Genomic DNA, 71611 nt, shown 5'->3' with positions numbered 1-71611 from the left:
TAAGTGATCTGTTTCTTCTGTTCTCATAACTATTTGGTTTGAGCATGTCATAATTATTGCTGCCACTAGTGGTCACCAACCAATATAACGTAATTAATGGTCATAATATGCTACCGGCACAGGCGCCCTATACGGCTGTTCTTTTTATTAGTGTCACATTAGCTAATGACAGGGTAAAGGGCCATTATATAATTTAGAATAGTTTTTTGCCCTCGTCAGTAACCTAGGAAACAGAAGTGACAGTTCTTTGATGCAGCCTGTAATTATTTAAGAGGCTACAAATTATGTTGTCAACTTCTGCAATAACAATACTGCATGTTAATTCTTTTAAACATTTAACCTCCTGAGATGTTTTACAACATACGTTGCGTCCCTCCTGCTTAATCAGGCCTTGAAAATGGACCTAGAATCTGTTCAATCCTCTACTTTGGCTTGATGAATTTATAGATGAGTAATGAATAGGGGCTGTCAGCTCAGTCGTAGCTTCAGATAGAGAAATAGTGCTGTCATTTACTTTTCAGCCAGCCCTGACCTTCGCAACCCTCACTTGGCCTCAAAATGAAAAGCTGCCCAGTGCTGCTGTGGCCTCTCCTAAGTTCCAGTGGTGTGGGTGAGCACCGTTAATAAACATACCCTCCCTAACCACCAGTGGAGAAATTAATGTTTCAATTACAGTACGGAGCACTGCTAATAGGGCTTGGACCGCGTGTCCAGCTGGATTCCATTTGTTGACTTGCTGGGAGTTTGTGGCAAAGATGTCACGAACGTTAGGAAATGATCGTGCCTTGGCGAGGAACGAGCGGCGGCGATGACGGTCGTGATTCATGCTCTGATTGACAACTAGTTTTTTCTCTTCCACTTAGGGACAGCCTGTGGTCATAATGTACTCACTTTAAGTATCATAGGCCTTACGTCTGTTCTCCTCCTGGATTGGTCATCCAGACTCTGAGGCTGCCATCTTGATGATTGTACTCATCTTAACCGCTGCACTACAGGCCTGGACACACAGTTTCTACCCACTTTATACAAGCTGCTCAACGTTTCTTGCACATGTGCCGCCACATTAATGGCAGATTGCCCCTTTCCATTAAAACGAATCTACAAGCATGCAGGATAATAAACCCTGTAGAGAAACAGGGGAGCTGATTGACAGGGAGGATGAAATGGAGCAAGGTCCCGCACTTAGGTTGGAGCATGTGGAAACAAGTGCCAACATGCTGATTCACTGAACTTTAAACCTGAGTATGTGTGTAACAGATGTAATGCAAATGTAAGTCCTTTAGCCAAGCATTGAAAATAAATGTACATCATTGAACACACCAGAGATGTTCAGCCGCTAACTGACAATAGAGTGTGACTTCAGCCGCACAGTGTGAGTGGGATTGTTTGTGTATGTTTGTGCCAACATCACTCTGCTGAGTTTTCAGCCATAGTCACACAACAAATAGATTCATTATTACACATGTCAACACATGGTAAGAGCCCATTCAAACACTTGATGTTTACATTCAACACCTGAATACAGTATGCAGTCACTCTTGATAATACATGTATTCTGTGTTCACAGCCTGTTTAATGGTCACTTAAAACTTTGTGCTAGTGGGTATATTGGATTCTTTAACCCTTTGATAGACAACATGGGTCAAAAGTCTCAGTTTTTGAACTGAAATCCTTATTTCAGTTACTTTTTGAATAAGAAAAATGTTTGTATCTTTGTCCTTCTAATGCATAACATGGGTAAAAATGGCCAGTTCCTGTTTTATTTCATGCATGATGAAATATATTTTATCATTTAAAATTCGAAATAGTCATAAAATGTCTTGTTTTTGATAACCACAAATCATTATTTTCCCTTTCCTTATTTGAACTTTATAAACAAATGTAAAGTTTGTACTTCTACATCACTTTTACACACATGGGTAAAAGACTTGTATTCAGTATGAGAAATATGTACAATACTAGCTAGCTAGCTTCTTTTCTGGCTAGCTAACCACAGCTAGATCAACAAAATAAAACTCATAAAGAAGCTGGGATGGAGAACAGGATGAGAAAGATGAGCAAAGAATCAAGCTGGAGTTGTGGGTGTGTCTTGGAATTCAGCTCTTCTAAGTGCAAAAGGAATAATAAGGTATAAAAGAATATAGCAAAGAAACTTCCCACCATGCATGAAATAACACGGGTATGATAACATGAATACTGGTCATTTTTTACCCATGTTGTGCATTAGAAGGTGTTTGCTTAGCTTGTGTATCAAAGGGTCAACTACAAATACTTTACTTTTTTTAAAGAATATATGATTTAACCAGTGACTATAGTTTGGTTAGGTACAGGACATCTTAAGTTTTGCTAGTTTTTATTCCTAAATTCCCATTATATAACAAAAACTAGAATGGCAATCAAGAGCTCCTACCTCTTCCGAGACCCAACAGTCCCTTCATGAAACCACATTTAAATTCATTGAATCCTGATTTTTATTTTTGATCAGCACCAAATTGCCCACTTACCCATTACTCTCTAAGAGCATAACAAAAATGTCTATACATTAAGGTCTATAGAAAACAATTAATGGATTCTTCCTTGGGTTATGTTCCATCATTCCATTAAGTTTGCCGGATACTATTTTGCTTTGACAGGGGTGAAAACATAACCTCTTTGGCAGAGGTTACAAATACAAAAATCTGCACTCAGACCACTTTAGGGCTGTGAAATTATCCACTATATCCAACAATAGTAAAACAGTTAAATCTTGATTAAAAACACAGCCAATAGTCTTTAAACAGCGATGACCAATCAGAAAATGTACATGTGTTCAAATAAATAAGGGCTCACTTCCATGAAGTGTCCTTAACATGCCAGTGAGGCAGTTCCTGCCCATGAAACTGCCTGACCTAAATGTTCCACATGTGGAAGTTGAACATAAATATTACTATTCATTAATGGCTCTGTGTCAACCTGTGTATTTCCTGCTATGATATAGCATAACATCTTCCATGGAATGAGTTTGACATCTCGTCAAACTGGTGCATTAGAATATAGATTGAAGAACAATTCCACTGATTCAGTGCTGCAGGTCAATCTTGTTAAATGCCCTCATATTTTAAAACTCTGTGCAAATCAAAGTCTTCAATTCAGTCTTCAGTCTTCATGTCTAAGCAGAAAAAACTCTGATGTATTTAGTATTGATATTGATATCGTTATTATTATTTTCCGGGACTTGATTAAGCTCCTTCTGGGCCACAAATATCTTTAAATAAAACTGTTTTTAAAATCTGCCTAGTCCTCGCTATGGACAGTAATGTTTATCGCTGTATGTAATAATCTAGATGTGTAATCATTGGACTCCCACTGTTAGGACCAGGTTTTCCACCTCTTTTTTGTGCTCTGTGTTTTCCCCTCTCCCACTGTTTCTCGTTTCCTGTGTGGCTCTATGGAGCCGGGAAGGTCCTCCTGTTGAATACCTGCGCAGCTGAGCTTCAGCTTCTATAAAAAAAACTCCACCTCTCAGTCTACAATACCTCAGCTCATCTCCCCTGTCGTCGCCAGATCTTCTGTTCACCAGTGTGGTAACTTATCTCTGCTTTGTGATTTCACCTCTCTTGCTGTTTGATGCTTACTTACCCCGTGCTCCCTGTTTGCCACAGAACCAGCTGCGCACCATCCGTTTCTTAACCTTAATCTGCTCGGGCCTCACCCTGCCAGGACCTTTGGCTCCCCACTGCCTGCAATCATCACCCCAGCTCAAGCCATGGAACAATAAACCTTTTTTACTACCATCTTCCTGCTGTGTTTGTGTTCTGCACTTTGGGTCGGCAAGAAACAGATCATATCACCCACTTGAACGATTTCCCAATCATAACCAGTTTAATAATGATAATTTCTAGCTTAAATGTTACATTACATTTGCTCATTTGACAGATGCTTTAACCTAAAGTGACTTAACAACTGAAGAATGACTTTGAAGCTTCAGTACAGTAGAACGTTTATCGGTTTACAGCTTATTTCTACTTTCTCCCAATGTTTAAAGAAAAAAATTGTGTTTAAGGACAAAAGTTTAAATTTAATTTAAATTACAATATGGATCAAAAGAAGAGGCTGTTTAACCCAAAACATTGTAGTCCCCATACCTACACAAAAAATGGATTCTGATGATGGATTTCTTTTTTTAGATTTAATTTTAAATATAATTATTTTGCAAATTTCATCATAATGTGTTATTGAACCTTATATATCATTTTAAATACATTTTAAAATGCTGACAAATAATAAGTGTAATCAACTTTAAAAAAGATATGTACATTAAACTTAAAACACAAAGCTTGATTTGGATAAATTAATTGTGCAACCAAAATTTCAGTGGACCTCCCATGTGTGTCTGAGGTACTGTGCCGACAGCTCCAGGGACCGATTCCTTGAAAGTGAAGATAAAAGCGGCACTATCCTGCAGATGGAAAAACTGACAGTTAGGAAATGAGACAGAAGTCATTTCACCCACCGTCTCCTTCAACAGACATTTCACTTCACCTCAAGTTCAGCTCCAAAGTTCTTAAAGTTATGAGTGAAGCAAAAGTTTACGAATTTCTCCCTTTCATATTCTATTTTAGAAAGTATAAAGTTTTAGAACAGCCTTCTGGCTTTGCATTTCAAGTTTGGTATGCTCATTGCAGCATCGTCAAATCCCACTGTTATTCTCACATTTTCACATTGCAAGGTCAGTTTATGTTTTTAAGTTCCCGGAGACCTTTACACATTAAGACGTTTATGGTTCATGTTAGCAGCTCTACACTATCCACAGATTTCTGTGTTGGATTTAGCAGGACCGTGTCAGTGTGTGTGCTCACAGAGTTTGTATTAGCAGAGTCCTTGCGGTTTGTTGAGTGAGGGTGAAGAAAAAAATATTTTTTCCACAGGCATCATGATTATTTTTACTTTTTTGGAGAACTCTTTTGGACTTTGAGAGACCCCTCCCTCGCTTCCACAATCCCTCCTTCACCTTCTCCTCTCCACCCACATGCCGACGATGGTGCTCTGGGCAAAAGACAAAAAAAAAGAGAAAAACATACTAGTACAGGATAGGAAGGAGAGCCAGGGAGAGCCAAGTAGAGGGCGGGAAGGGAAACAGAGCTGATTATCCAAATACAGTCATTAAAGGGGAAATGTGTTTTTCAAGCTGTCAAGATGATTAATGGGCGAGAGCAAATCCTCACAAATGCTCTTGTTTAGTCTAACTGGCAGACACGATCCTACCCATTGATTTATGGCAGGCCTGCTGTGTGAGACCATAGTGAGGTTAGAGGGGGGTTGTCTGTGTGTGTGTGTGTGTGTGTGTGTGTGTGTGTGTGTGTGTTCATTTAGAGTGCGTGTGTGTTCATATTAAGCTGTTTGGTTTGTGTGCACACGCTTGTATGTGTGTGTGTGTAGTGGAGTGTAGGGAGAAAGCAGTGTGTCGCTCCACGTGACCAGCAGGAGTTGAGGAGGAATCGGATGCACAGAGGCGATGCAGTGAGTACATTCACCTTCAGTTCCAACAAATCAGCCACACAAACCAGAGCTTAGCGGGGACTTTTTATTTTATGGCTCCGTGATTGAACATCAACGACAGAATCAATGTTACATCCAGAATGAATCAAACTGCTGTCGAGAAGGACTTAGGCTTTCATCCGTCACTTGCCGATATCCCTCCTCACAGATGAGATCGCAACGGAATAAACAATATTTCTCCCCCTGCTCAACTGTAACTGATGTTTATCTGGCTGAGTTGCACATAACATTATTACATACTGATTCACAGGGCAGGGCATTACTCTGTTAGAAGTCAATAAACAGCACTGTGTCATAACATGTTTTTCTTAATGGGCACAGTGTCCTTAAGGAGTACTTTGGGGTTTTAGGAAATAGAAGTGTTGGCTTTCTTGACAGGTAGATGAGATTGATATTCCTCTCATGGCGTGTCTGTGTAGTAAATATGAATGTAATATGTAGTAAATATGAATGTAGTATATCTGCATCTTTGTTCAAATCCATTCAGTTCGTTGAACATAGTTGTCTAAGCATCAAAATCTGATCAGATTAATTCTGACCATTATAATCCCTGTTCATGGAGATTCTTTACTTTGGCTTTAAGTAGAGACAGACAAGGGGAATTATTTTCTTTGTCATTTCTAAATATCTAAATTTCTAAATATCTAAATATCTAAATATCTAAATATCTAAATATCTAAATATCTAAATAATCACCTTGAATTTGTATTTACTATTAGATATACCAAATGAATGGCAATCAATGCTAGAGCAGTTGACATAGAATGTATTTCACTTAAAGCCAAAGATGTAAAACTGTTGGCTGAGCTATGAGAAAAGCCAGGGGATCTGTCCGTGTAGGATTCACACTCTGGGTTTCCACACATGTCTGTACAACGTTGAACTGAGCATTATAAGGGCCATATTGAAGTAAGACAAATTTTTAAAATTTAATTTAAAGAACAACTTTGGGAGAAACGGCCTGAAATGATGGGGGGGGGGGGGGGGGGGTGGTGGTCCAGGGCCATGTAACCAGACTCCCTACATGGGCATGGTTGGAACAGTACTTATTTTACGGTCGTAATCCCATTTGACACCATATCGTTTCTGACATAGAGGAACCACAACAAATCGCGGGGGTTGTTTTTTGTCAGAGTTTTTGGAACGGTAGACATTCCTGATACCCAAATTAAAGAAGCACTACAAAAGTGGAATTTTCATATTAGGGCCCCTTTAAGTATTTTGCGAAAATTACAATTACGTATATCTTGAGAAGTATGAAGACCTCCTTATCATAATATTAGGACTTTATTCTCATCGATTTACTTTATTACTGAAATCTCCAAAAGTTGTGTTCCCTTAAAGCGCAAGAATGATGCATTTTTAATATGTTATTTAATACGTTAAAAAAATAAAAAATCAAACAGATGTGGATGAGTATTGCATACATTCAAAATCCATATTTCTATTTCTTTTTCACACTGTCTGTATCACCTTCTTCATCCTCCTCTTTGTTGCTGCTGCAGCAATCCAGATTTACAGTGATAGATTCCCATCTTATTGTTTCTGAATAAGCTGGGCTTTCAAGGGATTTTAAAACATACTCTATGAATTTATAGAAGATACTTACTGATGAAAAGTCCCAGTGCACTCGTCCACTGAAGGTGAGTACGTCACTGCAGGCCGATCCAGCCCAGCTATCCAGGCTGGTCCAGATGGATGGCTCGCAGCTGTTGGCCCCACAACCTCTTCCCTCAGCACGACCATTAGGCCTATCTGTCTGCAATTTCCTCATTCTTCCTCCGTTCCCTCTGAAGTCCACTGTGATCGCTTTCCCACACCCCCACAGCTCCGCGTAGTACCACACTGTACGTACACTGGAGTGTCGTTTGGCCTGAGCAGACCTAAGCACATTCACAGGACCAATTACCATGTCCACCCACACATGATACACACACAGGCATGCATGCACACACACACACAAACACACACACACACACACACACACACACACACACACACACACACACACACACAGCTCTGATACATGTACTATAAAAGCAGTCAGAAACCCACGAGGACGATGTTAAAAAGAGATTTCTGGGGGGGAGATAATTTTGTGCCGCAGAAAGAGTCCAGTTGTGTATCATTGTGGTTGGACCTCCTCTGGGGCTCTGCAGAACAAGCCAACCACTCAAATTCTAATAGTAACAGATGATACAGAGAAGAGAATAGAGGAGGAGGATGAGAGTGGACGTCCAAACCTTAAAATTAAATTGTGACTTATTGGAGTTTGGATGTTAATGTTGGTCTCCTTCTAGAGGCAAGAAGATGTGACGGATTAGTTCTTCACCTGACTTTAAAGGTGCTAAAAACAACATTTCTATAATATCGATTAATCAATTATATTATTAATGTCAAAGGGGTCGCTCGTTGTGACAACCTCAGAGAGAAAAATCACCTGAATTATCCCCTTAGTTGCGATTGTTTCTGGGCAGGTCCAGGTCTACAGGAGTGATTTAAAACCATGCATTGCACCCTCAGTTGAAATTTGAAGCATAAATGGAGTTATTTAAAAGTGTTGATCGAAATTGCACAGGTCTGATGCATCATGCCAAATGGAGCGTTGTTGGTGCCATGCCTCACTCTCCACAATCCATCATACCTTCCAATTGGCGCTCTATTTAAGCTGCAAAGATTTGCCATCACCCCTTTTGCTTATCGAAGCCTCTGCTGCCCTGCGTCAGTATCGCTGCCTGACGATTCAGCTTCTCCATCACGCCAGCAGCCTGTAGGCTTGGAGAGGCAGGTTTGAGATTTAGATGAAGTAACAGCCTAGAAGCCAAACTATGGTCTGCTTCTGTACTAAACATTTCAGACGTGAGTTGTCTAAATGAACTGTGCTTGGTACAAGGATCTTCCGTAGCTGAATTCATGGAGATAACAGTAACGTTAGCAGCAGCAAAGTCAGATTCCAGTCAATGCTAGCCTACAGCCATCTCACATTTAGCCCCTATACCACACAAGTGTCTAAATAAGTTTTTTTTTTCCCTCCACTTTGTGAACTAGTGCGTTTCTTGATCATATTGTGAGGTCTTGACTTTACAGTGAACTGATATGAGATCATGTATGTGGGGATTGGGCGATAAACAGAATAATTTTGATTTGAATTGAAGTGAATTTCAACTCATTGTTTTGTTTCTTTGTCCCACAACATATATGTTTTAGTTCACTTTCACTGCTGTCGTTAGCGTAATCTTAGCCCGCAGCAGGGAGCTGTTTTAATAACCCATCTAGGCAGAACCAGGCAGCCGAACAACAACATGAGCAGTTACTGGAGACAAAACTAGAAGAAGGTATATTCAATTTAGGTTTTCAAGATGCAAGACTTTATATTCAATTGCACAACAAATACATTTAGCAGTCGCTGGAAATGAAAGGATTCTGAAAATATAGAATAGAATACAGAAAAAAAAAAAAAAAAAATATATATATTTATATATACACCTAAAAAGATTAGTGTAAAACAAATGAAAGTGATTGCTGATGGTTTTATGTAAGGGCAATGTGCAAATAGTTACTATTTTAAAGGTTTTACCTGCCTTTAAGAACCCCCAAAACAGTAATTGCCTGTTAACAAATGTTGCTTTATGCTTTTTGTTGTAGGGTTGGACTCACTTTGAGGCTGTTCTACCTAAAAGGTTATTTCATGTCACGAAAAATGTTAAAGACCTGAGAAAGATAAGTCCCTAGGGATCAGAGCTTATCAGTATTTAACCAACCGAAGCTTAAAGGCCAAAAGATATCAGCTTAGTGAGCACAAGTGAAAAATAAAAACACAAAATATTGAATAGTAAGACTAATTCCTAATAAGTGTCATAAACACAACTGGATTATCTGGTGTAGAGCTGTTTAGAATCACACCTGAGCTGACCCTGAGTCAGTTAAATCAGCAGTGTCCTGTTGGGTTTGGGTTCTAACATGAAGTTGTTATTCCATGTGTAAACTCTGCTCAGTATACCCCTCCAGGCCTCAGCTAGGACTCTATGGAGAAACGTATAGGCCTCGGTATGTGAGTCCACATGTCAACACAGAAATGATTAATGACCCACAGCCCTGCTTTCTTCTACTTCCTTCCTCTCTCGTCGTGTCACACACGTCATCGCGCGTCGCCGTAACAGAGGCTGGCAGACGGCTGCAGCAGCACCTGCTTGGCCTCATGGCTGCAAACAGACCATAACATGCAAATACACGTATACATTTACATGTAAAGCTGTTCTGGAAGACTTTTCATGTCAGTAGCCTCAGAATGTGACATCAGTAATGAGAGGTCAGCTTTATGTTGCTGGAGTCACTGGCTGCTGTTTGAACCTGACTGTTTCATGTTCCTCATCAATGTTTTGAAGTTGGCAGGACCCTCATTAAAGTAATGCTCAGGATTTGAGTATTACCAAAGGTGCAGCAATTTCACTTGGAGTCTAAAGCTACACTGAAGCCCCCTAAGGGGATTGCTTGATATGTTGGGCAATACAATACTACTACAAAGAAGCACCTCTTTATGGGATTACCTGCAGCTCCTAAGGGTAGATTAAGATGGCCTTCTATGTTGTGATCTTCTCAACCTATATCTAACTTGCCATTTTATTAGCTGATACAACTCCTTCTCTATTTTTGACTCGATTTTCTCAATTTTTCAACTATAATGGGCAAACTTTGGTCAATAACTGAGCAAATGTTCTTCATTAATACAGTTTACAATCTTACCCAGATAAACACCACTGTTATAATATATATTATTCTAACCTCAGGTCTGCATCGTGTTTCTTTTTTGTATTTTGAACAAAATATGTTAAGATAGGATTGTGTTGGTCCGATTTTTTTTATCTGCTGATAACATACAGAAATATAACTAACTAGACATCATAGATGTTATATAAAAAGGAACATGTGAACAATTCTGGGGCCACTTTGACTGGGAAGGTTTTGTTGATCTGTGTTCACACTAATAAAACAAAGTGGACTTTGGGATAAAATGTACTCGGATCCAGGCCCGGGTCCCCAAAGTGAAAATCCCCTTTTTCTTGGAGAGATAGTAAAATCATTATACTTGATGAGGAGATATTGGGTCAGCTCTCACAGGTTTGTAATATAAGCTGATATGGAGACAGCAGCTTTAATATTTTTAAATGTTTCAACTGGCTCTTACAAAGCTAATTCACTAACAACCATTTAACATTAGTCTATATTTAAATTCCTACATTGCCACCAAATGATATTAAACAGCTAATATAAGACCTTACAATCATACAAATACATGCACACACAAACCCGGGTAACACTATCTCCATATCCATTTTCCAAACTTGTCCTGTCAAAAACACTTATGTATGGGACACAATGAAAGAGTGTGATCATGAGAGCACATGTGTCCTGAGCTGTCTGCTGAAATGCTGCAATATGCAGTAAGTGTGTGTGACAGACAGATAAAAGAGACAGAAAGAGTCAGAAAGGGGGTTGGTACTGAAAAAAAAGAGAGGAGAAATGGAGAGAGAATTGAAGATAATGAAGGAAAAAACGAATAAGCATTTGTGAACCAGTCAGAGAAGAGAAAGAAAGGGAACTGTGGAGAGGCAGAAAGCAAGCAAGTGTTGCATGTGTGCTGGTTCCCAGCCCTGTCAGGGCCCTGTCAGACTGTGATTTATGGCTCCGAGACTGGGAGCAGTCTCTGCTGCCAGCTCAGTATTGTTACAACTGACAGCTAATGAGGCCAGACGGGCTTTCAAGCACAGCACTTAACAGAGGCCTCCATCTTCACAAGTCATGAGCTCGCCTCTTTCTTTTCTCCCCCTTCCTCTCTCTCCCCCATTTATTTCTTCTTCCAGGGTGGCAGCAGTGTGGCGAGCTAGCACAGGATTTCTGGGGGTGCAGCGAGAAAACAAGGCCGGCCGACAGAGATGTATGGGCGACGCTCTGCTACTGCCGCACTTCCACTCTCCTCCTCCTACTGCATGCTATTAAGCAAGAGGCTCAGCTCATATAAATGAGGCAGAGAGGATGAAATGCACAAAGGGAAAGATCCAGCACTGTACCACTTCTTGAACCTAAATATTCCACTCTCTCTACATGTACCCTCCCGTGTTTCAAAGGCCCGGAGTTACATGCTGTCTTCTCACTCTGTGCTTGTGTGTGTAACCTGTTTGAAGGCACCTGAACTCCATAGCCTTGGCTGTGGTGTGTTTTACCTTCAGCACCACAGGCCCTGGTTGCTTGGACCCCGCTCTGTAATCACTACCAGAGTCTCTGGCAGAGCTGCCCCCCTCCCCTCCACCCCCTCCCTCGGCCCCTGGTTTCTTGTCACTCGTGATTAATGGCACTAGGGCCCCGGCGCGGCTTACGCTGCCAGTTCCAGCAATGTTCCCTTGATACTTAATGAACTCTGACAAACTTCTTTTCCCTTGCTCTGTTGTTCCCTCTCCCCTCCGCCGCTCCGCCTCTCCCTGTTTAAAATGCACGGCACAGAGCTGCCATTGCAGCACCTAGGGGTTAGCTGTGGTCTTTTGAACATTGCTCAAGGGGCCAGTGTCTAAAAATAAAGCGCACAGTATTTTAGTGTCAGGACCCTTGTGTTGTGTATCAACTTGAGGCTTGTTGCTGATTGAGAATGAAATTAATCGACTTCTTGTGTTTTGCACTGATGCACTTCTGGTTGGTAGATTTTTTGCCTAATTTTCTTTAATAAATGCAAGACTTTCTTATTGTTTCTCCTGCCAGCAGCTAAATAAATCCATATATATAAACAGTTCAAATAAATTCCTGCTGCAATGTAATAGTGAAAACATGTTAAATTAAAAATAAACAGTGTGAAGTAGTGTGGAGCGTTCAGCCTCTCAATACATCTATCATGGAAACGAAGCTGCACGTGTCATCTGGTCTGTGTCGCCATCTGCTGTCCACATGAGGAACATGTGTGATATGACTTCAAATTTTAGTTTCAAATTGAAGCGCGTGTGTGTGTGTGTGTGTGTGTGTGTGTGTGTGTGTGTGTGTGTGTGTGTGTGTGTTTTCCTTTCGTAGGACCAAAATGTAATATCTACAGTCCAATGAAATGTGAATTATTGTGAGGTTCAGGTTCAGGTTACAGTTAAGGTTAAGGTTAAGGTTAGGGTTAGGGTTAGGATTAGAGTAAGGGTTAGGTTAGGTTAGGTTAGGTTAGGTTAAGGTCAGGTCAGGTTAAGGTTAAGGTTTCGTCAGGTTAAGGTTAGGATAAGGCACGAATAATGTTTTGGTTTGACTGTCCACGGTAATAGAAGTAAAATCAAAGTCCTCATAAGTATTACATTACATGTCATTTAGCTGACGCTTTTATCCAAAGCGACTTACATTTTTAGAACACTCATCATTTTATTTTATGAGGGGCCATCTAGGGGTTCAGTATCTTGCCAAGGACACTTAGGCATGCAGATGGGATAGAGTGGGATTCGAACCAGCAACCTTCTTGTTGTAGAGCACCCGCTCTATCCCCTAGGCCACACTCTCCCTGCTGTGAGTACAGCTGTGAAAACCTGTGTGTTTGTATGTGAGTCGTTAATAAATACATTAAAATTAGGGTTAGGGTTACAGTAGTAGAACTACATAGTGTTGCATCACTATTATCAATCGAATAATGTGTACATCTAATATCTAATAATAATATATATACATTTATACTCTGAGCTGTTCTTCTTTTCATTACAGTTATATAGAGTTATAGCCTCTCTGTCAGCTGCAACCAGTCGGACCATTCTCCTCTTAACATTTGTTTCAATCCACAGAACTGCTGCTTATGGCTTTAATTCTGAGTAAAAACTCTACAAAATCTAAAAAGTTTCAGAAACACTAAAACTACCCCATTTATTGTAAAAAATCATGCCGGGGTCAAAGTCAATCAGTTTTCCTTTTCTTTCTTATTTAGATGTTTGTTGTGACCATAAATTGAAGCACCTGACCCGTATATCTGAAGAATTCTGTTCATAGTTGTCTGATAGTGGCTTACAATTCAATTTGAGCAATAATAAAATGTAAAATTACGTCCATGCCAAGCAATGCAGGGAGTTATAAACCAGACAGACAATTTGTCATGAATATTTATTTGAATGTTTTTCTAAAGACGGTGGACTAGTGGCAGAAACTTGGACTATGGGCAGAAAAGGTCTCTGGTTCGTCTCTGGTTCAACTCCACGGAGAAACAACAAAAAGATGAACCTGGATTGATCTGTCCAAAAATCCAAGAGGATTCTCCCTACCCTGTCTAGTGCCCCTGAGCAAGGCACCTTACTCCCCCAACATCTGCTCCCCGGGCGCCGTACATGTTCGCTCACTGCTCTGTGTGTCCTGCACCAGATGGGTCAAAAGCAGAGGTTACATTTCCCTACCTGCATGAGTGTGCCTGTGCTTGTCTGTGCATGTGTTTGGGACTAATAAATGCATCTTAATGTAGTCATCGTACACTACTGCACGCTGAAAAACAGGAGGTGCCCCCAGAGGGCGCTAACGTAGCGATCTGGATGTTGAACAGTAAGATTCGGAGGAGGAGGAGGAGAAGAAGAGTGTAGCGGGTGCCTGAAGTACCTGCTTCGTTTGTGTTCTCGGTTTAATCTCTAATTTACAGGTAAGAGCCGCCGAGCATCCGGAACATGAGTCACTGTGTGTCTAAACTAGATCTCTGTCCCGAGCCCTCTGCTTTAATATGGCCGGTGAACGTCAACAGGAGAGGAGAGGCGCAAACATGAGTTTTGCTAACTTGAATTAAAGGTTAGTCAGTATTTGGCCTTGTGTTGTGTTTCGACACTGACACTGAGGTGAAGGCTGAGTCACCAAGTCACTGATATCATATCGGAACTGCTTCTCCGGTACAGGAGGCTTCAGTCGTAGAGAACACAGCCACAGAGTAACTGGCGTCCTGCTAACACTGTTAGCCCTGAAGCTCTCTGAACCGAATCCCCTGCATATACTTTTATATTGAAAGTTGAGTTGCCATAAAGTCAGACACACTTGTCATAATCTGATTCATTTGAGTCTGTATACAATTCTTTAGACTCGCATCTTTCATTCGGCAAATTTGTGATGATGTTATTGTTTACGGTTTTAACTTGAAACCATTTTATAAAGCTGTTGCCGCAGAGGAGGCAGTGTCCTCCAAAGCTTGGGAGCTTAAACGGTTGAGGCTGAAAGACACTGTCAAATGGTTCAAGTTATTAAAACTGAATTACCCATGGTGCTTTTCCAGGAAGAAACCATCGCTTCCTCCCGGTCTGCCCATTCAGGATGTTAATCTCACTGTGTTGATGATACAGTGAGAAATGAAAATTGATCACTTTGTCTCACATTTTCATTTCATTGTGAGTTTAATCGATTTTGTTTGTCCAAACAAGACAACTTAGTGTCGAAAGAAAAAGCTGCAGACCAGTGGCATAGATTTGTATTTAGATTTATATTTAGCATAGATGAAAATAATACAGAGATCAATTTAAAAATAATTATGAAATATGGTGCAGAAGGAGGCAGAAAATCCATTGGGCTTATTAGAAAGCCTTGGCCTAAGTATGGCCTAAAATTGGAAAATACAGTATTAATATACAGAAAATAAAATGACTATCTGTGAGAGTCAGCAAACATCAATAAATTAAATGGAAACAATCAGAACACAGTCAAACACACATTGAAGAAAGGTTAATATATAATGAGGAACAACACAGAAGCACCAGCCGCTAGATAAATATTTACTCTCTAACCAGAGCTGAGATTTCCTCTTCCAACTCCCTCTGCTCAGACCAGCTACATTAAACCTTTTTATATATTTATTTTATATATATATATACAGGAGTTGAGATATTGTTTCAAGTCCTTAGCAAGGTGTTTATTTTACATATGCAGGAGAAGTAAGAACGTTTTCGCGCTTTAGCCATAATCCTCTTTAAGTGTGACAAGGTCACTGAGTCCCAGCTGACGCCTGGCTAAGCATGAGCTGAGATAAACCAGTGAGCAAGATGCCAACTCCAAAGTTGTTTTAGTACTGCACGAGCTGCTGAGTGGGTCCTCTGGTTGGATTGACAGTTTATCAGTCATTTAACGTAAGGAGGAGAGTGTCTGAACATTTCATTGTGATAAAGGAGGGACACTGTGAGAACTCTAAAAGGCGAACTGTTGATTTCCACATGCTCTCTCCTCTGTCTGCTTGTCAGGATGGCACAGTGGGGTGCCATATTCTCAATTATTGTTGCTCTTGGAGGAGCAGCACTCTTGGCCTCCGTACATAAGATCGATGAGGGACACACTGGAGTTTACTACAGGTGAGACTTGTTTTATTTTTATCTTGGTCTGAGACTATAGAGGGAGCTACTGTTAAAGTGAGACATTAAAGAAGGGAGCATCTTCTTCAGAAGTCCTTCCCTTAAGAAAATTACCTTTTAATCAGCAGGATCTGCAAATATTAGAATGTTTAGGTTGACTTAAATATCACTCACGATTGTGTCGCTTGACGGTAATCTTAGTCTTATCACTTGCACAGACATGATGTAAGAATCTGAGTTTTCATGAGACAGTGCTGACTGACACTGTTGTCTGTATTGACTCATCGTATTGTGCGGTCGATAAGCAAAGTATGAATCTTCATCTTGAAAAGAGATTCCTGTGGGAAAATTCTTTATCTCTTGCAGTATGAAACAGGGTGAAGAGGTTGTGGAATGTGTGATGTCTTGACTTGCTCTCTGCAGCAGGAAAAAGGACAATGAGAGCAAATGACTCCTGTTGCTAATAATGATTACGAAAGTAAAACTGAACTCCCTCTTGTCGTCTTAACATGAGTAATCACAATATAGTGGGTTTTCTTTGATTACAAGCTGAAGTTCCAGCAGGAAATTGTCTTGTGGTGTTCGGAAGCCCACTCTGACCTATAATGATCATTTGATTTGTATATATGTTTGTCTGTATGACAGGGGAGGGGCTCTCCTGACTATCACCAGCGGCCCTGGTTTCCATCTTATGCTTCCATTTATCACAACCTACAAGTCTGTTCAGGTGAGTTACGTCAAACAAGTTTAATATTCATAGCCTTAAGTCCTATTGAGATTTTCAGTTCACAGACACAACCTAGTAATGGCTGTACTTTATATCACAAACAGAGTGCGTGTGAGAATTAAGCCACTTTTCCAATTATCCAAAAACTCACTAACACTCGATAATATCGGAATTTTGCCTGAATGGGAATGCATTTAATCAACATTCAGTCCCGGGTCAAATTATTCATCAGTAGACACAGGTTTTCATCGTCTCCAGCTCCAATTCGTGATGTCGGACATGACTCAAGAAATCAATCATCTTTTTGCAGTCTTACTGTCAATAAAAAATCTGCGTACCTGCTAATTGTGGTGTAAGAGAGATGTAAAAATATAAAACAAAAGACAAGAAAGAAGTGTGAACACAACATCTGTATCTTTTACCTGGAATCCTTTCTGAATGGTCTCAATATTGTATTACTGGTTAAGTTATTTGACAGCCGTATTTAATTGAATATTTGAAACATCCACTGTGTCCAGGGAATAAGCAGACTTCAAATGGTGAAGACAATCACAGGCTGACAAAAAAATGTTCAGAGTCATGGAAAGTAATAAGAGCAAGCATGTGGTACAGGTTAAGAGGAGGCCATACCATATCATCTGTATATGGGAGTCCTATTTATTAAGACTGACAGAAAGATGGTCTATTCTTCAATATGAACAGTTTGCACGGAGACTAATAAGCTGGTTAGACACTTTAATGATGAACGCACTGATCATTTGTACAGGTGAAACAATCTCAGAAGACTTCATTTCCTTTTACAGCTGATTGCAATTCTAGATGAAAGAAAAAGTGATTCCAGGAGGAAGAATGGAAGTGAGAAGAACTGAAATTACAGTAATTTCAGAATTTTGAGGCAGATACTGAAAATATGTACATAAAATGTATGTGACTTTCTGATGTTGTTAAAAAACATCAACATTATGTTATTTATTTAGCCAAAAGTCACTAAGATGCATACCTACAACCATGATCTTACAGTATAAAATTTAACTTGTGGTGTAGTGGTCGAATGGTGGAATGGTGCCACTGTATGTCTTCTCTGCTGCATTTTCTTGTTATTTATTGTTTATTCATAGGCTAATAAGCCTGCGGGTGCACTGATGCTATTATATATTAAAAAAGCTGATATCAGCTGGGATGGCACTCTGGCCTATCTCAACAGTTGTAATTGAGGTGTGCTCTCCTCTGCTGCTCCAACACACGAAAACCCAGATGAACCAAAACAACATGCCTTTGGCAAGGTTGTGATGTTCAGGTTGTCTGGATTTCCACACTGTATGCACAACTGAAATCCGACTCTTCAATAAAAGGAGTGGAATGGTCTAATTTCAAAAAGTGTTGATGGATTGTCAGGTATTTTTACAACCTGTGCAGTTCACGTTCCGAGCCGAGTTTTAATGGTCTGTTTACTTTGCCTATGGTGATGCTTGTTGTAGCTTTTCTCACTGAAACTGCAAAAGGGACCTGCAGTAATTAAGCTGCTGCAGATAAAGACCTGCTGCCTTATTCAAAGTTTAGTGAATCAGTGGTTTTTGCTGCTGTTGTGAATGACAAAATAATTTCCACTGATGAGTCTAAGCAACCACTGCTGGTGGACTGTAAATTCAAAGTTTATTTATATTGAGCAAATTGCACTTCCAAATCCTACCAGATTTGACACTGCACTAACTTGGGCCCTTCACAACACACTTTCCAAGTTTGAAGCTGATGAGATGAAGTGTTCTTGAGTCATTTCTTCCACCGGCACACAGGAAGACCGACACACAGGGATTTCACAAATTATTCGATAGATCAGTAGATTGATGATGATGATATTGTGAGAAAAACTCTATGACAGGAAGTTATACATTAAATGTGAATCTTTATTTTCACAGACGACGCTGCAGACAGATGAGGTGAAGAATGTACCATGTGGCACAGGGTACGTTTGCAGTTTTCACTCACTTAAGTGGAATTCTATGTGTTACAGACACGCATTATAGCCAGCATTCGTCTTGTACAAACACACTCCCACACAGGACATTGGGTAGAAAATGAAACCAACTGAGTCAGAGGTTCATCGGTGCATGTCTGAACATCTGACATCACTGAGTGAACATGCAACACCTTTTATCACATTTCAGTGTTTTGAATAAAAGCGCAAATAACAAATGTTAAGTCTCTACGTTTTTCTTTTTTCAGTGGAGGAGTGATGATTTACTTCGACCGCATAGAAGTGGTGAACTATCTCGTTCCATCGGCAGGTAAACTCCACAGGCCACTAGCATCAAACAGTGTATTCATTCTAAAGGCCATGAGGTTTTTCCTTGGGATTGTGCAACTTTGAGTCAGTAAGACGCAGCTTAAGATAACTTCTTTGGCACCTACAGACGCATTCAATTTCATTTTGTTTTGCAGCTGGCTCCAACAGAATCAAATAAAACCCTTTGTTCAGTTTTTTTTGCTATAATTTCCGACGTGCTTGAATGCCTGTTCTCCCCTCCGCAGTGTACGACATAGTGAGGAACTTCACCGCAGACTACGATAAAGCTCTGATTTTCAACAAGGTGCACCATGAGCTCAACCAGTTCTGCAGTGTTCACTCGCTGCAGGAGGTCTACATCGGCCTGTTTGGTGAGTGTTGTTCGCCACAGACTGCACCACTAATTTGCAACCGCTACTATCAGTTCTTTTATTGCACAGGAAACAGATTCAACGAACAGCATGGAGTCATTCTGTGGCCCAGGGAACAAAACACCCTGCATTTATGGGTTTTCCACTTAGGTCTCATTAACCGCTACGATGCATATGGAATTTATTGAAACAATACATGTGAGTGTGGAAATCTATCCATCTTACAACAGTCAACAGAGTGCGGACACAACCATAGTGTCAAAAAAAGAAACGCACTTACGGATTATTTATCAGACGAATAATGTAGGATTTTTTTTATTTGCAGATCACTTCTCTGAATAAGTTAATTTTACTTCTGATCTCAACACTAATGAAATAATCATGACAAATGATGGCCAGATATCTGAAGTTGACTGATATATTGGACAGTACTGTTGCACTGATCATTTGACTATGTAGTAATTATATGAATAGTAGAGTTTTCAATGGTCACAGACAGTAACGGTTCTCTGAGATGCGGATTAATTGTGTTGAGACCCTGACTCAGACCAGTGTGTAACTTCTTACATTAATTAGCAGCAAAGTCCCTCCAGAATTACAGTCAGGATGTCTCACTACATAAATAGTAACCATATCTGAAGGACTGTTCTCTGACATGCTACTGATTCACAATAAGTATTTTTACACACTTTCTTTTAGAATAGGGCGATGTTAACTTAACTAACCAATGAGATAATAGCTGACTACTAGTGTTCATATCTCTCCGGACGAAGGTTAACACCAGGTCTGAAAAGGCCCAAAGTCTATTGCGAAATATACGGAGAGACATTAAATACACATTTGTTTTATTAATGAAATCATTAAACTTAACCACATATGAAAGAGCCATTTTCAACCTGCTGAGGGGGATTTGTTAATTAAATGAAGTTGGATTAGTTTAAGTCATGAATTGTTATTTGTTGTTTTTAAAGCCATGAGTGGCTTCTTGGTATATTATTGAAGAAGCAAAAGCAATTAGCTTAAAATCTGTTATCAGACATAAACGAAAAATGACCAAACAAGTGCATTTTGGGCAATCTACAGTTTGTCTTTCACATACGAGGAACACAGCAGGAGAATGTCCGAGTCAAACGGTTCACAACAGAAGAAAAATATCTGGAAGAGTTTAGGGAAGGTGTCTAGGTAGAACAAGCAACATATGTAAACTGTTATGTCTGAATGAAGCTCTAAGGGGAATACCTGCTGTGTGATACCGTTTTTTTTTTTAAGTTACTCCCTCTTTTCCCCCTCAGACCAAATTGATGAAAACCTGAAGTTGACGCTACAAGAGGATCTAACATCCATGGCACCTGGACTCATCATACAGGTACAGGGAGACCTGCAGTCAAAACAACTTTTATTTATTCAGACTGTTCACATTGACTTTCTCAGTTCCAGTTTATGTAAAAAAAAACACAGCTTGGTTAGTGCAGTTAACTATTGATTTAAGGAATTTATCAAATGAGCTCTTGGTCATGTATATATCACAGTTTTGACTTTTTTATATCGGGTATTGCATAATATTGAAATGTGTAGTATTGGCTTGATTGTGGTAAACAGTGTGTATTTGTATAGCACTTTACTAGGCTGGAAAATCCCCCCAGCACTTTATAGTACAGTTTCGCCATTCAACCATTCATGCACGCACGCACAAACACACATTCCTACTTTTACAGCACCTCTCCTGGCGCATTCATCATAAGAACGCAATACTTTGTTTTGTGACAAAAGTTATGATAAGGTGTGGTTCCCTTCCTGTTGAATCTTTACACCCACACTCATTTATATGTGGGTATGTAATGTTTTACTGGGCTTTATCTCTCCGGCATTATGATTCCTGTAAATCTCCAGAATCACTTGAAGTAACAATTGCTCTTTTCTCTCTCTGCAGAACCAGTTATCCTACAGTTCAGGGGCTGTTTGAAAATGAGTCTATTTCTCAGGGCTTCTCTCTAACAGTTTTTTCTAACTTGCCCATTTTTTTTTAATGACATGTTTCTTATTACGCCCCTGCTGTCTCCGTCGAACTACTTCAGTTTCTCTTTTGATGTCTCATGTGGTCAACAGGCGGTGCGCGTGACAAAGCCCAACATCCCAGAGAGCATTCGGCGAAACTATGAGCTCATGTAAGTTTTTTTGTCTTTGTCCAAAAGGAATGTTCCCTAATCCCTGAAGGCCTGTATTATATATTTATATGTTCATCCAACTCTCGCATGCCAAGTCTCATAGAGAAGCAACACTCTGCTGTTTCATGTCAGTGAGCTCCTAGTTTGGCTTCATGGCCCAACAGGATGTGCCTGGTCACAGGAAATTTGATCTGAAGAAGAAATAGATTTACAGTAAGTTCTAGTCATATTCAGGGAAACTCTGTGAGGCATCAGACAGACTGTGGAGAGTGGTCTTCCAATGAGACATGTAATGTTATATAACAAACAGTTTTTATTTTAGTTTATGCAACTGGCATGTCCCAACTTATCTTAAGGTGTGTATATTTGATGGTGTAATTGTAGTGGGTCCAACTCTGTATTGTGTTGTGCTGGGCATGCACAGTTCCCTTACTTTGCAAAGCACAGCATATCAGCATAACTGTTTGCAACTGTAGAGAAACATGCCCAGGGTCAATTTTACATAGATACTCTCTGTCGTTTATCCACGAACATTCCACAGTAAAAAGAAACAAATTAGCATTTACATAGAAATTACAAAGAAACCTGAGGTAAGCTTTTAGGAGATGTGCACGAATACACTGATTGGCCCAAAATAGGCATGTTCCTTTCACCAAGTTCACTCTGACAAGTAATTGCAAAATATACACTCACTGTCTCCCATCTCAGCCCTTAACTTTTCCCTCCTCATGTTGAGCAACTGTCAGTGTTATAGATGAATCACACGGATGTCACTGTCAAGTGATGAACTGAGACAAAAGGGGGATTCACTTATTAACCTTCGGCTGAGTTGCAGCTTCCTTAATCATCACTCTAAATATTTCACTAATCCTCTGAAAAAATATTGCATAATTTGGCACATTTATCCAAAACGACTTGCAACTTAGTTTCAAACAAAGCTTCATCACAGTAGGAAATCTTAGTAAGTACTCTGTGCTGAATCTGTTCTATAAGACAAAGTGTAGGAGATCCAGTATCCAGAGGAAATACTATATTTTAACTTGCATACTTTTATTTTCCCTTTCCAATTAGTGGTTCAGAGTACTTTCACTTTTGTTTTTACAGCCTGTGTGACAGTCTGGGTCTTTGTGTTGCTTACTCTGCCCTCCAGACATGGAAGCGCAAGTGGAAATATGACCATAGCTGTTGGTAAAGTTAATCCAGTCTGCAAGTTAAAATTGCATTCGACAACATGTGCCGGAAAAAGAAGCCACATCTTCTCAGTCTCTAGTTAGATTGTTTTAATTAAGTGGGACTGTCTGTAATTGAAAATGTTTCAGTGCGGTGGAAAGTGTAACAGTACTGTGCACTCAAGTAAGACAACTGTTACTTAAAAAAGATTTCATTCAAATATAAGTAAAAAACTACCTCAGATAAAAGTACAAAGTGAGTGTGTTAATGTGTCCTGGATAAACATTACTGTTACATTTTAAATAGGTGTGGGAGGATGTGCGAAAATGTTGATAAATAGTTTTATATGCAAGCACATCTTTAGACTACAAGCCTATCAGTATTTCAATGCATATACAACTGATCATTGATAATTACATGGATAATTATGAACACTGCTGGCGTGTCCATAGACTTGTTCAAATTTTAAGCTAAAACAATTATAGTGCCTACCCCTGAGAAAAAAGGAAAGGGCGAGCTGTATAAACAACCAAATCCACCGCAGCCGAAGCCAAATAAAACACAACAACAAATGCTTCTGGCTACTCAGGCGTGCAGGGAAATTCAGAGTCTTTGTCTCAAGCATCCTCTTACCAGTTTCCAAATATGACTTGTATAAGAACTACTCTCAGCATTCAACATGTTGCTTAATTTGAACAAGTGACTCAAAAGGCAAACATTTATGGTCATTCAATCTAAAGTGAAGGTTTGGTTATACTAACTATGATTACACCACTGCACGTGTGTTAAAGCTAGAGGGATTTGGAATAATGTGACCAAACCCAACACTGCAGTAAGGTGTAAAGATAAAGGTGTACATTGTCCTGCCCTCTAGGGAGTGGGGCAGATGTTAATCAGGCCTGCTCTACACGTGCCCACACAGCCCTGAGGATTCAGAGAAACGAGTGAAAACCTTTTAATGGTAAAGTGTGCTTTAATCAGGCCTGCTCTGCACATGCCTACACAGCCCTGAGGATTCAGAGAAACGAGTGAAAACCTTTTAATGGTAAAGTGTGCTTTGATCACTCCAGGGAGAGCGAGAAGACCAAGCTGTTGATCTCTGCACAGACACAGAAGGTTGTGGAGAAGGAGGCAGAGACCGAAAGGATCAAAGCTGTGATAGGTGAGAGAGAGCAGAGAAAACTGTAATTGGTGTGGTATGTTGTCGATGGAGCTTCGTGAAAAAACAGTTTGATCATAATTCTTTTGTTATGCAGAGGCTGAGAAATTGGCACAAGTGGCAGAGATCAAGTTTGAACAGAAAGTCATGGAGAAGGAAACGGAGAAAAAGATTTCTCAAATTGAAGGTTTGTCTCCAGTCACTTGAAGAAGTACTCAATTGCTTACCACTGATTTTACTCTTCAGTTTGTTCACAGATATTACTACAACATGTGTTAGTACTTAGCTCTCCCCCTCTTTTTGTGTCCGACAAACAGATATATGGCCCCAGAGAATCCGCTGTTAAAATGGAACTTGTTTATTTAACCATCTTTCTTAGTTTTTGACCTGTAAAATACTGTGGACCTTTCAAAACAAACCTCCTGGTGACTGACTGTTTGTGATTTCTAGATGGGGCTTTTCTGGCCCGGATGAAAGCCAGGGCAGATGCAGACTTCTATACAGCTCAGAGAGCCGCCGAGGCCAATAAGGTAAAGAGGAAGGACATCAGGGAATGGAAAGACTAAACAGATTTTTTTGTAACTTGAATTGTGTTGCCACTCTTACAGATGAAGTTAACACCAGAGTACCTGCAGCTAATGAAGTACAAGGCCATCGCAGCCAACAGTAAGATCTACTTTGGGAACGACATACCCCAGATGTTTGTGGACTCTGGCTCTGCAGGGAGCTCCATGAAAGTCTCTGCAGCCATGGACATTATGGCTGAGCAGATCCTGGACATGGATTAAGTAGTGGGACGCACAGGACCACCCGGGGGTGGAGGACTGTCTGTTGGAGGGCAGTAGCCTGACCCACAGGCTGCCAGGTTCACCTTCTGACTCAGAGAAGTTCAGCTGACAAGGGCCGGCATTTCTCAAATATCTCTGAATCACTGCTAGAAGCCATGTTAAAAGTTCATTAGAAAGTTGAAAAAATCACTATAAATAAAAATTCCTCTTCCTCAGAGAAGAGCACCGGAGATATTTAACTATTCCCTTTGTTCTGATTAGGAATGGCACCATCTAATCAGAACCATAATATAGCTGGGGGAAAAACTAGATGATATAGCATCACCCATGGATGACAAGCCCCTGTAAAACTAACATTAGCCAACGCAGCAACTTTTTATTTTAGTAATTTAGCCTATGCACAGCTTTATTTGGCCCATGTGGCAAGTGTACCGACTTACAACCAAACCGAAATCTCTCACTGCTTGTGTGTTAAACTGTGTTATCCATCATGTGACGTGTTCTAATTTAGCATTAAAGTAGTGATATTTGTTACCTGTTGTTACGCTGCATTGTCCTTGTTACATGAATTGACCATTTGCTAATAGCCTCATTCCTCTGAAGCCATTCTCAGACCTGAACTCAGACCGCCATGTGAACGCCTTTCGCCCATGAAAACTGCGGCAGGAGATTTTCAATGCGTCAGGTGACAGGATGTGCAGTCTAAAGAGACAGGGCTTAATGTTTAAATTCCAACGCTGATCACATTATTGTATACAGCACATTGACACTACCGTCGATATGCTGCTCAAAGCATGCTGAAACAGACACTTTTAGCATATATTTTTTTCTGTAGCCGTGTTGGCAAACTAGCGCCAACATGAGCGCCATCAGCTGGTTGAAATGAGGACAACAGCTGACTTTCTAATGTCGCCAACTAATTTATAACATTAGTAGAACCCTGTCAAAACGGATTCAGTTAATATGCAGTTTAAGGTTGCATACATGATGTGATGCTAACGGGCTGTTCAAACAAACAGTCAGCATTGTAGGCGTGAATTTGGGTAATCTGGGAACTTGAGTACTGTGGGAAACAAATAATCTTCAGTCTGTTTATTTCATGTTCTAACAAATTCTAGTCGACAGTACTTTTACTATAAAATAGCATGGACACCATGTGACCGAAATCACATGACTTCATGGGGATGATGTCACAGAAGTTCCTCCATGGAATTGCATAACAAGGTCAATTACATATGATTCTGACAATAATGTTAATGAAATAAATGTATCATCAATAAGACAATGTTCCCTGAGTAGCCCCAATAGAATGGTGAATGAATAATCTTTTCTTTGTTTTATGTGATACACCTTGAATGTATTTAATTAATTTTTGAGATTCATAATTTAAGATAGAATTCTTTATGAAAAAACTCATTGTTGACATTCCCATGAATAATATACATTTTCTTATTAAAATTTCTTCTTTTTTCTGAGCTTGGCTCAGAAACATCTATGTTGATCTAATGTGTAAACAGATATTGGAATCAATCGCAGAAATCGAAGTTGCAAAAAATGCCCCAGTTACCAGAATTTGCCCTAACCAGTGGATTGATTGAGGATTTACAAGACACTGACATAATGACAACTTTAGACCTCGGAACCAAAGCAAAGCTGCTACTATGTTTTGTAAGACAGTTAGCAGTTTACGTTACAGCAGATAAACACAGTTTGATCAGTTTCAACCCTTTTTGCTTTCTTTTAAAGGTGATTTGAATGACACCATCCTTTTGACTCCTTTCAATACAGATTACCACTCTTTCTCCATCCCCATCAACACCACCTTTGGAGGGGTTGAAAAAATGCAAAAAGAACTGTTTAAATCTAGATAATCTTTTTTTAGGAAACCTAGTTGATGTCAGTGATCATTTTATGATACCAATATTTAAAATGATTAAATTTTGACGGTGCTAGGATAATGTTCTGGGATTCTGAACAGGCTGAAAAATACTGGCCCAAATCAGATCTGTCACTGTCGACAAATCACAGGGAAGATGAATGTACTGTGTGACTGTCTCCACCAACATCGTTTCCATTTGTTTTTATATATTTTTGTAAAATTTCTCTTCAGCACTGACAACTTATTGAATTGACTTCGATTACATTTTTGCTGTTGATGTTTAGACAACTTTGAGTGTGAGACTGAACCTGTAGTGGAGACGATGATTGTGCAATTATTTGTTTAATGTTTTGCATCAGGATCAGGAGTTGATGTGACGTTGAAGCAGCATTTTGTAATTTTGTTTGATAACCAAACTATAGATATGTAACAAACGCTCCATTTAGCAATTTTTAAGGATAATTATAGAAAGCATTGCGTGTGTCATGTAAGAATCTCTACAGGACACGTAGTTTCCAAGTAGAGATTTTTCTTTGAGCCTTCGGCAGCATGACCCACGATCCAAAAGGAGGAAGACTTCGTAGGATGTTAGATGAAGAAAGCTATAGTATGTAATTCCTAATCTGTAGTAGTCAATTATTCTCTGTGGACACTTGAAACCTTTTTCATAGACCTTGAGATGATCAGGACCAAAAAACCTGTTGTTTACTTTGTACAATTTGTCCAAATGTTGAAAAAAGGTTCATGTTTGATTGTCAGTTTTGTGTTGTGGCACAGAATGCAAGTTAGTCACCAAAAAAAAAGAACCACGCAACACACTGTCAACGTCACACTCATTTCATTGCTCAATGTTTAGTAAGAAGTTGGAACCACATTTGTTTTAGTCATCATGTTTCACAACTGATCCAGGGAAATTGGTGTCCTTTTTTTCCCGGAGTCTTTAACATAAAGCTAAGAATCTTTTCTCCTGAATTCACTTTAACCTATTAGAAACAGATATTATGTTCTTAATCACTCCAATCTGCTGATTTCCTCAAAAGTTGGTCTAGTGAACCCTCAAAGTGAAGACTGTCATTTTAATTCTTCTTGGATTGATTTAGAATTATGATGACTTGAAGGGCCAATGCTTTTGCACTGATTTTAATAGTTTGTGCAATTGGGATTTTGTCATTATATAATAAAGCACCATGGGTTATTGTGTGAGAACTCACTGGCCTTATGAAGACTTTTGTTATGTATATTTAAAGTGCACTGTGATCTAGGATGATTATTCTTATTATTACAATTGTATAAAAGACAATAAGTGTGTTTTGAACCCAATAAAATGTTGAATATCTAAACAACTCCTAAAACTCATGCTGGGTCATTTTTGAAGTTGATACTGAAGAGTTACAATGTTCAGTCAGATAGACAGAGAGATAGAAGAGCCATATCCCAATGGAAACCTAACAACATATATTCATATACATGATGTTGATATGTATATTTGTGTTTATATGAAAAGAGATGGATGGGTGGATGGATGGATTGCTTGAATCACATAATTGACTTACTTAGAATTCCTTATCAGGCTCCAGCAGTAAGTTGTTAAAGACTGCAGCTTGTCCAGAATTTTTAATTCTTCTCCTCACTTACAAGGCCCTTAATATTATGACACCATCATATATTAAAGAGCTCATAATACCATATCACTCTACTAGAGCACTGCACTCCAAAGAACTCAGGCTTACTTGTTGTCCCTCAAGTCTCTAAAAGCAGATAGGAGCCAGAGCTTTCAGCTATCAAGCTCCTCTCCTGTGAAATCATCTTCTAGTTTCTGTTCCGGAGGCAGACACCCTCTCCACATTTAAGAGTCGGCTTTAAACCTTCCTCTTTGATAAAACGTATAGTTAGAGCTGGTCCAGGTCTGTCTTGGACCTGCTCATTGTTATGCTGCTGTAGGTCTAGAATGTAGGGGGACACATGACACATCTCTCTCCTCTTCTGCCTCTTTATCAAATGAATGTGCCATCAATACATGTTACTGACTTGACCGCTTCCTCTGATTCCTTGTGTGTGTCCCTGATCACTGCTGTGGCCACATTGTGGATCCACATACTCTACCATTACTCCTCAATTCATTTGTCATTGCTACTCCCTTCATCTCGATCGGAAATTTTCTTATGCACAAATACTTTAAGCATTAACACTTTTCCATTATATTACCAACTGTTTCTTGTTATCAATATTTAAGTACAGTTATTTTGCTGATGTTAACAGTTACACGTGTCATCTGTTGCACCTCTGTCGGTCCTGGGAGAGGGAATCGTCGTGGCAATTCTACAATCCCACTCCGACAACGAGGGACGAGTATTGTCACACGTCAATACTCAGAGCATGGTGCCCAAGACAACGGTTAGTTTGTTATATGCACCCTTATGGGAAGCTGTTCCTTGAAATGGGATTGATTCATTGATATCCTATACATATTCCACAACAATGTACAATGTGTGGAAATGAAATGTCACTCGTTTCCAAACTTGTTATCAGGTTTTTTCCAGTGATGCAAACTGCTTGTTCTAATTAGAGATTCATCTCAGAAATCCCCCACGTTTCCCGCACAGGGTATACACATCAATGCAAATGACTTGCCGCAGAATTTAGCCCCCTGCCACAGTTTCCGATCAAATGATGCACGTTACACAATGCCACCTAACATCCGTATGCATCATGTCGTTGTAGGCTCCTCCTTCAGAAAGCGAAGGAAAAAGTCCCAAGCAGACTCTTTTCTCTCTCTGTGAAGAAGTGGAGCGAAAGCTCACGGATTAGATAACTCGTTGGCCCTTTAATATACTCTGAAGAGAAATAATAACAGCTGCTCTCTCTGAGAGAAGAAACAAGTGACTCTTTTTCTAAGTTCGGAGGAGAGCGCATGATGCGAAGGTGAGAAAGTGAAGCCAGTGATGAACCTATCGTCCTCAGAGCAGGGGGAAGCGTGGGCGCGTGTCCTGCAGCCCCTGTGGGAGCGTGTGAGAGCTGGACAGGAGGATATCCTGCTCTCTCCGTACCTGCCCGCGTCCTGCGCCTTCCTCACGCACCTTCTCCTTTGCGCACCTTTCCTGGCGCTGGACACGCTGGGCGGCGTGTGTCGGCGGGTCCGTTCCTGGAGGATCTCCGCGGGTTCGGGGCCGCCGCCGTCTGTCCGCCGGTGGTTGGGCTGTTTTTGGACCGTGCTGTACCGATACCTGACCGCCATCCTGCCCGCCACAGTGCTCTTCACGACCCTGCGGAGCCCCGCGTTACCGGCGCTGGCCCCATCCTGCTGGCAGCTCTTCGTGGAGGTCTGCGCGTGTATACTGCTGTTTGACTCGCTCTACTTCATATGGCACTTCACCATGCACAGGTGACCATCACACGCCTGTTCAGTGCATTTTATTTTATGTGTTTATATATCATTATCATTTTACTGTATAAAGGCTCTTATTGTACGCCCCAGGGGTCTCATTTATAACCGTTGTGTGCGCACAAAACGGGGCCTGAAACGTGTGCACGCCACTTCTCATGCAAACGTTGGGATTTATAAAAACAAAATTGACGGGATAATGTGCGTATTTCCACGCAAACTCTGACCCATGCGTACGGACGTTTTGGAGAACGGTAGAGTTGCGACGCAGACGCGAGGTCTGCGTCGTTTACATTAACACCAACAGCTTAGTTGTGCTCGTGCGACATTTCGGTTCCACACGAACCTTTTAATTTAAAAATATATAAAACAACTGACCGCAAATTACGGAGCCGAGTCATTAATATGGTTTGATAATATCTTCTAACACTGTGCGTGTATAATCAAGTCACTGCAGTGAACGTGAATGTGCCACCAGGCGCACAGAGCGCACAGGAGATCACTTACAAGAAATGAAGAAACTTTCCAAGTAATATCTCAGAGTGGAGGTGAGGATCCACTGATGTGAGGGAATCAGTCCGATGCTCTAAATAAATAAATCTGCCATGACAGTGGTGCGTGGTTCTGCGTGATGTGTGCAAGCGAATAAGGATGAAGAAGAATAAAGGGGTTCAGCGATGTCAGATCAGCTGATATAGATTATATTGATCTGCCAACTTTACTGAACTTGATCTGTGATCTTTTTTTTGCTTCAGGCTCCGTTCTTTCTATCACACTCTCACACATTGTGTAGTGGAGTGCGACAGAGTTTCCACTTTTATTTAAAGGGTCCGTGTGTAAGATGTAGCGACGTCAAATAGTGAATTTGCGTGCTGCAGCTGAACACCCCCACACTCCCCTTCCAAACATGAAGGAGAACCTGTGGTACCCCTTAGTTGTCATAAAAACTCAAAAGGTGTTTAGTTTGTCCAGTTTGGGCTACTGTAAAATACATGGTGGCCTCCGTAGAGAAGTCCCCCCCATGATGTAAATATAAAGTATTTAAATATAAAGGGCTCATTCAAGGATAAAGAAAACATCAATTTGTACAAGTTAGACGAAACACACTAGTGAAACCATCACTAGGATTATTTTGCATTACATGTTTGCCGATTTATCCTTTTCACCTTAATCTTACACACTTAACCCTTAATTAAAGGATGTGAGTACATCGACTGATATTTACCGTGGGATGTTCTACCTCTCTATCCTGAAATAATTGGTTTAAATCCATCTTCTTTCCAGCTTATGAAGATGAGTTCACTCGAAGAACTATGCGGTTCAAAAAAACTATTCTGTTCCAACAGGTTGAACAAGGTTAACCTTAATGACATTAATTGGGATTACATAGGCAAACAACAGGCAGGCATTTGTATTAAATAACATTGATCCTATTTCAAGAGCCAATCTCTAACATAGATTGTTTTTGCACATCTTTTGAACATCAATCAGGTAAAAAAAGAGATTACTCATATGTATTGGTTGTATTGATACTGCTGGAGCTTCTGCACAAACATGCCAAGTAAGTTGCATAGAAAAGATAAAACAAAATAAAAGTGCAGTGAAAAGTGAAGCACGAAAGCCGATATATACCGACGTCAAGATTAAGATTAAGATTAAGATGCATTTATTAATCCCAAACACATGCACAGGCACACTCATGCAGGTAGGGACATTTAACCTCTGCATTTGACCCATCTGGTGCACGACACACAGAGCAGTGAGCGACCATGCACTGCGCCCAGGGAGCAGATGTTGGGGGAGTAAGGTGCCTTGCTCAGGGGCACTAGACAGGGTAGGGAGAATCCTCTTGGATTTTTGGGCAGATCAATCCAGGTTCCTCTTTTTGTTGTCTCTCCGTGGAGACGAACCAGAGACCTTTTCTGCCCATAGTCCAAGTTTCTGCAACTAGACCACGCCTCTCCCGACATTCAAGGGGTGAGGATTTTCCCTATGAACCTGAACTTTGCTTTAAAAGTAAATGTCTTGTACTGCTGGTAGTAATACTCGTTTAAGTGGTAAAACTTGCTTTTGGTTTCGTAATACCACAGAGAAACTAAGTGAACATGATAATTAAAGGCTCTTTGTGTGTGTGTTTCATCAGGTTTCCCTGGCTCTACCGCAACATCCACCGGCTGCACCACCAGCACCGTGTGCCCTTTGCCCTGGCAGCCCAGGATGCCAGCTCCACTGAGCTGCTGTCTCTGCTGCTGCTGGCTCTGAGCAGCGCCTGGATGGTGGGCTGCCACCCTCTGAGCGAAATCCTCTTTCACCTCCTCAACAGCTGGATGGCAGTAGAAGACCACTGTGGCTACAATCTGCCCTGGGCTCTGCACAGACTGCTGCCCTTTCTGGGAGGAGCCCCCTTCCACCACGCCCACCACAGCCGACACAATGGCAACTACGCCCCCTACTTTACCCACTGGGACCACCTCTTTGGCACATACATTTCATGAATGGCATATAAATCCAGAGTGGTGTTACTGCTACATGCAGCAGTTTGGGGGTTAATGGCCAACATGAATTGAAGGATTTCTTCTGTCGATCTTTCTTCCCTGATCAAATGCACACATAATCATGCATCTGTAAAGTTTTTACATTTCAACAAACTTGCTCCCTTATAAAGGACTGCACTATCTTTCCTTGATAACTTCACGATGTTTGTGGACCAATCTCATGTTCCCAGGCAGCGCGTGATACACAAAGTGTGAATGCTGACAATGCGGATGAACATCTGGCTTGTTCCACAGCAAGTGAATGCAGCTTGTGGTGAGAAGATAAAGCGGCGACATGATCAAATCAAGACAATGAAGCTATAAAAAAAAGATTGATCAAATGAGCAACATATGTGCTCTTATGACACTTGTGTTTGGATGGATTAGTGGGCTTTCATATTGTTTGTATGGGCCAAGGCAGCTCATAACTGACACATTTGGATATAAGTCTTTCATTTGTCAGTCTTTATTTTGTGCAAAATCTAAATATTTCAATGGACCTCTCAACAATGTAAGAAAATAACAATAAATATGTGTATATAGATACTATTGAAAATATTTATTAATTTTCTGGATGATAATTGTTTTTGTAAAGATTCTTTCATATTCAAGCAGATGATTTTGAAGTGTTTTTGTGAATCACCTATTCTAAACAAGAAATTTGAAAAAGATCAGATTCTTGTTGGTCTCACGTTTCGACTTGTTTAGTGCTGGAATGCTGAGCGATCTGTGTGTACTCGTCCATACTCTGAGTTCCACTGGAATTTGGTTTGGTAATCAAAACCATGTGGGGGTTTTCTTTCTTAAAAAACCACGTGTTCAGAGGTGAGTAGCCATTAAGTCACTATTGGGAGCTGTAACCTTTTTTTAACTGCACCGCCACACAAAAAGTCCAGTAACCTCCTCCACTTCACTACTGTGAGATGATTCACCACGGGAAGCGAAATGCATTACTTGCAATACTTGCAGGGAGATAAAGAGTGTTTTCACCTCAGCAATGATTAGACATCACTTATTAGCCATTCCTCACTTGCAGCAGACTATACAATAACTAATCCTATATTTTCTGGAGGTCTGTGGTGAGTTAAAGTCATTACTTTTAATGAAGAGTGACAGTTGAATGTTGTTTTTGCTGAGGAATCAGTTTGAGGATATTAGTTCTTGGCCCGCATAAGCATGTGAACAACACTGACCATCTGTTTTTCATTACTGACTCTTACAATGGGCTTTTCTGATGTTGCGCAACACCGGAGTGGGAAGCAAACTGTTCAAAGGTGTTTATGCATTTGGCTTTGATCATCAAATAACGGAGCAGCTGATGACCAAGCTGCGCCTTTCCCTGGGAAAATGAGGACGGAACAAGAAATGAGCACGGGGTGGTGATGATACTAAGAGATGAATGATAAACAAGTTACCCAAAACGGAAACAATCAGTGCTTATTACAGACCCGACGTCAGAGTCAGGGCGAGTCATGCAGCTTTGGATGACACACCAAAACACACGTTCACAGCAAGATGCACGTCGGCGTCCCGCAGCCGACGTCATGATGTAAGTTGGTGGAGCATTACAGGATTTTGATACACTTTAAAAAGCTGTACATTGGGAGCCGTCCAATTTATCCACTGACTGTGAGGTGTGCTCTTAGGGTAATAGCATAGGCTCCAACTTTCACAAACTGCAGCATGAACCAGCAGCGAGATTAAAATTCTTTCAACAAAAGGAGCCATGTCAAAACAAGAGCGAGAAACAGCACAGAGCCCTCTGCAGCGGCCCTTATCATCAAAGTAAATACTAAAGACTTCCCATTTCATAATGTTTTCTAAAGTTTGCCATCCAGTGACAAAGGCCAGTTTCATATTTCTTCCACCATTCTGTAAATATTCAATTAGTGAGCTTTACATAGCTGAGGCTGCCGGCTGTCCCAGAAACTGGCCGAGGTTCTTGCCCTCTGGTCTGGAGCCATTTTTAGATGACCTCTGCTCCCTTTTTTTTTTATCAAGCTTCTCACAATAATATTAGATCATTGTAATTGCTTTACAGAACTGCAGCTGCTGTTACGTTTTTTGGATACTGTTGCTGGGAAAGGGGTGTAGAATTTGATTATGTTGTAACCCAAAACTCAAATAAACACCAGTGAGGCAATCGCATCATTATGGCCTGAGTAGGACTTGCAAAAATCACTTCAAGGTCATATATTTAAGTTACTTTAGGAAGTTGAGGCTTCACAAAGGGGCAGTTAACTTGTAACATGTTAACATATACTCCTGTACTCCTCGCAAGGTCTTGTTTCTCATATTCTCATGAAGTCGGAATGTGGGAAAATGTGTTGTATTTGGGTTTAGAGCGTTTAAACTACACCTTGAGAACTCTTTCCAATATTTGCATGACATAGAGCAAAGAAACAGGAGCAGGTGTGACAGGCATATAAATAATTTCATAAAAATGTCTATATTTGATAAAAACATGATTTTAAGGTGCTTGTGAAAGATAAACATACAGTTTGCAAGCGAGTTTCACATTAAAAGCTACTATCTACAGCTTGTTGGAAAATAATGTTAAGTCGTTTATAAATGATTACGTCGGCATGTCGGATAACGTTGTTTACCTACATTGTTGCAGACTTCCAAAGTTGTTATTCCAACTTGAGGTGGCGCTCAGGTGAACCAATTTTTCAGATTTTTCAGAACCGTAAATACAAAGAAAATATGTGGAACTGTATCCAGTCTGAGCTTCAGATAAGGACACCACATTTTCTCATAGGTCTGCAAATCAGTACTTTACTCACCCTACACTCACTATCACAGTCCATTCATTGCATCACTTTCCATCTCATCATCTTTTTCAAACTTTGTACTTTCATCCTCTTCCCAACAGAGCACACACGTCCCTCCCAGCAAATAGACAATAAGAGTTTCACACATTTCTTTGACAAATTCCATCTGTATCCTTTATTTACATCTTGTTTGCGTCTGTGCGTGGAGAAAATAACATAACATCATGCTTAAGCACTCATTGAAAATTGAGTGAGAGCAGAGAGAAAGAGATACGAGTCCAGATCTTTGTCTTTTGTTCACATTTTCTCTTCACCAACAGGTTTTCCATCACAGCTGTCTGCATCTGCTCGCTGTCAGTGTGAGCAGCAGGCCATCAATTTGGTTCATTAGCAGATCTTCCACTTAGTTTCCCATGGTTCTTTGTTTGTGTGACATATATGAACTATGACCTGCGAGCTGATACTGTCAGACTGAATGATCTGAATGTGAGCTGTGCATTAAATCACTGGTCTAGCAGCTTCCTTCGAGAAAATGGAAAAGAAAGGTGTCGTGTGGAAAGAAGTTCATATAGAATAAACTGTGAAAACAATGTCAGCCTGATACTTTGGCTCCAAATATTTATGTTCATCTTGACATGAAATAATTAAGGTGGTTGCTTTGAATAACATGATGTTCTGTTAACAGAAGGCAACTCTTCATGTGAGCTTTATAAAGCAATTGCAACTTATTTATCTAGAAACTGTTACCATTTCTCTTCCCAACAAAAATTATCTTGTGCTGCGAATGCATTCTTCATGGTTAAACAACCTGCACTACACTAAGTAACTTACACATTTACACACATTACTACTCTGTCGTAAAATTCAATAAATTAGAATAATAAATAGTCTTTTATTTGACACAAGCAGCAGAGGTATCAAAGGGCTGATAAAATGAGAGTTTTTCTTTGGAAATCCATAACAGGAATGCGAGGAGGACCCCCACTCCCAATCTTAATTTTTAGCTTCCAAAGAGGACATTTGAACATAAAAATGAATGATGAATCAATTTAGCAGTTGCAGATATGTTGGGGGGCACATTGTGATGGGTCAGTGATTTGAGCCAGTTAAGATTGTTTGTTGCCTTGGAATTTGGACAACCTCTGCCCTCTTGTCATGTACCCCCAACCCCCAGTCCCACCACCTCAAAAGATGCCCAGAATGGCGTCAAGCTCTCCAGGCCTTAAGCGGTGGCTCACATGTTTCTCAACCCCCAACACCTTGCTATCGCTTTAGCTTGAGGGAGTGGGACGTGGGAAACAGGGTTGGGAAAGATAACCCTGCCACCGGGAACCCTGCACAGCACCTACGTATCAGGAGGCTGCAGGAGGCAGGAGGTGGGCCTACAGAGTTCATGTCTTGTCAGGTTGCCTGTGGGAGGTCATTCCACTGCACCAGGACACATGAAGTGCTGATTAGTGTTTGCATCGAGTGGGGAGGCCAGAGATAACTGGAGAGGAAGACAGATGTCAGGGGAAGTAGAGGGAGGGGGGCGGCTGGCCCACTAGTTCCCACCAGGCCGCACTGAAGGATGTACATGGTTTGGTCCTCGGGAAATCTTTTGCCTTTTTCTTCTTGTTGTTCTCACTATTGGCAACAAGTTGACAAGTCTGGACACTTTGTCTCTCCATTGTCTAAATGAGGGCAACTGATATACACGTCTTTGGCCATGTTAGATGAAGCAACTTATTCTACTTTGCCATTTAAAACATATTTGTCCACACTTGGCGCGACAGTGCATGTACACGTCCGTTGTCAATGCGAAACCTTCACAGAGATTCCAACAGTTGTCCCTTTGTTGAACACATTCTGGGCTTATCTGCTTTTCCAGCTTATTGTTTGTTCAGGGTCTTCCCTCCGACCGTAAGACTTTATAATAAGTTAAACTTTCTCGAGTGTGGACTATCTGCAGCCACACTCAGCCACCACCATACCTTCAAACTTGTACTTGTAGGTGACAACACCTGTGTCATCCAGGTACAGCAGGGAGATGGGGTCGAGCTTGGTGGGCACACAGCAGGCGCGTGCTGCTTTCTGAGGACTGTTGATATTGATCAATGTCTGCACAATGGCATGCTTGGTGGGTGTGACATGCTTTGTCAGTGGGAATGAGCAAATTCCAGCGCACTCAAAGGCATCGTAGCCTGTGGGTGCCAGGATCCAACTGTCCCATCCAATATCTTTGAACTCAACATAGAGAGATTGTTTCTTGCAATGGTTGCCTTTGGCATTGCGACGAATGCGAGAAGCTGAGTCATAGATCAGATTAGATCTCATTTGTAATAGGTCCTCCTCCTCTGGCTCAGCCTCTTCCTCCCCCCCATACCTGTCCCTTTCCAGCTCTCCCCAAAGACCCCTTTCTAAATCATTCGGCAGAACCATGTTCGAGGTTTCGTGGTCAATCATTTCATTCAGCTCGCGCTTGTCATCACGATGATCACTGCTTTGGTCATCTGAGAAAACAATCAGCAAGGGTTTGTGTTTTTCTTCAGGGCTGGTGTCAATCTTCATGTCTCCTTCAGGTAGATTACTGTCTTTGCTGTCATCGGTTGAACCCTGAACATTATCATTTGCCACACTGGCAATATGCACTTCCAACCTGTGCGTGGTGCCTTGGTCAGATTTGCGCCAGCGTTGGAGAGCAACAGTGAGGTCAAAGGCCTCCCATCCGTTATCAGTGCCGTAGACCTGGCGTGAAGCCAACTCCACCCGCTCTATCCGCTCTCCTCCCGCTCTTAAAGCATCTCCTCTCACAGTGTTCTCATCCGTCGTGTTGTCGTCCAGGTCGTGCAATTCTAGTTCATAGATTGTGACCTTGCGGTCGACCCCAGCATAGAGGTGACGGTCAGTCTGGACAAGGGTGTAGAGTCGTAGTTCTGCTGCTGTGATGCGTTCATGATGGGGGACTGACACGTTAAAGAGGAGGGGGTGACGCCTCACTCCTCCAACACCCACAACTCTCGGAGATGAATCTGGGGGAGAGCATGAGTGGTCAAATTAAAATTGCATTCTGTCTTTTCAATGTATGTATTCAGCAGAGCTTAATATCATCCACACCAAGCTGAATTTGATAAAATTCACTCTACTGATTTGGGAACAATAAAATACTTTCTTAATTCTATTGCAAACTGTCCTTTTTAGCAAAAACACCATTTTGATTTGATCATTGCCATGTACAAGGAACAGGATTGTGACCCAGGTAAAAAAGTTAGTTAAATTAGTTTTTTGTATGCGTGTCTATGATTGTCCCCTGTTAATATGGGTTTGTTTAGTAGATTTCCTTACTCTTGAGACAAATTGTGATTAGTGAATATGCTCCCTTTATTTAAAAAACTTTTTTTTTTAAAATAAAATGATATTTAAAAATGTTGTATCTTGTACTATTTACTTTAGCCTTGCAGAGTGTGATGACAAAAGTACAAATAATATTTAAAAAGAAACACAATTAAACTAAACAAGGCAGCAAATAAGAAATAAAAATGGTAGTTGTCCTTTTGATCCATTTTTATAAATAAAAGGGTCATCATCATAGAAGCACCAGAGCAATACCTTCATTTTTGAAGCTGCGGATGATGTTGGCGGAGGGCATGGCAGTGTGGTCATTAGCAAAGCGGTTGTAGAGCTCCATCATGTACTCAGGCGGCTCCTCTCGTGTGCTCCCCGGAGGCAGTGGAGGACCCAAGCCCGACAAGTTGAAAGTCTGCATAAACTGTTCCTTCAGGCTCTCCAGCAGGCTCTGCATGTCCACGTTGCTGTCCTGCTCCAGCAGTGACAGATCCACCACCCCCCCATGCCCGTCTCCCAGCCCCGGAGCTGGGCGATGCCTCTGATGGGCACCAGAGATGGGACTGCTCTCTCCACAGAGAGGCTCCTGGGGGAGCAGGATGAAAAACAGCAGCAGCCACGTCTTTGAGCTGCAGATGGTTCCCAGTTTAGAGACCCAAATACTCGCCATGAGAGAAACAATCTGCAGCTTTCTATTGTATGCCCTCTGTGGTTGTCTATAGATGGGCTGATGCAACAGTAAGAAAAATATCTCTGGATTCCGAAGGTTAATTTAGATATTATTCATCTCATCTGTTGCCACAAAAAGTTCTGTTGTCCCAGGCAGTAGTCAGTTGTGTTGTTGACCCTGGGGCTGACCAGGCTGAACCTCTCTGCAGTTTGTATTCCTGCTGCTCTCCTCCAGATCTCACAGCATTTATTCGCATGCACACCTTTTGATGTCCTTTGCGTCGGGGCTGCAGTTCCGCTGACAGGGTGGCCGAGGCTCGTCTTTGTCCCTCCGACTCATCTCTGTTGTGTCCTGTCCTCTGTCAGTCCCTCTCTCTGTTCTCTGCTCTCCTCTTCCCAGCTCTTTCTTTCTGTCCCTTATCTATGATATGGTGGTCTCTGCATTGCTTGGTGCTTATGGTCTCTTAGCCTGTGTGTGTGTGTGATTGTGTGTGTTTGTGTGTGTGTGTGCGCGCATGCCTTCAAATTTGTGTGATGCACATGAGCGTGTGTTATCTCACAACCTTAATGAGGATTTTGTAAACACTGTCCTGTAGCCTCTTCCTTGTGGAAGCGCTATTTTGTTTGGGTGGGTGCTCCGGGCTTGATATTCTTCATTTGTTTATTTGCTTTGTAAATGGTGGAGTTCTGCGAGCTGCTGTCTGGACTCCATTGACCATTTCTTTTCGACAAAATACTCTGTTGATATTGTCGAGTGCAACAGGATATATAAATGTCCAAATGAAATTGAAACGCAATGAGGTGTGAGGCCCTAATGATGGAGAGTGAGAGATACTGAGCTCACAGTGGGTATAGAGTGAATTTCAAGTATCTCCTGAGGACAACAGGGTGGCAAAAAATAATCACTTGTGTTCATTAGGCAAAGCTCCAATGTTTGCTGAAATGTTTTTCCTTTTCTGGTGAGCGGACACAGCGTCTGAAATGGCTTATCTGTGCACAAGAGGCCCCGTTTTTGGAGCAAGAGCAAATACAATGGGGCACAGACATAATCATGAGGTTTGCATCAGCAACAAGAGAAATGATGCTTCAGACACTGGATGAATCAATGAGAAAAACCTCCACCATCCAACATGTCATTACTGCATGTATGAATATGCTGCTCTTGGTGGAGCAGACTCCCAGCAACAAGAGGTCAGAGCTCTCAGAGGTTTAATGACTCAAACGTCAGATTTGCATAACTGACTGATTCGTCATCTGAACCCTCATTCCACTCCACAAAGTGTCCTTCATTCCTGAGCTTCTTTATGTGACCTGCAGATACACTCCTGATTGTGGCTCTTCACAGAGGTGGGAAGGAATGGAGTTTTTCCTGCCTCTGCCACTCATCTGCCAGGCTGACAGTTGACAGACGTGCTGTTATCTGTCGCTCTGTGTTACTGCTGCCACAACAGACTATCCCATCCTCCTAATGGCTGTCAGAAGGCTTTTCAGAGGCAATGTATAAACAGTGAGCCCCCTCCACTTGGTCTCTACTATGGACCGCAACTCAAAACAGATGTGGATATGTGAAGGCCAGAGTCGCTATTTTGAGACTGAAACATTTTGTGCTGACATCTGCATTTCTTCCATATAAAAAAAATAATATTTTTTTTACATTGTAGCTTGGTTGAAAAAGTTATTCATGTGTAGATGATACCACAGTAAAACTGATTTATGTTAAAATCCTTCCAAAACCAGATTTGTCATCAGTTTTACAAAACTGGGTATATCTGAAGCTGAATGTATCTGCAATAGATCAGTCATTTGGTTAAGATTCCATCAGATACAGACACATCCTTGAGTTCATTTGGAGTCGTTGCTGGCTGCCCAAAACATGTATACTGTCCTTTTAGCTCAGTTTTTGTCCCAATTCCTTGAAAGAATTTACAGATTAAACAGTCTGAGGTTTGACTCTTTTTGTTCTGAAAAAAGCTGCATTTTATCTCTGGAAACAAGGTTGTTGAGAGTGAACAGTGGGGGTGCCGGCGGTACAACTAATGTATATATTTACAAGTAGTAATTTAAGCCCGGGTCAATAAGAAAATGTATCGATTGAATGCAGTCTCTGGAGTGAATTATAACAGACTTGTTGGCCATGCTAACCGCACAGCTCTGTGGATAACTAAATATTCAGATGGTTTTAGGGATATTTCCGTCAAAAATGAAAAATCACTCATTATCTAATCACCACAATGTCGATGGAGGGGCCCAGGATCAGAGCAGACATTTAGGCATAAAATACGGTGTAAATGATGCTGCTTAAAATCTAATTTGAATGTCGGGTCTTACTGACACTTAGATGACATCACAGGAGCAGTGTGGAGGCATGTTATGTTTCTATATGTTGTTTTTTACGTTTTGAAGAATCGGCCCCCATTTACTCCCATTGATTTGAATTTGTATGCTATAAGTTTACCCCTGAAGCTCTCAATGTGTTTTGTGGACTCAAGCACTTCACTCGCCTTCCATCAGCATAGTGGTGAGTAGATAATGAGTGCATTTTCATTTTTGGGCGAACTATCCCTTTATCATACCTGTTACATGTTAGCATGTTAGCTTGCTCAGTGCAATGATAGCATGCTGATGTTAGCATTAGCTTGAATCACTGTTGTGCCTGTAGTGTTACAAGCAGCAGTAAACAAGATCCTGATGTGTCAGATTAAATATGTCAACCCATGACCACTGTTCACTGTATGCCTGCAGGCCTGTAGCAGTTTGATCACGTCTCACATTTATTGCCATTACCACTATCACGTTAATGATGACTATAAAGTCTATGTATACTGATTTGTTCGTATGCAAAACACATGTTTGTATGTGATGAAAGGTTATTTAATGCATTTATGCAACAAAACACATTAGTGCAGTTTTATTTATTTAACTAACATATCAAATGAACTTGAATTAACATTGTATCTGTATTGTCCACCATTATGATCAGTTCTCTGATCAAAGGGTGCATCTGTGGCATCACTGTGGCATCTCCTGTCGAGTAGATACAACAAACTTGAGTTGGATTGTAAGTCTTTATTAGGAGTTGTGATATTTAAATGTCTGATAACAGACTTTCAGGTCCAGACAGAGCTCAAATGGAAACCAGCCAGTGTCATTCCACCGGGGGAGTTCATAATCACCTCCTGTGAAATTAGGTCTGTTGAGGTTGATGGAGTTATTGATCCATACACTACTGCGTTTGAAAATGACATCTAGGTGGGAGCCTGAGTCTTTCCACTGAGGAACTTCTCAATGTCTCTTTGCAGCTCTTCGTTGCGTCTCTGGGCCTCATCTCGACTGCGCTCTGCATTCCTCAGACAGATCTCCAGAGCGGCCACACGGCGGCGCTCTGCCTCTAGAGCCAACTGGAGCTCTGCCATTGAGGCCTTCAGCTCCTGGTTCTCCTGCTGCACACTGAGAGACACGACCAGGGTTCACTTATACAGCAACAAAGTCCAAAAGAAGAAACAATTTTTTTCATCTATTACAATTTGGGAATGATGACAAGAAAAAACTTTACAAAGTCCCCCTGTGCAATGTTGAGTGTCAAAATTTGAGTAAAAAAATATATAAATAAATATGATATTAATCCGCTTCTTTCCTTTAAAAATCAACTTGTTTCAAGAGTTTCGGGTTCCTTTTTTGTTTTAGTTTTTTTGATATCAGTATAACTGATGTGTTTCGTGGCCTTTGGAGAATTTCCAGAATATTAACATTAGTAGTAGTACTAAAGTTATACAATCTTTACCACTGCTAAAACACTGATTTAAAAGTTTTGAATTGGCTTATAACAAATTACATATTTTAAAGTTTGAAAAAAGGAGGTGTCCTTCATATAGAGGTTGGTGAGGGTCTTACTGGTTCGTGAGTTAGTATGAAGGTAAACATTGTGTTTCCATGTGACTCATCAGCTGAACCTACCTGTCTATAGGCAACTGGTCGTCTTTCTTCAGCTCAGACTTGCTGTTGACCTCCTGACCTGAACCACCCACTGGCAGGGTCTCTACACTCTTCTGATGGGACAGGACCTTGGTAGGATGGGACTTGCTGTCAGGTTTCTGGGAGCCATCTATTGAAGAACCTTTGCTGTCACTTCCTCTGCGGGACGTGAGCGTAGGCTCCCCCTTCTTGTTACTCATCTGAGACCCCCCGAACAATGATCCTGAGCTCCGGAGGTCCAGGATCCTAAAAATGTCCTCTGACAATGTCTCGCTCTTCTCCTCCACCACCTCCTGGATGCGACTCCACCGGTTGAGTACGTCAGCCTTAGCTGCCATCCCGGTGAGGGGGCAGGTGAAGGTGGGCAGGGTCTGGGTGCGTTTGCGGGGACTTCCATGCCAATCGTCTGTGGAATGTAAGATTTGGTTGTGCGAGCTGCAGTTCCCTTTGTCTGGGCCTGGACTGTCAGTGTCCTCCTCCTCTTCTGGAGACTCAGACAGAGATGCATCACCCATCTGAGATAAGCACAAAACATTTTATTTACAGATATACAGCCTACATAGAAGTCTTTATGTGTGCAAAGTATGTAGGATCACCAAACTAACACAGTCTTAAGCTACAGTGCAAGAAATAAACATTTGTTAGTGATCTAGGATTTTTCTAGATCAGGGGTCATAAAGGGGCCAACATTTAAACAGAGGGGCCAATTAAATGTCCAACATCCATGAAAACAGGTCAATCTGAGAAGGGCTGTTTCAGACAGGGTAAAAAGGGAGGTGTTTTAAACGATCCTTGTGGTATTTTGACCAAAAAATGTTACAGACATTTCATTTAGACTCCAAGGAACCATGCAGTAAAATGGGCATAACTTCTGACAGGACAGGAAACTTCAGGGGCCAATCAGATTTCACCCGGGGCCAGTGCCCCCGTGGCCCCACCTCTGGATCTGCGCCTGACGTGTTCATGTCCACATGATTTGGCACTAGCAGCCAGATTACTCAGGTACTGAAACCATCAGAGTGACTGTGTGTACCTCTGCAGACTCCCAACCCACAAAGCTTCGGGGAGTGTTCTTTTGGCTCTCTGCCTTTTTGGAGGGAGGGGAGGGAAGCACGTCTTCGGAGACAGGAAACAGTGTCTCATGTTGTCTGATCATCACTGTCATCAGCTTCTGGATCTGAGGAGTCGCTGAGAAGAAATAGAAATGACACAATGATCAAAATCTGCAAATTCTTGATTTACATTATTCACGTCTTTATAAATTCCCTTAAATACTTCAGATATATTTGTGCTTGTTTTCTCTTTTTTGTACTTTTATGTTATTTTGTACTGTTCAAATACAAAGGCCATATATCAGCAGGATGATAAAGATGTTGGTAAAGTTTGTGGGATCGATGAAGAAGTACAGGATTTTGTTACTTAGCAGCAGGAATAAAAAGGCTACATGAAAAGACTCATGTCTAAAAAAGAAAAAGATGTTGTAATGCCACATGTCAATGCTTAATAAAATTCAAGGTCATAAATTGACATATTTAATCACTTCTATATATTCTCCCCTCCTCACATGGGTCAACATCTGTGGTAGGACACACAGCCGGCACTTCCTATAAGTCATCTAAAACAACTTGTGCAATAACAAGACAAAAGTTGACTGTTAAAACAAATTTGCCCTATTTATGATTTAATTAAGAGATTGAATAACAATAAAAAAAGCTAGTCTATTCGCTGCGAGGCAGGTCCCCCAAACTTATTCTGCTTAAGGCCTCCAGACGTACAGGGCCCGCCTGACATGTTTGTTCTCACCCTTCATCACATCGATGGGATCTTCCATCTGAGGTTTCAGCAGGTTAATCCCCATCACTGTAGCCAAGTTCTCCACATTCATCTTGTTCACCTTGGAGTGTTGCTGCACCTCAAACAAAAACCTGGAAACAAAAGAAGACTAAAGGAACTGCTGTGGCTCAGCATGTGTCAGGACTGGAAACTGATCTAAGAACAGTATTGGTGTTTTTAACCTTAAGGACTCTGGGAGATTCAGTGAATGTACAGTAGACAGTCTTACTCAAGGACATTTCAATGAACATGTAGGTGTCCTCTCCTGAACGGCCCATAATGCTTTGTGCTGCAGCTTCTATACTCACCGGCACACATAACTCAGAAGGTTGTAGTTGGTTCTGGGGAGAAGAGAGATTTGTTTCTCCAACTTTTCCCAACCCTGAAAGTACAGAGGGGCAGTAGGTTAAAACACATAGACACACACACACAAACACACACGCACACACACACACACACACGCACACACACACACACACACACACACACACACACAAACACACACACACACAAACACACACATACACACACACACACACAGCCACACAGCCACATGGCCCTGGCTCATGACTTCAGAGGACATTACATTGATTTCCTGGGGACTTAGTTACCACTTGCTTTACCCTAATTCTTACCATTATCTTAACCTAAAACCACCTGTAAGCTAGACCTATTAACCAAGTCCTAAACTCACCTTAGAACTTCCTCACCTTAGAATTTAGGGATTTGCATTACAGCACTCGCCCCTATAATGTGACTGTTTGTGTCTGTGTGTGTGTGCATGGTCCAGGTATTGCTACCTAAACCTGTTTACACAGACACAAACACACACACATACACACACACACACACACACAAACACACACGCACACACGCTTACCTCTGTGTTGCTGCAGTCCAGCATGCTGGTACAGTCTAGAAAGTCTTGGTATTGAGTCCAGGGCACCACAGGCTCTGGCAGCTCCCTCAAGTACAGCTTGAGAAGTGAAGCCACCGTGTGGACATCTGTGTCACTGCGTGCAACACATTCACAATGAATATCCATTTACACTTTAACTGACTGTTATTCCTTTAACTGGTACTTGAGCCATGGAGCCAACGTTGGGTGCATGAGTTATCACATGCATTTGATCACATGTTGTATATGGAATCCTTTAACCTTTAAATGTAACATAATGTTAACTGCATTCTACACACATGCATATATATGTGGCTGTTCTGTATCTGAGTTGTATGTATGGTTTTGTTCCATCCTGACCAGACCTGTGTAAATATTTTAACTGGACTAAAAAGCATGTGCATGGTGGGCTACAGTGTAAACATTGTCTTAGTTACATTCCAAAATCCACTGGTGACAAAAGTTCTGCACGACCTCATTGTTTGGGCCTCTGGGTCTATTTTGTATATTTATCTCTACAAAAGGGTTGGTTTCATTTGTGTGGTTTTGAAGAATACAGTTAGAGAAAACACAAAACCTTGCTCTTTTATTTTTTCTTTCTGGCCTGAAGTATTATATAAATCATGTGTCTGTGACCCTCGTAACTGTGTGCTCCGCCAACCCGGGCAGACAAACATGTTAGACTGATGTTTTAGTGCTCTGTCAGAGGAGCCTGTGATGTTGAGTAACACAGACGCCCTCCTGTGTTCCTGCCAGAACAGGATGTGGTGTCGCTTTCAGCTCAGAGGACAGAAATCTATCAGCCTCTCTGCATCTCTTTCATCTCTCCCTGCTTTCTCAGAAGAAGTAAAACTGAAAAACTGTTGATTGACTGAGGCTAGGACAGTTTCACCGTATATAGCAATGACCTTCTTCAGCTCATGCACTCACTAACCAGGTTTAAAGAAGGCTCCAAGTTGTTTCAGAGTTTTAGTTTGTTTGAGATGTGTAAAAAAAATCTTTTAATGTTCACTATTTCCTGTCTTTTTCAATTACAGGATTTCAAATAATATATGTAACACTCCTACACACAATAACACTTTCACAACCGGTCAGAAAATCAAGAAGTTAATATTTAAATATTATATCACATCATTCTGTCCATTCATAACAATGAGTGTATACCTGGGGAAGGACGGCCTCTCTCCAGCATCGAAGGCGTCTCTGAACTGTTTGACGGCGTTGTCCTGCCCCGGCAGGCGGAAGATGCCCTCCTCATTCAGACCGTGTTCTTTAATAAACTCCACACACTTCTGCACCAGGATCGGTACCATGTGAGGACCGAAACGTTGGTCATACGTCACAGTGTCCATGAGACTCTTTCCAAACACTGTGGGAAGAGAAACATTTAAAAAACACAGAGACTAATTAAAAGAAATTCCTTTAAAAACGGAAAGTGCAGTTTAAAACCACTTTCAAGAAAATAAAAGAGATTAAAAGAGATGAAAGAAATAAAAATGATATACTAGATTTAGAAAAGCAAATTGAAGGTGTTCCATTTTACAACTTATTAATACAAGTACATGGAATGGTCTTAGATTTTGTGAAATAGTTTAGTTAAAGGCTCTTTTAAATAAAAGTTTTCAATCTGGACATTTTCGACCAGTAACGGGATCAGAAAAGATGTGACATGTTCGATCCAGCACTATTTGTGTTTGTTTTACACAGTGTATACTTCAGGGGTGAGGTAAGGTTCAACATTTAGGGGAGGGGGGGGGGGGTTATTTGCTTTCATGCTGAGAACTAGATGAGTAGATTCACTTTCATGTCCATTAGATGATTAGCTAGGATAAAGGCTGCAAACAGAAAATATCAGCTGCTCTCTCAGCCGGGAACAGTCACTTCCTGCAGGCTTTTCATCATCATAATTTTGCAAAGACTCCAGGAAGTCACTGCTAAGAAAAGCACATAACCTTGGAAAACCTGATTTAGTCCTGATTGATTTTTATCATATGTTAATCAGTGAGCTTTAAAGCTATTTTATAATCTTCAGTTAAATGACAGTGACATCTTCTTTTAAACAGTTTTATCGAACCTCCACTTGTCGGTACTCCGATGACTCTGCGTAGGGAGCGGACCCACTCCTCCATGTCACTCTGGGAGTTTGCCATGAACACATATGGACCTCGCTCTCTGTCTCCTGTTTTTCCTGCGTGAGTAGTATTAGTAGTATGTCAGTAGTATGTAAACACTGCATCACACAACAAAATCTTAAGCTCCGACTGTCACAAAAATATAAATTCCTACCATACAGATAAGATTTGTCCTGCACAGACCATAGGCGAATCTAGGATTTTTCTAAATCAAGGGCAGGGGCCACAATTTATATATCTAACAACCATTCAAAACCCCTTATTAAATATTAAATGCACATTCTAAGTCATTCTTTGTTTACTGTTATCTCTATAACTTTGAGCAAAGCCAGACATCATTATATATTTTAAAAAATGATCTGTGTTCAGGCACATTGTCAACATAGAAAGAGACAGATACCAAAGAGCGACCTGCAGCCCCAATGGGACAGGTGGCATTTAAAAACACTGGCTTTCAGGAAATGTTACAGAGAAATATTTTCATCTCCTCTATATAAAATAACAGTGCTCATGTATCACTGTTATACACAAAACTGGAAAAAGGTGTTGGAATAAGCAATGTGAGGCCTAAAGTCACTTCTGTTCACTTTTGAGATTCATTCATATGCTCACGTGGTATGATCTCGAACAGGTACTTCCCAGGGTCGTCTGAGTTTGGAGGGATTTCGTTAACTTTACAGAATCGTAGCTGAACGACTCCCTGGAGAGCAAAGCACACACACACACACACACACACACACAGAAACACACCCACACACACAGAAACACACCCACACACACACACACACACACACGCACACACAAGTGAGTGAGAACAAATGTACTGAGAGAGATGGAATGTAATGTCCAAAACAAAAGAAGAGAACCAACTACTAATATTTACTTTCATTCATTCATTCATAGACCACCTATTTCTACTCTTTATATTACCAGCACATAGGTGCAGAACAGTTTCTTTCACTATGTGTCACATGAGTTTTTTGCAGACGCTCAACACTATGAAAATGGAGAGTTGATGCTCCCTGCTCATCTGTTCTCAGTTCCATGGTTACATCACAGCATGTAGGCTAAAACACAGTTCACCTCACACTTCACCAAGTGTGAAGCCGACTCCTTCCATCTGCCACTGTCCCACTCCTTCATCTCAGCTTTTATACCAAGCTCAGAAGAAGCATTGACTCTAAGGATTTCTGAGTTACTCCTAATGTTCCTGTGGCTTTTTGTGTTTATCCATCAGTTGGTGGTTGTGCGGCCATGTTCAATGTCACTGAGTGCAGTTGTGTTCTTGGTTTTCATGAACTGTTTGAGTAGCTCTTGTTTCTTAACAGGAAGTACATGAGAAGGAAGGCAAAACATGTAGATGTGTAAGAGAAGTGGTGAAGAGAAATGAGACCTAAAGTTTCAAGGCCAGAGCTAAAGCATTGTTTCTTTTTAACATGATAGCATAGTCAACAAATTTGATCACAATCTCTGAATGTTTATCAGAGGGTAAAGGGATTTCATATGTGTACATGTGGAGCCACTGCGGTAACAGGCCACTTTCATGGGGTCACAGCCTCTACTGTTTTTGAAGGTTTACCTACACCATGCACAACATGCAGAGAGAGGAACATCAACATCACAAAGAGAGCAGGAAAGTACAACATATACAAGTTTTAAATGACTGGGGACCTCTCATGTGTGGCTTCATGCATTATTCATGTTGTGTACAGGAAGTGTGGGAATTATTCATTAGCCATTTCCTATTATGCTTTGAACTTCCTGTACATATAAAACCTTTTATTGAAAAATACTGACTCTATATAAACTTTTTTAATAAAAAAAATGCCATGCACAGTATTCTATTCTATTCTATTCTTTCTATATATATATATATACTTTGATATGGTAATTTTGCAAAAAAGCTGGCAGGATAATTTCCTTCAGAGTGATAAACGTCTTAACTTATCTCAAATATACTTCTGGGCAGCACTTAATATAAAATAGAAAAATGGACATTTAATAACATTGAGATCATTTTGATGACAGTTATATCACATGTAAGTCACTGCAGGGCCAAATAAAAAAGGTAATTGGAGCATTTTAATTTTGGAATATGCAGCATGAAAACATTTGCTCATTTTTTTCATTACAAGAATTGACAATTCAATAATAATAATCATCATCATCATCATCATAGTAATAATCATCACAATGAGGAGGGTCTCACCTGGACAGTGGTCTCCTTGTCATCTTTGTGGTAGGTCAGTGTGCTGCCTCTCAGCACAAAGTAACGCTGCTGCCAGTTCTTCACCAAAGACCTCTGTTGTTTCTTGAGCCAGCCGGCCTTCAGCGGCCTCTCCATGGACCTGGGGGATCGTGGTGAGCCCGGCCCGGTGCCTCCCTCTCCAGGTATCACAGTCCTTGATCGTGCTAAAGAAAAACCCACCACAAGAAAGCAGCTTGGGAAAATATTTCCAAGAACAACAATCCCCAACATATGCTGTGTCACATTTGAAGCTGTTAGAACATTACCAAAACACAAATGCTACTCAAGTCATACAAAGCACTTCCCCCTTCTTGATATGCATCAGCCTATCAAGGCTGAGAGCTGCTCTAGGTCTATTTTTGTTCCCCGTGCATTCAGTCTGAAAGGAAAATGCTGGTCAGAGCTGACCAGTTTCCTGTGCACGGTGCATGAATGTAGCTGTGATTCTTCTATGTGAAAAACACAATAGTCTGCAACAGACTGACCGACAAACAATACGAATATAAGTCTATATAATTCATAAACATCTGTCTGACTGTACATGGAACACATATTTCAAACTGTACATCTTATCGCCTTCAGTCTTAACATGTCTATTGTTAATGGCCCAGGGAAGTGCAGTTTCAAATTTGGTGTGACACAAACTAGGGTCTGAAGTTTGTGTGGGTTGTTTCAAAGAGCTCTAAAAAGTCTTCATGCAACGTATGAAAAAACAACATGTAAATCATTCAAACTTAAGTTAAAACCACACACGTAAACAGTTACACATTTAGTTTAATTTGAGGAAACACATTGACTGAAAAAATCCTTAATGCAGATTAACCAGGTAGGATGAACACAAGTTTTTCTAACTCACTCTGCACCATAGACTGCACACAACGTCCAACACACAAACAATAATAAGTAACAGTTTATTGTAGAACTGTATGAGGAGAACTCTGAAACATGAACGCAGGTCAACTTAACAGTCCAATTCAAACAGGCAGGTTTACAACAGGCACTGCACTACTAAGACAGAAAGGTCAGAGATCAAGATCTACATAGACTTAATCTCACAAATGAACATCTTCCTATTTTTTAGTTGTTCTACAAAACGTGACCCTTCAATAGTACGTGTCACCCTGTGAGAGGCCACGATGGAAAGGAACAGAGATCGCGGTGTAAGTGGCCCAGGGAGGACAGAGTCAGATGGAGACAGAGGAGATAACGGGAGTGAGATTGAGCCCCGTCGCTCAGTTGTTCTTTAATTCACTGAGTCTACTTAAGAAGGATAATGGAGGAGAAGAGAAGAAGAAGGGCTGCCCAGGGATAAACAGGAAGCTGCCACCAAATTGCCACAGGGCCACCCACGATTTGAAGGCCTCCACCTAGACGCTTGAGAGTCCTTTTGTGTCATTTCTGGAACCTCAGCCGCCCATGACTTGTGAAGGGTTAACACATGCTGTTGAGGAACCCTGAGCCCACACACAGAGGCCGATGTCACACCACACCCTCAGCTGACAAATACACAATTCCTTTCAAGTAGCCTCAACTCATGATGAGCCAAGAGCTTCACTGCACCTCAAAGACACGTTCAAAGCTCACTTGATATGGTGGGAAATGATATTCAATGTCTCCTGGTAACTGTGGAGGAGTTTGTACACATTGGAAGAACTAACTTTGATTAGATATTCACCTTAAGAACAATACACAGACATATGTACATTTTTACATATGTCTTGCTTGGGTGTACTCTCGCCCAATGTCAGCCCCACATTGACATCGATTTCTGGCCCTACTGGGACTTTGTAGACAGATTTAGGTCCCTACAAAATGAGTAATACCTGTAGCACACACACACACATATGCACTGCACACATGCGTCACATACACACTGCCATACTGTATATGTGAGCAGAGTTACATCGGATACAGACAGCACTGAAATCAGAGTTCACGCAAAACTTGCATCAGTTTCCTGCTGCGAGCCTGCGTCACTCCTGTTCCACCGAATGTAATAAAACATGGGCCACGGAAATCACCACAGGGTTAGGAAATTAATTAAGGAATCACCAGCTTTCAGATGTGAAACATACTGTCATACTGAAAAGTTTGCTAATAAAAGTGACTGATACACAGTCATCATGAAGCAGATGAAATGTGTGCGGTGGTGGGGGGGCTGCTACTTCCTTCAGGAGAGCTCAACAACCAACCACTGATGGTAAGATTGATTAGAGTCACAGCTAACACGTTGCATGTTGTGAAGCATAGCAGCAGTGTGGAAAGCTGAGCCTGTATCTGAATGTGTGTGCAGATATCAGACAGCTGCAAGTGTTGTGACATCTTAGCCTGAGAGGAACTGAGGCATGTAACTGCAGAGTCCACCCTGTGTTAACACTGGTGAGTATTAGTGAGTCTAGACTGCTGTGCAGTAACCGTAAAATACACTGTACACAGGCACGCATGCACGCACACATACACACACACACACACTCTCTCACTCACTCACTCACACACACACACACTCATACTCGCACATACACACACCCTCTCACTCACTCACTTACACACACACACTCATACTCACACACTCACAGTTGTGTCTCCATGACTTAAGAGGACATAACATTGACTTACATTGTTTTCCTGGAGATTTACTCTATTTGCCTAACACTGATCTTTACCCTGACCTACACCTAAGCTAAAAGCATGTCTTCACTTACATCATTATTACATAATCATGTTTGTCCCCATAATGTGACTTAGGTCCCGACAATACAGGTAATACTTGACTAGTCTTATTTCAACCACTGGTTGCTATTTATAAAAAACACTTGACAGTCAAGCGACATCAAAGTAATAAACCACAGTCCATTCTATATTAGTCGACCATGATGTTAGAATGAAACAAACTCTGGTTACAATTAACATGCAACCACCAGTGTGCTCAAAAACCCACAGAGAGAAACAATGGGCATATATATAGATATACATGAATATGCTGCATCCTCACTGCTGACAGCGAGCGCAGTACTGCCTCAGACCTACCTATCCGACCTGTCTCAGCCTTGAAGGTGCTGAAGTCCCAGTTGCGAGGTAGTTTCAGAGACATTATCCTTTAAGTGGTTGTACAGGTCAGTCGTTCATCTCACACACATACACACACACACAGACACACATTGATACACACTCACACGCAGACAAGGACTGGAGAGATCTCTCAGATCACACTTCCTACTTCCTGTGTGTTCATCTGTTCTTCTCCTTTTCAGCCCATCATAACGCATCGCCTCATGCTGCCTTTACATCCGTGTTCATACTTGTTCTTATCAGTGTCATGTGTAAGTGCATTCAAGGCTTATGTACTCACAGGACTTCATTTAGTGGGGAGTTTTCAGATGACTAATGGTCTGGTTTGGAACAAAAAACAGGGGGGTCTTGTTAGAGGAAATGGTTTGTATCATGGTTTGTCTCCTTTTATGAGGATGTTGCTTCACAGCTCAGGCTGCAGCAGAGTCACTACGACTAACGTTTTCCCCTGTAACTTTAATGAACTAAACCCCTGTTATATATCGGCAGCTCTTTTTACAAAATGTGGAAGAAGACCCAAAGTAAAAAAAAATGTCACACACACCAAACCACGTGATGTTTTGGGTATATATATCTTTAATATTCTCGGAACCAAAGCAAAGCACATTTCAGCATTAGTTTGCACTCGACAAACAAATTAACACAAACCATTGCACAGTTTAAGAGTAATATACTGAACTCAAATAGTTTTTAAAGATAATTTATAAACACAAAAATAGTTGTCCACTATTTGGGGGGGGGGGGGGGGGGGGGCCTACACAGTGTTGGACACTCATCACTCCCATACATTCCTTTCAGAAGGGTCCTGGCAGGGCAGGATTCACAATACACCGACTTGATAAGATATGGCACGGAGGAGGTTTCCTGAGTGCCAAGGAAAAAAACATCACTGATCCCTCATGGTCCACCTCCTCTCGACTTTAGGGGTACTGGAATGTATCAAACAGTAACAAGGGTCTCACCTTTCTGCTCAGATGCAGTATAGGTGTTACAGTGGGTGGCCGGCCAGAGGAGCTCCAGCTCTCTCTAGTGGTCTTCTACAACACCACACAGAAAAATGGCAGTACAGAGACGTGGGGCCGAAAAACACCTCAAACCACCAGAGAGAGAGAGAGAGAGAGAAATGTGAGCTATCTATGAATTCTCACACCCTCTCTCAGGAAACTTCCTATGTCTACTCAGAGGGAGACGGTGCACCGAGCACTACGACTATCCACAATGCTTCAGAAGCTGATTCACACAACAGCTACCAGGGAGGAGCAGAGAAAACACCGAAGTGCACTAAAGTCACAACAAGAAAAGACAGAGAGAAAATACGTTTCTAGAATCTCAATGCTCTTTCCTATATGGCAATAATAATAATACTTAAATTATCCTCTAACCAAAAATACTAAAGAACACTCAACATGTCTCTAAATATCTTCAATGAACAATATAGTCACTTTGAAAAGGTGTGGTTTGCTTACAGTCAATAAAATAAATATTTTGAGTTAAGTCAAGTTAAAGAACGCGTGGCTGGATATCACACACGTCAAACCACAGACATGAATGGAATGACAATCAATCAATCGATAGAAATATGGAGACATTCAAATGCAAAAAAGAACATGTAGAGCGGGTTTGCTTTATACAGTGGCTCTGATAGCATGTTTTTTATATGATTACCATGAGACATGGAGATACTGAGCTTCACCTGCCTGCTACAGACGACGGTGATGGCTGGTATTGCTGTTCAGTCATTTAACACTGAAAACAAACTGCTCTATCTCACTTCACTGACGAGGAGAAACACATGAACACCTAATGGACAAAACTCAATAATGGCTGTGAACAGACGTGAAGAGGTGACTTACTGATTTCTTAGTTTGCACTAATCTGCATTGTCTGAGCCCAAGTTGCATATAAACTTGACCACATCTAGATTAACAATCGAGGCTTTTGGAATCTATTGAATGTTTCTTGAGTATTTAAGCTGATTACATTTGCACATTGTCATTCTTTTAATAACTCACTCTGTTTGAGTTTCAAAGCTTTATTGTAAAAAAAAGGGCCTATTATCAATGAAAGGATGAAGGAAAGAGTTAACTCAAGACATTGATGCAACAGAGACTTCCCACAATCCAACTTAAGAGCCTTTTATCATTTGACCCTGCTCTTGAATTACCACTGTTTAGAAATCCCCCAGTCCAGGTTGTTTAAAAGTCTGTCAGGTAAGATTGTTCCCCGTGCTCAGAGCGAGATAACTTGGGACGCCCTCACCATGACATCATCAGGGTTAATTTCCCAGACTTAAAAAGAAAGTTACTCTACAGTCAGAAGGACAAGATACGACTGTTTTGGCAGTTTGAGTAGTAGTTTATGTTAAATAATCAGTGCAGTGCCCCACGACAGTTAAATTAGAAATCTTAAACAAAAATGAACCCAACTATACAGAAGCGTTTATATTCTAAATCTGAGAAATATTGGCCAGTGATCAATAACTCCTGCTTCAGAACCTCAGGGAACGAACACAGGCTGGTTGATTGGTTGGGGTGGTGTGTGTGGAGTGTAACTCCAACTACCACTAAACAACATCCCAAATAGTAGCCATAATAAACAATCCCACCACCTTATGAACATACCTGTTCCCTATTTTAGATTTGAACAATATGTAGAAACACTGAATAGGGTCAATAAAAACAAAAAATTCAACGTAACAGGAAATGGCAATCAGGTGAGGATTGACTGTGTCTGGCCTTCGTTCATAATAAAAGAGCATTTTGCAGATTGAGCTCTGCTTAAGTTCCAATATATGAACAAACGCACCAATAGATGGGAATCAAGACACTGGACTCTGTTTGTCAGATTCAATCAAATACTTCAGAGTAACTTCCGTAGATAAAAAAGGAGAATATGACTGAAATGAATTGACTGAGCACGAAAGGCTTTGAAATGTTGAATGGCAGCAAACACAGACAAAAGACACATACACACATATATGAACATGAAATGATGGCAAAAGTCTGAATAAACCTGACACAGACACAACCTTTAAGATATAATAGAACATAGCAAATATAAAAAACATCTATTTATAAATAAAAACAATCACAATAATGAAAAGGAAAATTGAAAATCTGGGGGGGCAGGTGGAGGAACACTACAGTGAGTAACAAGGGTGCAAGCAGTGCATTTAAACGAAAATGTACAATAAAATATGAACACAGTAATAGGTATATAAGGGGATGTCCTGTATACGGGTAGAAATGTACAGCTGACCGACGTTATGTTCAACGGTTTGAGTAGATACAAGTTGGTAATAATGTAAAAGTGTAACAGTACAGTAATTCACTAACGCAACATGAAAACACTGGTGTAACAAACATGGTTCACAGACTATATGAACACAAACACATGACCCTCATATGTCAATGAAATGGAATGAACCAAGGCTGTGATTTTTTTTCGGGTTTTCTTTGTTGTTGTTTTTTCTCTTCTCTGTTGTGTTTTCACAAAGCACTGCGAGTTTCCCAGATCTCCAGGGCTGCCCACCACCCTCAGGTGCTGCCCTCCTGTCTCCCCTAAAAGGGGGAGCCGCTCTGGTTGCAGCCGGATCTAGGCGGCGGCCCCCCCCAGCGCCGGCAGCAGGCCCTTCTCCATCAGGTGAGCCTTCAGGGAGTTGAATATGGAGAGCTGCTGATCTGGTCGGAGGGCCAGGAGCTGCTGGATCACCTTGCTGGGGTTGGGGCCCCTGATGCAAGGCAGAGAGATCATTAGATACACATCCCACTGCTCGAAACGTTTCACAAAATCTTTCTTCCACACAGCGACTATCCAACCATAGCTTAACAACAACCGTAACTCGACAGTGTTTCCTCTAGGTTTGTTAGTATAAGAGGGAGGGCAGCCCATTTCTAAGCACCGGGCAACAAATGATTCTGTCCCTAATCACTTCTGCAGCGACAGGCTACAAAAAAATGTGTGTAGTAGAAACCCTGCTGGGTATAATCAAGCTCAGATTTCTTAACATGTCAAAATGCTGTGCGAGCTACAGTAAAACAAAAAAACACATGAGAAAAAGTGTAAAGCATGAATTTAATTGTGTTTATCTGCTCTATCCAAGCTCTAATCTTTAGCACGGTTAACTAGCTACCTACAATATTAAAAACTTGGCATAGAAAGTTGAAAAGATTGACAGTTGTGTCGAGCATTATAATAGTGCAAAAAATAGCATCACACATTTCATATAGCCGTCGTGTGTTTACCTGATGAAGCTTGCAATGTAGACATTAACAAATGTGGCCATGAGGTACTGGCAGTCGAATCTGTCCATAATGCCTCCATGTCCCGGGATAGTGTTGGCAAAATCCTGAAAGGACAAAGGACAGTTCACATGCCTGAACACATTATATAACATTTAAGAAAGAAAAGACATTAACAGTAATAAAATAAAAGCATTTATAACAACAATACATGCATAGAATAATCTGTGTGATAAAGCATATTCTTAAATGCTGGCCTACACCAGGAGGCTTTGAAGAGTTGAACCAGACTGAGACAACATTGCCTCTGGTACTGTGTGTATGCTGATTGGTTTTTGGGGTCTCGGTTTGTGTGCTACATCTATACCTTGATCTTGAAGGCCCTCTTGAAGCCGCTGGCAAAGAAGCCACCGAAGGGTCCCATGATGGAGGCAAATGAAGAGAGCGCAATGCTGTGGATCTGGAATGGGTAGAGGCGCACGGTGGTCTGTGGAAACAATACGGGAATGTTAGACTCACACAGTCCAGCAGATAGTGTTTTAAATGGGACTTGACTAAATCAAACGAAGCCAGATGGACGAGGAACAGTTCAGGTGGAGTCTTACCCATCCAGTGAAAGACTCCAGGATGGCTGGCAGGACGTAGTCCTGCAGCTGGAACAGGTCAGATGGTTCACAGTCCACCTGGAATCTGTTGGAGTCGTTGTTGAACTCAACTGGACACACAAAGTAGCGGTAGCCAGCCATCACATAGGAGAACTGCAAGCAGAGCAAGTTTCAGTTACTCACAGGCTGTACATGTCAAAGTCATGTGGAGAATCAGCTGTCTGCTGTCTTATGTGGCTACAGAGGAGCTTTCTGATTAAGATTTGGTCTGTAAAATAAGATGTGCAACTAATTATAATCAGTCATGACAGATCTGATCACAAGTGCTCAGATCTAAGTACGTCTGTTCACACCTGATAATAAAATGTGCCCTGAATGTGTCTCCTGTGAGCCTTTGTGATTTAATCTCACTTCGCTGCTCTATTTACATATAAACACGTGTAATTTGTGTTGTGAAGACCAAATGTTGTTGCATAAACAGATGTCACTGTGTTTCTGTATGTTGGTGAATGTGTCGTTACGAAAGGGCGAGAGAGAGAGAGAGAGAGATGGGTAGAGAGTCAGACAGAAGTCAGGAGGGACTGAATTAATCTTGTGCAATCTCATGAAGAAAGATTTTTACCAACTTTAAAAAATTATCATTACGTATCCATCAATGTTAATATTGTGGCAGGGGCCAAAAAACGAATCCATATATGGACATTGAGAAGCATAAAAACACATTTGATTAGTTGAGAAACTGCATCAAGTCAGAGGACGTCAGCTGAGTGGGCGGTCCTTCATATGTGACCCAGGAGGCACTTACATTCACACACCTTCAAATGTGGTCTGAGTGATCAGATTTCAGGATGCACCCGTGTGTAATTGTTGAGCACATGTGATTGGATAACAGGATGCATGATAATACCACATCTGAATGGAGTTTATAACACTCCTCACAGTCAACTGAATCACCAAGCCAGTACGGCAAAGACTAACACACCAGACATCAGAGTGCAAAGGCTCTGTTTCCTGTGTGAATAACTAAGACCTCTATAGAGGCGTGTGGTAAAATCATATCTTACCATGATACCAAACACAATGGTGGCGAAAAGTCCTCCAATAAATCCCTCCCACGTCTTCTTAGGGGACAGCTGCAGAGGACAAAGTCAAGGTGTGAACTCCAAGTTAACATTTCACCATGTTTGATGTGTTGATAACCAAAACCCAGACCTTTAGATAGATTATCAGTATGTTTGCTACACAGTACAGCGTACAATGATTCTAAATATTGGGGAGTAATTTACTACAAACATGTTTTCTGTTGATGTAAAACATCTGGTGTACAAAGCTAAAAAAATTAATAAAACAAACTTACCTTGATGAGCGGTGTGCGGCCAAAGAAGAAACCGAACATGTACGCCATAATGTCGTTACAGATCACACAGGAAATTGGAACAATGAACCTATAAAAAGGAAAGTTCTAATTAGTCATTAGGAGACTTAACGAAAACAAGATGTCTCGTAACGCAATCAGAAAACTGTAATCATTTAAACAATAATTGTGTACACACGCGCAGGACATAAAATAATATTATTACAGTATTAATAATAAGGGGGTGTTTTTCCATTGATTGAGATAAGATGTAGTTTTAACAGGAGACAAGGGACTATTCACTTACCAGATCATCCCCTCAAACAGGTTGTGAATGATAAGGTGAGACTGAGTCACCACAATCAGCAGAGTCACATGGGTCCAACCAAACTGTGAAGAAAAGATTAACAAGTAACTCAAGCTTCTTTGAGACAGGCATTAAACTCCACACATTCTCCTGCCATTTTCCTGAGGAGCTGTATGTGAGAACGCAATTGTCTGAATCAGTTGCTCTGGGACATTTTTCAGAACTTTACCTGCCAGGCCCCCTATAAAATGTGTGCACTGATTTAAGAATACAGAAGAAAAACAGCACGTAGAAAAGGCTTACTGTCGTTTCTAACATGCCATGGACACAAAACTGAAACAACAATATGAATATAATAAGAAATAAACTTCAGCATGAAAAAGAGGACCTATACATGCAGAAGAAACAGACAAGATTCAAGTTGGAGATAAGAAAAGATTTGATTTTGGTGATGAGGAGCAATGGTGTTAATGTGCAAAAAAAAAAAGGCGGCAGCAGAATCTCTATCTACATACAAAAAGTGATGCTCAGTGTTTACTGGCTGCATGGCTAAAATAACAAAGTTAATACTGCAGGGCCTGTATCTCGACTCGCTTCATCAATAACCCAGTGGCCTTGAAGCTGGAAGGCCGGAGGAGGTACGGTGCTACTTACCATGTAGAACTGAAGGCGGTAGTGTTTCTTCACCAAACTCAGCACAAACATGCAGAAACCTGCAAGAACCCAAAACATTGTGTATGAAATATCTAATAGGGACATGATCAGAGGTGAGGAGCCTGGAAGGAGGAGATTCATTCATTCAGAATCCAGGTCATTTTAGGAAACGCTGACTAAATTTAGCTCAACCTATTTTCCAGCCAAGCCAGCTGCAGCCATTTATTTCATATAAACATGATTGAGACTAGGACAGGACACTGCGAAAAGACAAAAATACTTTTACTTTGGGAAAAGAAGTCAAACCAGATGCACAGAAGAGTCTAGGATACTGGTCTCTTTACTCCTTCCCAACATATAAAACATCTGTCAGGAGAAAACACTGGAGATTTGAGCACTTCAAGGTTTGACACCATCATCTCAACAACTACCTTTTCACCTCGAGTCTTGTCGACAGGAGGCAGAAAGTCAGGGTGCTTTCTTCCACACCACATCCTGTTTGCCATTTGTTCGCAGCTATAGTAGCACTGAATCACTAACAGACACAGTGTCGCACAGGAAGTGGGTCTTCTATGGTTAGAACTGTGCCTGTTCAGTATGACAAGCAACATTTGTATATATAGAAATATCTTTAATTAGACTTTGAATATGTTTAAAGAAAGCCCTAATCAATCATTTACTGGCATCTGCTGAGACAAGCTTAGCAGCTTCTGTTGTCATCTCATATTCTGTGATCAATTCTATTCGATGAACAAATTGAGTAAACAACTTACTCACTCATCAAATATATGAGTCTTGCTGTTGGGAGCCGCACGTCTGCTCAGTTCAATCTTTTTGAATCATGTTTAAATGTAAACACATTCATTTCTTTGGTCCTGTGGTCACAAATCACACCACGTCCAAGAACCAGAGGGTTGGTTCGACCCCTGGATCCTCCTCTGCCAACCTGTCCTAGGTCAATAAAATGAACCCTTAATTGCCCCTGGCAGCTGTGAATGAATATAAACTACTCTGTGTGTGATAGAAAAATTGCAGCATAAAGTAGTGCTGTATGAATGTGTGTGTGAGCGGGACTTGTACTATAAAGTGCTTTGAGGGGTCAATAAGACAAGAAAAGCGTGATATGATATATTCCCTCAGGTTATCTTCAAATTATCTACTAGATACTAAAGTGATGGATGTGATTTGTGGCATATTTACTTCATGTGACTTGTTCTCGACTTGTCTGCCCATAAATCTGTTTATGCAGTCAAATGTTCTAAACTAGCTGTGGCTGAGGGGTAGAGCAATCATCCTCCAACCTGAAGGTCAGCAGTTCGATTCCCCCATGCATGCCGAAGTGTCCTTGAACCCTGAATTGCCCCTCATAGAACAAGAAAGTGCTGCTAATAAATGCACTGTATGATTGTGTGGGTGAATGGGTGAATGTAAAACTGTCCTGTAAAGAGCTTTGAGTGGTCATCAAGACTAGAAAAGCGCTATATAAAAACAAAACCATTTACCAAAACCACTAGAGCAAAATGTGGAACTTGAAACCTCAACACTGAAAAACCTGAAAAACTGATACATCTCTATGAGGAACAGTTGTGTAATGAGGCGACCCATTTATAATATTAAAATATACCTGTGAAATCTCAGTGTGTGAACAGAAGTGATAGCAATACTTCCCACACACCAACATGAGAACAGACATTTACAGGCTTTACTTTGTTGGTACCTGTGAGGTAGAGGGCGAACGAGATAAAGCGGTGGTATTTGCTGAGGATGCGAAGTGGCTCCTCCCTTTGCACCAGTGAGAAGAAGTAATCTGTCACGGTCTCACCATAGAAGAAGTAGTTTACACACAGCAGGAAGTACCTGTGGGGCAAAAGGATTAAGGCAAATGCAAAAATCTGTCAGCTTTATAACAGCAACTAATCAGACTCTTAACTCATTGTGCCTGAAGTAAAACTGCTAACAGATCAGCATTGATTTTAATCATCTTGAAATGAATTGATAATGTGAGTAGACTGTCATCATAGTTGTACTAACCATAGATGGTGTTTGACTTGTCATCAGGCCTTTCATGCACATGGCAAACAGAATGTCAGGAGTCTGCTATCTATGACACTAAACCAGAGGTTTTCAAAGTACGAGGCATGAAGGGAGAGAGCATCATGTGGGTGAGCTAAACTGTAGATTAGTTCAGCTCACCAACATTGAAGGCAGCTGGAGATGAAGCAGTATCTGTGAAACACAGCTCATGGAGGGAGTAAAATAAAACTAAAAATCTTAGCACAAATTACCAATGTTTATTCTTTTTATGAGTTGTCAATTAGTCACATGAGAACAATATGATTTTTTGATTTGTAATGTTATGATTTTATCCAAAATCCATCAAAAATATATTAGTCCACAGATCCATTTTATAAATCATGGAAAAAAATGTTCCTGAACAGAAAACAGGAAGTGATGTAGATGATTGGGGGAGGGGGCTAATTTAGGATGAGGCAGTGTCAGACTTTGAAAACCCCTGATCTAAACAGAACGCCACTGCTAACAGCAGACCTGCCAACCTCACAGTGACACCATATCCCAAAATAATGTATCCTTGTGTACATGTGTGCATATTTATTGCTTATATCATTATAATAATATAAGTACTACGCATTACTTTCATTCAGGGGATTACCCTAGATACTTAGCTGGTATTGGCAGTTTTGTTGTGCGTTTATCCCTTTTATTTAGTCTTGACAATACAGAAAAATGTTATTGATCTTTTATGACGGATATTATAAAAGTATTGTACACTGTGCAGAACACATAGGCATGGTCACCTCTCCTTGTAACTCAAAGACATTTCTATGAAAAGTCCTGTTTAAGCATCTGTGATACTCAGACAGTATAACGATACTGCTAACTCAAATGACTGGTGAACAACATGCTGGATTTCTAATATATATGTAAAGTCAGGCTTATGTTAACTTAATTCACATCCTCATTTACCTTTGCTAAATGGTCCTTGAGATGACATTACACACGAGTCAATCATCCCTGCCTGTCAATATTTATTTGTATTGGGACAAGCAGAAAGATTCCACCACTATGATTTGTGTTTTTTGTGTTCTTTAGTGTTAATTTCGTTGACGCAAACGATGACGAAATATATTCGTTAACAACCCTTTTTCCATGACGAAGACGAAGACGTAACGAAAACAGATCTTTGAAAATAAAAACTATGACTAAATCTATTTTAACTTTCGTTGACGAGACGAGACGAAAATGTTGGGGGTTGACTAAGTCACAATCATTTTTTTAACATCTTAAAGTATCAGGAGCGGGCGAGTGAGTCTGTGTGTCTGTGTGTGTGTTGGTGTGTCTGTGCGCTCCCAGATAGCGCACCGGTCCCGAGGCTCCGCCCCCTGCCCCGCACACTCGCTCAAAGACACAAGATCAGAGCTAGTACACGTGAAGGAAGCCTCTCGGTGGCCAACGGAGTCGAACGCCCGCACATGGCGGCCATCTTGCCACAGGCAGCTCGCTCACCCATAACATTGTGTTGTAGTGGTACGTTACTTTTAAAATAACAATAACTTGCTAAATTCTCAACCGATTTTTAAAAGGTTCGGTTTGTTACAAACGTCAGAGATGTAGTTATGAAACTGCATACTTGTGAATAATTATGTTATTTTCTAAAAAAATTGAATAATGTTCTATATAGGTACAATATTTCCCTTTACAAATGTACATCAAGATTTTTTTTTTTATTTATTTATTTAAAAAGTACATGTACAGAGTTTCTCTGGTCTCAGCTGATCAGAGATCAGAGCAGAAGCTGCAGTTGGTTTCTACTGAGCTGCAGTTTCTGTGTTCGCCTCCAGTCTGACCTGCTCTCACTTTCTGTTTTCACATTTAAAATTAAATATATATTTTTGAGCTATAAGGCTCCAGCTATATGTTTTTATAGAAAAGGAGTTTAATGTGGCTATTAAATGTGACTAAAACTAGACTAAAATGGAATTTGTTTTCGTCGACAAAAACTAGACTAAAATGGAATTAGTTCTATTCGACTAAAACTAGACTAAAACTAAGAAGGATAAAAATGACTAAATGTGACTAAAACTAAAATGCATTTTCGTCAAAAGACTAAGACTAAGACTAAATCAAAAATAGCTGCCAAAATTAACACTGGTGTTCTTTTGCATTTCTGCAAATTTTTTTTACATTTGAGTACTTCACAACTGTCTCACAACGCATCAGCAGAGCTTGGCGTACTTAACCGGAGAACTTTGATGAAGAGATGCGTTCTCGTTATGCACAGGTTGGCAGGTCTACAAACAGAACTAATCATTCAAAGTATTTTTGCCACTTTCATTGATTGGTATAATTATCTTTAGTCTACTCAAGATTTCAAAACTATAACAAACCTCAGGAAGTCTGCAACAAAATAAAACGTGAAACAATAAGAAAGAAGCAAAAAAAGAAATGTGCTGCATTCATGAAACATTTGTGTAGTGTGTGGGTTTGTGTGAGTTTGTGTGGAGATCCTCACCAGCTCAACGTCCTGAACCAGGGCAGGTGGTACGAGTGGTAGACACTGTATCCGATGGTAATGATTTCATGGAAGCACTTGATCTGAACGCAGAGGACCTGCACAGAGAAACACAGTGTCACTCCCGTGCAAGAAACTTAAGAGCTGTCGAAGAGTTTGCTCAGCACCATCTGTTGTTTGTACTCACAATCATCATAAGCACCATGGGGCCCAGGTAGATGATGAGGAAAAAAAAGGAGATCATGGCCAGTGTGAGGATGCCTCGTACCCACCAGTTCTTCCATCTGAAGGAAGCACACAAACATGTCAACTCAAAGAAGAATAAAACACAAATGTCAACACATCAAACCAAACATCTGGTTTAATATTCGATCTGTAAAGAAAAAATTTGGTGTGAAAAAGGTGGTGTAAATAAACCAGCTGAGACACTGGCCATTGACAGGGTAAAAAATACTAGTTTCTGATTGGCTGGTACCTGTACATTAGAAATGAGACATCATGTTTGTTCTAAATAAACATTAGCACACCTTGATGTGCTTTATCCCACACATAAGATGTGTTGCTTCATCACGTTAACTGTGTAGATAGTGAATGGTTAGTGTCAATGTGAATATATTGTATATGACTGCAGCTTTAATCATGTAATCGCACACATACACAACCCCAGTCTGATATTATCAACGTTACTGCTAGAAACATGGATCTGTAACAGTTCAAGGACTCAAATCCGCTGTTCACAGAAAACTATGTGTGGGGAGGGATTCCTCTGTTTGAATCATGACACCTCTGCATGTGAAGCAGTCCAGAGATGAAGTCCAGGAAAAACATGGACGGACCCCTTGAATAGTTTAGCAGCTCTATATTAGAACATGTAGTGATGAACAGAAATACTCTGAATACCAAACGTAGGTTACTTAGATGATCTGTGTTTATTCATTATTTACTGAACATGTAAAATGCAAAGTCTTACTGTTATACTGACAACTTTCATTACTGTAAACTCAGCAGTATGGTTTTCTCCTAAACTGTAATCGCACCTCGAGGAGAGTCCAGAAAGGGCCTTGTTTAGAACCTCTGGGGTGTCATCAGGAGGAACTGGCACCCCAGAGTCCACCTTGGTCTCAGTGTCAGACGCTACATCTTTGTCCCCCTTCAGCTCACTGTCTGAACCCTGACACACATACACACACACAGAGATAGACATTGGGGAAAGAAAACACATTTAGTAATGATAGAATGTTGCAGCAATAAAAAAAAAAATCTGAAATCATTTCATATACATTTAACTTCAGGGTTAGGGTCAACTAACCCTTCAGTGTGAGAAGGTGTAATACATCTGCTATATAAGAATATGATTATATTTAAAAACAGCCCAGCATATACTGTGTTTAGCGAAATGGATGCAAATCTTTATTCACAATGTAAAAAGTAAAATCAAAAGCAAACCGTATTTACATCAAACTAAATCACATAATACTGTATCTGGGTTGGATGGCTCCTAGTCATTTTTGCGCTTTACAGCACAAACACACACACACCACAGTTCCCCACAAATACAATGATCCCCTACACTGGATGAAAAACTACCACAAAAGAAATTTCAAATAAAAATACAAAACATCATTCAGATCAAACTACCAGACCAACTCCCTGTCAAGAAATCTTTGAGTCAAACTGTTTCACTACAGCAGTAAAATGTTTTAACTAATAGAGAAAGAAGCAGCCATGCAGTCTTAAATAACTTCTGTTAACAGCAGTTTATCATGATGAGATATATAGATGCTGTGTGAGCAACTACATCATCACACAACAATCCTTTTATCACAATTATTGTATGTTTCACAGTTCAGACTCTATCAGCTCTGAATATATCAAAGTTGTGTGAGTATGGCACCTATTCAATGATATTCACTATAAATTTAATGAAAATGCATGATAACAAATGACTGTTTGACTAATAATACACTTCCACTATATATCCATTATCATCTATATACAGTTCTTTATTTAGGGTTGTGGTGAGCACACCCTGGAAAGTTTGCCAGTATATTGAAGTACAGTACAGAACAATCGATGGAAAAATGTGCAAAGCCCTGTGGGTCAATGGTGCATTAATTCAGATTCCTTTTATTAACACTAATTCAAAATACAAATACGTACTCTGTACTCTTACATGTGTACAAATATTGATAATTATCATTGAACAAATAGCCTCAGATCCAGGGTATCAGAGGTGCACAAACAGCATTTCGCAAGCAGCAGGACTCCTGGTGCAGGATTGTGTGGGAGTCTAAACACTGAGCCAAACTGTCTCCATCCATGTTGTTGATGTCTCAGAGCCGTCCGTTCTCTAATGGAGGCCAGCTTAAAATGCAGCTATAAACAACAATCAAATGATGGATGTAATCACAAGACAGCAGCTACACACAGTAACAGGTCCTCTGGTGACAACTGAGAGGTCTGCTCAAGTCACTCGGTCCTTTCTCTGCCCTCTGACCTCTTTTCGGCTGCTGACCAAATTAGGCTCACAGCTCACTCCTCATTTCACACAGCGGATGGTTGGCTCACTCCTCTGTAACGCCCACTAAGTCTCACACACAGGCTTTCACAGTTCGACCTTGCTATCAGACTAAAGCTTAAATATTTTCAATAAATATTAAACCTTTGATGCTTGCTGCATTCAAATCCAGCAAGTTATTCTATCTTATCATCTGACTGAAATATCATACATATTCAAATAAATAGTTCACCAGGGGTATGCCAAGAGTTACAGCTAATGAGGACAAAATAATAATCCAATATGTTTTGGACAGTGGAAAGGAAGAGAAAATAATCTATTTGATTATGATCAAATCTCATGTCATTTTCAAATGCTTTAAGATTCACATGATCTGCGTTAACAGGAGAAATTCCCCCAAAAAATATGTATCTTCACCACCACTTTATATTTGTGTAACTCCTATATATTGTGTAACTCCTATATATGCTATATGTTATTCTTGTAACTACTGCAAAACAAATCATACAAATTGAATTAGAGAGGTTTTGGATTTATCATGAAACTTTGTTATTTCATAATACCAAGGACGAAATCACTGCATCAATATTAGCAAATGCAAAGACTTGATGTCTGTGTTGCAGCGTTTTGTAATAACAATTTACCAAAATGTCAAGCATAAACTGCAGTTTGCATATCACAGCTCAACAAGCAACAAGACACATCATTGAAAACAGAAAGCTAACTTAATCACATGTTAAACGCTTGAGGTTCTGGGTGTACTGTCAACACATCAAAATATGCATTTTCTCGCACGTTATACTGCAAATACCATATGGGTTATGATTAATTTAGGTAAATAAGGGCACAACGTAGAGTGCATTTAATGCACTGTGGCTGTTTCATTAATCTGGAGATAATGTGTGGATTTTTTTCTCCACAACCAATCGTGTGATGGGGAAGAAGGTTGCTCCATTGAAAAAAAAGAGTTTCTTCTTACAGAGAGAATCTGAGCAATGCTCTGCTGATTTTGGTGGCTTTTAAGAAAGACAGAAGGTTGTGGATCCAATTTAGTCTTTTGGAACAATCAATGCATGTTCACCTTTCAGACAGAATTTACATTCCCGCACTGTCCTCCCCATCTCTCTGGCTTTATTAAATTCGAAGGAAAAGAAATGCACACTTTCTTAGGACCAGAAACACTGTCAGTAACGGCCAAAACCCACTGGCTGACTGCAGGAGCATGAACAAGAATACACACACACACACAGACTCATTCTCCGCCTGCTGGTTTCTATGGAAACAAAATCGGTCATTCAGGATGCTTGAGCTAAAAATAGGGGCACATTTTACATACACACTCCTCCCCTTTCATGCTTTCCTGTAGACCAGTGGAGACCCTGAGTGTCTCTTTGCTTGGTCTACCTCCAATTTATTAGAAATCCGAGGATCTGCGGGCTGTGAAGGGATGACCATAAGTACGCCCCCTCTTTAGTGGGATTACAAAGCTTTTAGACCGAAGCATCTAAACCCAGGGGAACGCTGCTCTCTGACAAATACAAACTCTAAAAGGAAAAGATTAGGTTTGTCAGATGGAAATATTTTGGGGCAACTGTTTTGAAAGGTTTTGAGTATCTAAAAGATGAGTGCTCAGCTGGTCAATAAGAATGATCCTTCCCAGCCGCAGCTGAAAGGACATTAGATACAGAATTGTATACATTTATTTTAACAGGATTAACATGTTAAAATGTACCATCTCATTTATGAGGGGGTCTCAAACACCTATCAAATAATGCATGTGAGTGTTAAGAATTGCTTAATAGTCATAGTTTCATTAAAGTATAACTGAATGTCACTCTACTCCTACTTATGCTAAACACTATAAAAAAAGAGCCCCATCCCAACTAATTACATCCTCATTTTGTTAAGAGCCTGCCTTATATGTTCATGCAGGAAAAAACATGTCAGAGCAGAATAGGTCTAATATTTATCCCTTATATACACTTTTACCTTTATTATGGTCACTGAGTCACTGAATTGTTTAAAGTGTCCTTGAAATTCTACATCACCTTAAAGGACAATAAACGGGCGGCGGAAGCTGATAACCACTCAACATTAGAAGCGCAAAAGCAACTTCTGACAGAAGTCCAAAATGAAATGAGAGCACATTAGGAAATGGTGCAAAGTGAGCTCCACCAGTAAATGAACTATTCCCTATTCATGTTGCTGAGCTGTTGCTACAGCCACACTTAGTTGCCCCCTTAATGTCAGCATCTTGCTGTCAACACAGATAGCACAGTGAATTCCCTCAATTATAGGTTAATTATAAAAACCTGTTTAGACATCAGTGTGTCTGAATATGTGAGCAAGCAAACTAACGGCGATACAGAATCTGGGAACATGGCTGATCTCTGTTCAGCAGAGCTACAGTAAACAAGCTCGAACAGCGCTTTCACAATGATGCTGTTCCTTCGCTTGGCATCAAAGGAAGAAATCGTTTCAAACAGTACTTAAGTACGTTTAATATACAAGAAGAGTCATTCGATATTTCAAATGGAGGAATGTGATACAATTGGAGCTTTTGTCGTTTGGTTTGCTGGATGTTTTCACGACGGAAGCCCACCCAGGCAACACAGAGTAGCATCAGACAGTCACGTCCAAATCGCAGGTAAATAGACAGATGATTTGTACAGCGAGCTTCAGTGTAAACTAACACCTGTTGTGTTATATACTGTTGTTTAAACCAAGAAACTCGTGTTCAGTGGACAGAGACGCGACTCTGTCCAGCTGACGTAACACGCTCTACTACCCCAGCTAGCTAGCGTTAGCATCCTACCTTGTCCTCTGAGGGCTGCTGCTGTGGCGGCTCGCTGTCTCTGGCTCCTCGGTGCCTCACCTCCGTCATGTTGGCAGCTGACGACCACAGCGAGTGTCCTGAGTGTCCTGAGTGTCCCGAGGCTCCGACAGACACACACTTTCTCCTAAAGTCAGACTCGAGCTCGATCTGTTTTTTCCGACAACACTGCTCACTCGAATTCAATCGATGTCCCTGACGAGGGGTGCAGGATATAGATAACTTCAGCTTTTCAAAATAAGCTCTGTGTAAACATAAATGCAGACCGTGTAAATTCTATCTGACTATTCTCCAATAAAAGAGACATTCATATTATTGATATAGTTTACTTAATAACATTATCATGTACTAACAGCTGCGCAAGTTTCCAAGTGCAGTGTGTTTGCCTTTGTTTTGAAGGTGCAGCTATACAATTGTATTTATCTGTACTCTGGGTAACTTGATCTTCCTGTCAGCAACAGTATCTGTACTCTAATATATAATGTTGATCTACGTTAATATATTTGTTACTGAATATTTATGTTGCGATATAATGTATATTATACATTAAAGATCATTCGTAATTTAACTAATGTATCGTTGTATTAGTTTATAAATCCTTGAAAAACAATGCATTTTGAAAGTTTCATTTTACTATTGTTCTTTATACATACATGTATCATACATTAAGCTCTGCACTCATGCTATTTAGTATATTAAGGTGAAATTATACCAATTGATACATATACAGCATTTTAATTATCATGTTTATATTATGCAATACACACTCCATATGCATACATACGTCTTTTTAAATTTCAACATCATTGTAGATCTACCTCTCATCTGATCTCATCAGTGTATGACACTCTACCCTAACAAACTGACAATAAAAGTTACCATTTTAATTTTGGCTAATGTCAATCAGTTAAGTTTCTCTCGAGGACTTGATGGAAGTAGTGGTCTCTTGCGATAAAATCTGCAATTTGCACCGTGAACACCAAGTGGCAGCAAAAGCCCACTTTGCTTCTCTCTTTCTCTCTCTCTCTCTCTCTCTCTCTCTCTCTCTCTCTCTCTCTCTCTCTCTCTCTCTCTCTCTCTCTCTCTCTCTCTCTCTCTCTCTGTGTGTGTGTGTGTGTCAGCTGTGTGGCCTGACAGAAGCCAGTATAAATATTTACTGCCCTACCACTGTTGCAGCAGAAGGAAAAGGGAGAATAGCATTGCAGCCCACACACAGTACAACACTTCAATAGGACCGGACACCCCTGTGCTGTGGGGTGTTCACTTTATCTACAGTCAGTGATGAATGGTATTAATAAGGCTGTGAAATTACTTCACCTGATGATCTGAAACAACCCTTCTCTGA

The 71611-nt window shown here is 40.7% G+C and overlaps 5 protein-coding genes across 5 annotated transcripts; 2 read left to right on the top strand and 3 right to left on the bottom strand.

Moving 5' to 3' along the window:
* Positions 1 to 14060: 14060 nt before the first annotated feature.
* Positions 14061 to 25043, top strand: erlin2 (ER lipid raft associated 2). The gene is made up of 12 exons (XM_062384706.1): positions 14061 to 14164; positions 15738 to 15845; positions 16491 to 16572; positions 18489 to 18535; positions 18796 to 18857; positions 19102 to 19227; positions 20520 to 20593; positions 21334 to 21392; positions 23633 to 23724; positions 23819 to 23908; positions 24172 to 24251; positions 24330 to 25043. The coding sequence occupies exons 2-12, from the start codon at positions 15739 to 15741 to the stop codon at positions 24507 to 24509; spliced, it is 999 nt and encodes a 332-aa protein (XP_062240690.1). The 5' UTR covers positions 14061 to 14164; position 15738; the 3' UTR covers positions 24510 to 25043.
* A 4133-nt stretch (positions 25044 to 29176) lies between these two features.
* ch25hl3 (cholesterol 25-hydroxylase like 3) lies at positions 29177 to 32851 on the top strand. The gene is made up of 2 exons (XM_062384707.1): positions 29177 to 29770; positions 31914 to 32851. The coding sequence occupies exons 1-2, from the start codon at positions 29331 to 29333 to the stop codon at positions 32263 to 32265; spliced, it is 792 nt and encodes a 263-aa protein (XP_062240691.1). The 5' UTR covers positions 29177 to 29330; the 3' UTR covers positions 32266 to 32851.
* A 2819-nt stretch (positions 32852 to 35670) lies between these two features.
* bmp10 (bone morphogenetic protein 10) lies at positions 35671 to 39513 on the bottom strand. Its single transcript, XM_062385045.1, has 2 exons — positions 38667 to 39513; positions 35671 to 38089 (listed from the first exon to the last, which is right to left on the bottom strand). Exons 1-2 carry the CDS (start codon positions 39070 to 39072, stop codon positions 37020 to 37022), a joined length of 1476 nt encoding a protein of 491 aa, XP_062241029.1. The 5' UTR covers positions 39073 to 39513; the 3' UTR covers positions 35671 to 37019.
* Positions 39514 to 42122: 2609 nt separating this feature from the next.
* On the bottom strand, positions 42123 to 53365 carry arhgap25 (Rho GTPase activating protein 25). Its single transcript, XM_062384846.1, has 11 exons — positions 53182 to 53365; positions 50116 to 50318; positions 48519 to 48606; positions 47849 to 47962; positions 46939 to 47143; positions 45757 to 45889; positions 45185 to 45258; positions 44847 to 44968; positions 44077 to 44231; positions 43026 to 43558; positions 42123 to 42518 (listed from the first exon to the last, which is right to left on the bottom strand). The coding sequence occupies exons 1-11, from the start codon at positions 53243 to 53245 to the stop codon at positions 42317 to 42319; spliced, it is 1893 nt and encodes a 630-aa protein (XP_062240830.1). The 5' UTR covers positions 53246 to 53365; the 3' UTR covers positions 42123 to 42316.
* A 411-nt stretch (positions 53366 to 53776) lies between these two features.
* On the bottom strand, positions 53777 to 70465 carry cds2 (CDP-diacylglycerol synthase (phosphatidate cytidylyltransferase) 2). Its single transcript, XM_062384704.1, has 13 exons — positions 70249 to 70465; positions 65953 to 66086; positions 65103 to 65199; positions 64916 to 65013; positions 62102 to 62241; positions 60385 to 60443; positions 59731 to 59813; positions 59427 to 59514; positions 59134 to 59202; positions 58070 to 58222; positions 57832 to 57951; positions 57468 to 57571; positions 53777 to 56953 (listed from the first exon to the last, which is right to left on the bottom strand). Exons 1-13 carry the CDS (start codon positions 70315 to 70317, stop codon positions 56818 to 56820), a joined length of 1350 nt encoding a protein of 449 aa, XP_062240688.1. The 5' UTR covers positions 70318 to 70465; the 3' UTR covers positions 53777 to 56817.
* Between the last annotated feature and the right edge of the window lie 1146 nt (positions 70466 to 71611).

Source organism: Platichthys flesus, chromosome 3 (genome assembly GCF_949316205.1).
Source record: "Platichthys flesus chromosome 3, fPlaFle2.1, whole genome shotgun sequence".
Taxonomy (NCBI): Eukaryota; Metazoa; Chordata; class Actinopteri; order Pleuronectiformes; family Pleuronectidae; genus Platichthys; species Platichthys flesus.
This window is presented reverse-complemented; position numbering and strand designations above follow the sequence as displayed.

What these genes read in the sequence shown, in the direction of transcription:
- arhgap25 (XM_062384846.1), bottom strand. Translation starts at nt 53,245, where the DNA reads ATGTCTCTGAAACTACCTCGCAACTGGGACTTCAGCACCTTCAAGGCT. An exon ending in TGGACTGCAGCAACACAGAG is followed by an intron (nt 45,259 to 45,756) that starts GTAAGCGTGTGT and finishes CTGTACTTTCAG; the next exon opens with GGTTGGGAAAAGTTGGAGAA. An exon ending in TCCCATCGATGTGATGAAGG is followed by an intron (nt 44,232 to 44,846) that starts GTGAGAACAAAC and finishes ATTTCTTCTCAG; the next exon opens with CGACTCCTCAGATCCAGAAG.
- cds2 (XM_062384704.1), bottom strand. Translation starts at nt 70,317, where the DNA reads ATGACGGAGGTGAGGCACCGAGGAGCCAGAGACAGCGAGCCGCCACAG. An exon ending in CTGTTTGAGGGGATGATCTG is followed by an intron (nt 59,515 to 59,730) that starts GTAAGTGAATAG and finishes TCCTTTTTATAG; the next exon opens with GTTCATTGTTCCAATTTCCT. An exon ending in AGAGGGCCTTCAAGATCAAG is followed by an intron (nt 57,572 to 57,831) that starts GTATAGATGTAG and finishes TTGTCCTTTCAG; the next exon opens with GATTTTGCCAACACTATCCC.
- ch25hl3 (XM_062384707.1), top strand. Translation starts at nt 29,331, where the DNA reads ATGAACCTATCGTCCTCAGAGCAGGGGGAAGCGTGGGCGCGTGTCCTG. An exon ending in TGGCACTTCACCATGCACAG is followed by an intron (nt 29,771 to 31,913) that starts GTGACCATCACA and finishes GTGTTTCATCAG; the next exon opens with GTTTCCCTGGCTCTACCGCA.
- erlin2 (XM_062384706.1), top strand. Translation starts at nt 15,739, where the DNA reads ATGGCACAGTGGGGTGCCATATTCTCAATTATTGTTGCTCTTGGAGGA. An exon ending in AAAGATTTCTCAAATTGAAG is followed by an intron (nt 23,909 to 24,171) that starts GTTTGTCTCCAG and finishes TGTGATTTCTAG; the next exon opens with ATGGGGCTTTTCTGGCCCGG. An exon ending in GAGCCGCCGAGGCCAATAAG is followed by an intron (nt 24,252 to 24,329) that starts GTAAAGAGGAAG and finishes CCACTCTTACAG; the next exon opens with ATGAAGTTAACACCAGAGTA.
- bmp10 (XM_062385045.1), bottom strand. Translation starts at nt 39,072, where the DNA reads ATGGCGAGTATTTGGGTCTCTAAACTGGGAACCATCTGCAGCTCAAAG. An exon ending in CCGCAGCTTCAAAAATGAAG is followed by an intron (nt 38,090 to 38,666) that starts GTATTGCTCTGG and finishes GCTCTCCCCCAG; the next exon opens with ATTCATCTCCGAGAGTTGTG.